General features: G+C 41.7%; 1 protein-coding gene and 1 pseudogene across 5 annotated transcripts; one reads left to right on the top strand and one right to left on the bottom strand.

Moving 5' to 3' along the window:
- The first annotated feature begins 40726 nt into the window (after positions 1–40726).
- Positions 40727–49764, top strand: LOC137889001 (E3 ubiquitin-protein ligase Mdm2-like). Of its 5 annotated transcripts, none has more exons than XM_068732588.1 (10): positions 40727–42073; positions 46948–47009; positions 47108–47182; positions 47366–47499; positions 47618–47739; positions 48037–48083; positions 48384–48477; positions 48557–48693; positions 48778–48923; positions 49111–49341. In XM_068732588.1, exons 1-10 carry the CDS (start codon positions 42061–42063, stop codon positions 49256–49258), a joined length of 978 nt encoding a protein of 325 aa, XP_068588689.1. In that variant the 5' UTR covers positions 40727–42060; the 3' UTR covers positions 49259–49341. The 5 variants fall into 5 exon arrangements, with proteins under 5 accessions (XP_068588689.1, XP_068588652.1, XP_068588679.1 ...); XM_068732551.1 differs by having other exon boundaries at positions 40740–42073; positions 48792–48923; positions 49111–49764; XM_068732578.1 differs by having other exon boundaries at positions 40744–42073; positions 47618–47667; positions 48792–48923; positions 49111–49764.
- Positions 49765–61035: 11271 nt separating this feature from the next.
- On the bottom strand, positions 61036–62812 carry LOC137888920 (serine/threonine-protein kinase pim-3-like; annotated as a pseudogene).
- Between the last annotated feature and the right edge of the window lie 9277 nt (positions 62813–72089).

Genomic DNA, 72089 nt, shown 5'->3' with positions numbered 1-72089 from the left:
CGAACAATGTTTTTATACCCAAAAGTCAACGGTTTACATTCAAAATCTAGTAACAACTTCAGTGGCTGGCTAAAATTCAATTGTCTCCTCCTGGCCTCAGACAATGCTCTCCATTGGTCCATATGATGATCCTTGTAATGTCCGTTGGTCCACCTCCTCGTAAAAGCTTCGTCCATCCGACCCCCGCTTGACCACCGTCCTGTCTCCCGCGGTGCCGATTCACCTCCGACCCATCACATCTCCATATATGGTCATGAAAAACTCTGAAACTCTCACCCTTCCTCTCCTTGCCCTCTCTCTACTCCAAACAGTCAACTACTATACTTCTAGTCTAAAACATTCAATTGATTAAGATTGTGTGGTTTATCACTTTTGTAAGTAATATATGTTGCACTTATACTATCCTTTACAAGTGAATATACTGTAAACCTATTATACATTTCATAAGTGAATATTTTGTGAACATATGATATTTTATACTTTCTTTAGGTGTGCTTTAAATCAAACTATTGTACTTCTAAACTTAAATTCCTCACAAATTCCCCCCTAACTCACTGTTCACAGTGAGTTATCAAATCCCTGATATAACTGTCCCTGTTCAGACAGTATTCAACAACAGTTCTAGTTCTTCCCCATCATCTACACGTATCTGATTGCCCTGCATATGTGTTTCCCTAAGCGCAGTATCAATTAATCGTTGCAGGAGTCCTCGGATGCAAGGGATGCAGCAGCATCCACAAAGGATAAGAGCTGTGGCGACAACACAAAGAGAGATTAAGATTGACAAGAATGCATTTTTGTATTTACCAAACATACCATCCAACCAGTCGGTGAACGGATCATCAACACCAGAATTCTCTGCTAGCTCTTGGCTGAGAGCTGTCAATCCAGCCAGCGCCTTGGTCACCGATCCATCAGGAGCTGTGTTGTTCGGAATGAAAGTACAACAGGCAGATCCAAACATCTTGCAAACGCCGCCTCTCTCTGCTAAAATCATATCTAATGTCATTCTGTTCTGCCAGGCCATTAAACTAGTTTTATCTAACTGCTCATGAAGCCCTGCTATGGCATCACGGGTGAAGTTTACAAAACGCTGCTGATTGTAATATATATAATTAATCCAATCGACATTTTTATTAATTGTCACCCACCAGAAAAAGGCAGATTCTAAACCTGCTGCAATTTGATTTCTGGCTTTAAATTTGTCAGGCACCCCCCTGGGCACCCCAATAGTATCTATATATACTTGATTGTCAAATGAGCCTCCCGGGCTATCAGCACCTCTTTTGGATCGTCTGTTTATCCGTGTGCGCGGGGAGATAAGATCTTGATAAGTTTCGTCATTGACAGGCAAAATATAAAATGGCAGGATAAGTTGTACTAGCGCGCATGTGCCTGTCCAATTACCAGGTAAAATGGGGTATATGATTCTACTACCACACCACCACCACAGGTCAGCTCTGGCAGTTGTCTGAGTTAGCACGCTTTTATATTGATAATCCTTGGCACTGTGAGTACTGTTGCAATTTGCTTCAGTAATATTGCCTACTGAGGGTCCTTTAGCATTGTTGGAAACTATGCAGTCAAACGCACCTTCTGAAATCACAAACAAAGGTGGAGTACTCAATACCACAGGCGGGTAAGCCCAATGATACTCTTGACATGTGTGATGAAGGGGCAGAACCCTGTCAGTAAATAGAGCCAAAATACAACCAAATGCAGAGCTAAGGGGCTGGAATTTTGACGGGACAGGGGTGAGTAAAGGTCTAGGTTCAGAGCACACTATGCAGTCTGTACCTCGTACACTTGAGGTCGAATATTGTACCCACTGGAGCCATAAATTCGAATCGCCGAACCCAGTCTCCATACTCAATACATTACGCCATGAGGTGTCAGTCAAACGTTGAACCCGATCATCAGTGGTCACCTGTTTGTTATTAATAGCGGGTTTGACAATAATTCTAAGGAGTCCCAATGGATCATAGTCAATGCCAGATCCCCTACCTGCTAATACGTAAACTCCGCTGTCTTTCAATTTAGGGTTTTTTAAAGTGAGTATTAAGGGGTTACAATTCCCCTTCTCGCATCCAGGGTTAATAGTCAAAGATTTAATCATTGTTAGTCGGGCTTTAAGATCTGGGTTGGGGTTATTTCCCCAATCTTCTTTCCCAGTGGACAAAAAAGCCCATCTCCATTCCTCACATTCACACCCATACACTTGTACGATTGGACCGCCACATTGGTTATTAGCGATACACATATATTTGATCATCCAATGGTAGGTGGCACCATTCCCTAAGCAGGGAACTACAGCACAGAAATCAAATTGTACCGATGATGTTGTGCCTTCTATAAACGTAAGATTAAGGGAAACCTTTGTGTTAGGAGTTGGTGACAGAGAGGTGTTTCGTCGTCTTCTGAGTTTAGTATGGTTTGTTACAAGAGTCAAGCTTTGAGTCTTAGTCTGGTTGCATTCATTTTGTGGTTCCTGATTATATTTAACTTCCCACACTAATATCGGAAGTACTACTACTACTGAAATCAAGAAAAGAATAATTAATGACCTCCCTAGCTCACTGAATTTAGGGTCTCTAAATGAATGCCATTGTTTAGTCTGTGGGGAAGGCATCATTTTTGGTACCATCTAACCCCTCTTTTGGTGTATTTACTGCTTCAAGATTTGCTCGGGCGATGTTTAATCTAGTCTCTGCTCTGGTTCGGCTTGGTGCCTCAGTTGTTGCACAGTGAGTGAGGTGGTGCCAATTATTTCCAGGTTTATTTTTTACCTTTACCGCATGCGAGGTTGCCAATATTACCTCCCATGGACCAGTCCACCTTGGTTCACTCCACTTACGCTTATGGACTTTTATCCACACCCAGCTTCCTGGTAATACAATAGGGGACTGCTTTCCCTTGTCAACGGCTGCCTCTGCGTTCGTCACCTGTGAAAACAAAACTTGACTCATTTTAGTTAGCGCCCTAGTATACTCCTCAATTTCTAGGGTTAACAGATCTAAGTTAGGGCCATGACTGCTGGACCTTGGTGGACCAGGCATTGGCCTGCCTGTAAGTATCTCATGTGGTGTTAAATGAGTGTTATTGTGTTCTGTGTTTCTCATGGACATCAGTGCCAATGGTAAGGCATCCGGCCATTTAATGGATGTGCTGTGGCAGATTTTAGCAATTTTTCTTTTCAAAGTTTGATTGGCTCTCTCCACTATACCTTGAGATACTGGATGATAAACTGATCCAAACCTATGTTGGATCCCTAGGCACTTTTCTACCGCTGCTAGATGTTCATTAGCAAAATGAGAGCCATTGTCTGATTGAATAACTCTCGGAAAACCATATCTCGGGATTAGTTCATTTCTAAGCCATTTTACCACTGTTGCACCATCTTCATTCCGGCAAGGTATCGCCTCTACCCATCGGGAGAAACGATCCACCATTACCAACATGTAACGCATTCCTCGCACTCTGTTATCAATTCCCATGTCTGTATAATCGATACAAATTTCCTGAAAAGGAGCTTGTGGTACCGGATAGCTCCCCATAGGACACTTATATACTGGTTTGTTGTTAAAGCCATTACAGGATACACAGTCTGTAACAAAGATTTCCACCATCTCTTTTAAATACGGATGCCACCAATTCTTCTCCAAAGCTGCACATGTCCGCCTTTTTGACTCATGAGATGGACCATGTGCTTCAATCATCAGCAAGTGCACTAGTTCGGGAGAAGCTACCATTCGTCCATCATGGGACCTCCACAATCCTTCCTTGCAGGTTGCTCCCTGAGCCAACCACTGAGAATGCTCATGAGCACCAGCCTTTTTCTGCAATAACACAAGATCACCTTTAGTCGGGGATATTTGTAATTCATTTTGACTTACCACCAACATTTGTGTTTCATCACCAATGTACCCTCCAGCTTTCTTAGCTGCGAGGTCGGCAGCATCATTTCCCCTTGCTTCTTGGTCGTCCTCCTTTGAGTGACCTCTGCATTTTATGACAGAAATTTGTGCTGGCAACATTACTGCAGCCAGTAAAGTTCTTAATGCCTCATGGTGCTTAACCAGGGCTCCTGAACTAGTCAAAAACCCTCTCCTCAGCCACTGAGGCCCATCTAAATGCACTGCACCATGAGCATAAGCCGAATCAGTATAAATGTTTACTTTTCTGTCCTTGGCCAAGCTAAGGGCTCGGGTTAGCCCTACCACTTCTGCCAATTGAGCTGAGGCAGGTTGAGGAATGATAGCAGCTTCCGCCTCCACCAATGTCCCATCAGGTAATTGCTCCACTACTGCATATGAAGCTATGTTACCTGCTGGACCTCGATAACAACAACCATCACAAAAGAGTGTCATATCTGCGTCTGGATCCTTTTCTCCTTTAAGATCTGATCTTAACTTTATCTCCTTTCTAGCCACTTCTGCACAGTCATGAGTGCCCTCATCATGTGGCAATCCAGACGTCATATTCACTCCTCCTGAGGTGAAAGATAGGTGGGGTTGTGTCAAAGTATCTGATAATTTAGCTCCTCTCATAGCTGTTTGTGAGAAGGCTTGAGTCTCCAGATAGGCAACTACACCATGCTGTGTGTGTATTTTCAAGGGGTGGCACATAACTAAGTAAGCGGTCTTTTGGACTGCCCTAGCTATTGCTGCTAGGTGTCTAGTACACCCTACTTGTCCTAGTTCTATGGGGTCTAATTTGGAACTATGGTAAGTTAAAACTGCCCTTCCCTCTCTTCTCATCTGATATAAGACTGCGTTTACTACTCCTTGCTTTTCTCCTACATCTAAATGAAAATCTGCTTCATAATCTGGAACTGCTAGAGCGGCTGCATGAGCCAAACACTGCTTGGTCTTGATGAATGCTTCTTCTCCTTCAATTGTCCAGATCAATTCTGCCCTCAGATTTCGGTTTCCAACTTTGGTCAGCATGTCTCGCAGTGGCTGGGTGAGATTGACATAGTCTGGTACATAGCTTCGGCTGTAGCCTGTCAGTCCCAGAAATCCGAGCATTTCTTGGACGATTCTAGGTTTGGGATAGGTCAGAGCCGCTGATTTCTGCTCAGGTGATATCTTCTTCTTATTTCCTGAGAGCACTCTTCCCAGGAATGTCACTTGCCTTCTTCCAACTTGAGTCTTTTGTTGTTTGATTTTGTAGCCACATTCCGCTACTCTTTTCAGCACAGCTTCCGTTGCTGCTAGACAGCTTTCTGCTGATGGAGCTGCCAACAGTAGATCATCAACATACTGAATCAGGGTCACTCCTTGTGGCAATTTGAGTTCTTTCAGATCTTCTTTCAATGCCGCATTGAATATGCCAGGGCTATCCTTAAACCCTTGAGGCATTCAGTTGTAGGTGTATCTTTGGCCTTGAAAGGTAAATGCAAACATTTCTTGACTTGAGGGGTCGAGTGGCAGGCAAAAAAATGCGTTTGCCAGATCCAGTACAGTGAAATACTGGTGTTGTGGACTTATGTTCTGTAGCGCCACATATGGGTTGGGCACTGCGATCCCTTTTGTCTTGGTAGCTTGATTTACTTCCCTCAAATCATGTACCATTCTCCAACCTTTTCCTCCAGCTTTGGGGACAGGCAATATAGGCGTGTTCCAGGGAGAGTCTGATGGTCTCAACACTCCTGCTTCGAGCAGACCATAAATGGTGTCTGTTATCCCTTCTACAGAATCTTTGTTGAGTCGATACTGTGGTTTCCACACAGAAGGCTGTCCAGATTTCTTTTCTATTTTCACTGAATGGTGGGGGGTGCAGCCGACATCATAGTCTCCTTTTGCCCATAGATGTTCTGGCATTCGGTTTAGCAAATCTTCCGCTGCTGGATGGTCTGACAACTCACTACCATGGTGTCTTTCCAGTTCCTGCTTTTCCAATATGCCTTTTTCTCTGCTACAATGTGATATTTTCCAAATTATCTTATCTGGGCTATGGTGAAGTAATGGGGAGGCGGTGGGACACCAGTTTGTTGTTTCCTGGGCTCTTTTCATCATCGGTCCTAATGAACGGGCTTCTTGACCGGCTGCTATGGCCAGCGTGACATGAGGTACACTTTCATGGTCCAGCTCATACCATTGTGCTTGGGTTTCAGTGAGTTCACAATATGCTGCTACTCCTTCTGGACCCACGAAGATATCAGTAATCCTAATCATTTCTTGAACTCCTTCTCTTTCTTGCTCCCATGCATCTGTATATTCTTCATCAGGTGTTCTCAGGTAGTTGTAGGTGCAATGAAATGGGTCAATAGGAGGGCCATATGCTCCTTGACTGTTGATCCATGGCTTCCAGTCTTGATAAGTTTTGTTGACACAAGGCTGTTCCCTTTCTCCTGGTAACAGCCTGGCCCAAAACACCTCAGTCTTTTCCTCTTGTTCTTCGGAATTTGTCATAATGAGAATTCTTTCTCCGTGTGTCTGCCATGGAGTGAGAGGCTGACCCTTGAAAGTGATCCTTAACCCGTCCGCTGAACATTTAATTTCAGCTCCGACTCTTGTCATTAGATCTCTTCCCATTAAATTGACAGGGCATTTCGGAGAATACAGGAATTGATGTAACAAGTTTTGTCTTCCTAGTGTGGTTTCCAATGGTGTTGTGAATCTCTGCACCTCTGTCTTTCCCGAATATCCAACCGTTCTCATGGTGTCTTCTGAGAGTGGGGGTGTTTTCCCACTAAGGTTTCGTAAGCATGAGGCTGCGGCACCAGAGTCAACCATCATTTCAATTTCAACTCCGGCAACGCTACAGGTCACCATTGGTTCTGTCTGAGCCCTGTAAACCACACATGCTTCTGGATCTTCTGGGCCTCCTCAGTACTGACCTTGTTGGTCAGCACCGTTCCATGTTCCTGGTGGCAGCACGGACATCTGTTGATGTTGAGGTCTCATGAGGGGAGCTACAGTTGGTTCTACTGGACCAGGTCTTGCATACTGCTGCTGTCGTGGTGGAAATGTAGCGCGTCCTCGTGGTGCACTGAACTGTATTCCTCCTCCTTGTCCATATGGGCAGTCTCTTGCCCAGTGTCCTCTTTGTTCACATATGTAACATTCATCACCAGGTCTCACATAGTTGCCTTGTTGATATCCTCTCCCTCTACCATATCCACGTCCTCTGCCTCTACCTCTACCTCCGTACTGTGGAGGGGGTTGGTAGTACACCACTGGGGGAACTGGGGCTGCTGGACATGTGGCCAGAGGTGCAGCTTGATTTTGAGGCTGCTGAGGGGTCTGAGTCTCTGTTAGTGCCATCTGTTTCCTTATCTGCTGTTTCCTCTTGTTCGCTTCTGCATCAGCCTCTGCTAATTGACTCCTCAGCAGTCTCTGCGACAGTTTCGTTAACTCCTCTTTTCCGTTTGCTTCAACAGCTAAATATCTTTGAAGGTGATGGGTGAGGTGTTCCCTCCATATGGCATCTTCCATGGTACTCATACCCACTACTCCATCCAGCGCTGTTTGAACTGGTAGGGGCAGGCCTTTCCGTACTACATCTCGCCATACTACCATTGTAGGTTCACTGCTGTCATGTCTCCCCCCTGTGGCCATATACCACTCTGATTCCACTCTTTTTAGATACTGATGCATCTCCTCCTCTGGTTTCATCTTCATTCCAGTGAGAGCAGCCATGTTTGGTCTTGTAGGCCACATTTCTCGCATTACTTTCCAAAAGATTCCTCGGAAATTATCGAATGGAGTCTCTTCTGGTCTGCCAGACGTTCCTGTTCCTGCTTCCAGGGCATTTATTTTGACTGTTCCCTCCGCTCGAACTATTATGGCCCGTATGTCTCCAAGTGCCAATTTATCTGCTGCCGTAAGTTTTTCAAAGAGGCAGATCCACGGGTTGGCTCCTCCTCCCAGCGATGGCAGTGCTTCCTGTAGCATGTTCATATCTCGATGTCCCCACGGCACAAACTCAGCTTGTCCGTTGGATTTCACCAGCAGAGGGCACTGTTGGGCTGGAGATGATGTTGACATTTCACCTCTTACTGGACAAACCCAATTTGCATAGCGGTTTGTTTTCTTCTTTTCTCTGGTGGAACGTCTGAGAGGTTGAGGACCTCCAGATGCTCCTTGCATCTCCTCACTTCCATCTTCCTCGTCAGTGCTATTAGGATAGTCATCGTCATCTGAGGATGTTTTTGATCTACTAGGTTTGAGGTACAGGACTCCTTCCGTCTCAAACTTCTCACCCTTGTCCTTCTGTTCAACTTTCTTCTTCTTTGTTTTCTCTACTTTACTTTTTCTTTGCTCTACCTCTAGTCGCAGACTTGCACAGGTTCGTTCTAGGTCTCTGAGGTCTGCCTTTACATCTGCATTTCTTCTTTCTTCTTTCTTTCTGTACCCTTCTTCTTTCTCTGCACGTACTTGCTGTTTCAGTCTTTCGAACTCTCTTCTTTCTTCATCCATTCGATACAATGCGTATTCTGTGTCAATCTCCACTAGTCTGCTCTCTTCTTGACTTTGGGGCTCACTTCCTTCAGCATCTTGTTCTCGCACAGATTCCAAATTACACAAGCCCTCTTTATTACTTTCTTCTCCTTCTCTGCTCACGATGGAATCCTGGCGCCCTGCTCCGTCTAGATTCTCTCGTTCTTGAGTCAATATTCTCACTTCTTCCCGCATCATTTCCAACACAGACTTGGTTAGGTCTTTGGATTTAGACTTCATCCTTCTCCTAGTTTCCCCTTCGTCATCTGTTTCCATGTCCAACTCTCCTCCCCTGATTTTGCGCACGGGTGCTTGGATTGAGAAGTTTTCCAAGAAGGGATTGTTCATTCTCCGTTTCCTCTGATCATATGGTGGGGGAAACTCAGACTGCGCCTGTGCTTCCGTTAGCAATGACGGGTACAATGGTGAGTAGACCGGGTTGTTCGGTTCGAGACTGGTGATGTCCTTATGGGGTTTGAAATCTGTCACTTCTGGTTTCAGGACTTCAGGCAGTCCCACAGCAGATGCAGGGGTGGTCGGATCGACTGCCTTCCAGTAGGTGAGCAGCCGTTTGGTCTCTGCGCACCTCTTGTCTTCTTTGTCGAGGGCTCTTTTCTTGCCGTGCTTGCTTGTGAAACTGGCTCCTTCATACTCAGCAGTGGCATCGTTTCTTGCCCTTGCAGCCTCTTTCCACACCTTGCGTCTGTGATCAGCAGTAGGGGCCACCACTTCCGGAAACCACCCATTCTTTTGCCATTTTTCCAGATATTTCTTCATTTTCTCCCATTCCCTTTTCCTTTCTTTGGGCTCCGTCTGATCCTCCATTCTTTCTCTGGCTCTTCCCAGCATTTCCTTAGTGTTCAGTGTGACCATCATGCAGCCTGGGAGTATCTTTAATCTGTTTTATTGTTTCTTTATTTTTTACCTCACACTTCTCACTGTCTACGAAGCTCTTCTCTAATCGTAATTCTGACCGTGTAAAACTGTATGCAATGGAAATGTATAAAAAAAAATTTTTTTTAATATAAAATCTAAATTAAAATTAAAAACTCCAAAACTTGAAAATTTTAATTTTAAATTTAAAATATCGAATCAAAATCTCAATGGTCTATGGTAATTGAAATCAAAACTCAGGATCAATTTCAAATTCAACAACGTAAATTAAAATATTGGATTAAACCAGCCTTACAATTGAAGAAGCGAAATCAAAACTATCAATAAAATATAAAACGTTGAATTACAATTATTTTAACAATTACTGGATTAAAATTGTTTTAATTATCTAACAAGTACAATTAAATGTATCAGTGATAATTAGAAACATCTAATTAAAAACTAACTTCATCAACTAAATCAAAATGTTGAATTTATGCTTATAAAATTCACCCTACTGTAATTATCTGAAACACGTACTTCCTTTTAACTATTTTGTGCCTACTTCTTCAGCCCACCAGATGGCAGACTTTCTGTAGTCCTAATGCACTTACTATTCCGGGTCTATAGGGGGCAAACTTTTGTAGTTCTACTTTCTGCAAAAACCATGTGCTCACAGTACGTGCCTCGTGGCTAAAACAAAAGGCTAAGCTAACTACTAGCATGAGCCAATAATTAACACACAACTAAAGCCTAACTAGCCGGGAACATGTGCTGCAAGCTATCTCGATGCTAACACAAAGACTTTACCGGCCACAGACATGTGCCTGAAGTCCTCTCACAGAACAAAGGGCTCAACCACCTTTCTCTCAGTACTCCACACACACTCTTTATTTCACTAGACCGGGACTTGGCTTTTCACCAACGTACCGGTTATTTCTCATAATCTCCTCTTTTATCTAAATATATAAGGTTAGACACCAGAGCCTACAGCCTCCAGTACAACCAATACATCCACGCCTTACTCAATCACCATGTATTCTACTCTATATTATCTAAGCCACTCAGTAGCCTTATTTATAATACTATACTCTCTCTTATCACGTGATGTAAACAACACAGCGACACTCTCAGAGAATACAACACCAGCAAACCACACTTCAGCAATCAGTATTCTCTCCCATCACGGGTGGAGAATAGACTGACTCGTTAGCGTGACTTCGCTCTGAAAAGAAAACACGATACTAAACTACAAATCCCCAATGTACTTTCCCCTGTTCCTCCCCGGAATTCAGTCTCCTTAGACCCAAGTCAAAACCAGCGAACTACCACCCGAGAATCAACCCCCCCCCTTTTTCGGGCAGAGTTACGGCGAATCCTCGTTGGCTTAGCTTCGCTAGTCTCAGCCAATATTTCGTCTGTTACTAATTCGTTCCCACCCAGTACATAAGCCCCCGCATTGTTAAACACAGAACGCCAGTATAGGACTACTCAGAGATCGTCACCTGTTGAGCGTAATCTATCCGCAATTCACTGTTAATCGTTTAATCAATCGGTGCTTTTAAGCCCCAGGCTTTTTCCTCGGCGATCGCTCCGTTCTCTTGACGGACGTCCCGGTATATTTTCTCTCGTCCAGCTCGGTGTCTGGACGGTATTTACAAACATGCATCACACTCAAATTTGTAATCAGTTTGTAAGTGTGTTTCCGCACTCAATACAGTCCCATCACTTTAGATTTCAAGTTATTATACTTCACCGGCCTCCTGCAGCTTCTCCTCTTATCCGGCCGTCAGAAGCGCCGACCCCCGACACCTTCGCTAAGTTTTTCCTATATAACTATACAGATTTTATTAAAAAGGTTCTGCCTACCTTTCGTCCGTTGGGCCCCGAAGGTATCGCCGGTCAACGCCTCGTCCAGTCCGTGTCCTGAGGTCCACTGAGAAATGCCCACCCAGGGACGCCAAATTGTAATGGAGTGGGACCTCTGCTCGCAGGAGGCCGCGGACCTCTCGCTCTTTCGTTGTTGTTTGAGCAACGAAGTCACGCTAAGAAAAATCAGCTGGATCCGGCTTACAATGAAAAAGTATTTATAATTCACAAATGCTAAAAAGACAATTACAAACTGAATTACACTGTCGACAGTAAGGAATCGCGAAACCGAGTTCAAACACTCTCCCCCCCTAACCGGCCAACAGACGCCAGTTTACAGTAAAGAAGATCGCCAAGAACTGAATAGCGTCTCTCCGAACAATGATTTTATACCCAAAAGTCAACGGTTTACATTCAAAATCTAGTAACAACTTCAGTGGCTGGCTAAAATTCAATTGTCTCCTCCTGGCCTCAGACAATGCTCTCCATTGGTCCATATGATGATCCTTGTAATGTCCGTTGGTCCACCTCCTCGTAAAAGCTTCGTCCATCCGACCCCCGCTTGACCACCGTCCTGTCTCCCGCGGTGCCGATTCACCTCCGACCCATCACATCTCCATATATGGTCATGAAAAACTCTGAAACTCTCACCCTTCCTCTCCTTGCCCTCTCTCTACTCCAAACAGTCAACTACTATACTTCTAGTCTAATACATTCAATTGATTAAGATTGTGTGGTTTATCACTTTTGTAAGTAATATATGTTGCACTTATACTATCCTTTACAAGTGAATATACTGTAAACCTATTATACATTTCATAAGTGAATATTTTGTGAACATATGATATTTTATACTTTCTTTAGGTGTGCTTTAAATCAAACTATTGTACTTCTAAACTTAAATTCCTCACAACCTTCATGCAAACACTTGTGTATATGTGTATATTAGAAATAGTTTGAACCTTTGTGCACACACTTGTGTATCTCATCCCTCCAGACACAGTTTCTCCATCTTCGACTTGGCCAATGTTTTTTTTTAATATTTTAATTTCTGTACCTGTGCACAAAGAGTCACTTTTGGGTAGCTTCTAATTTAAAGGGACCCGGTGTCCTCAGGGATATCCAGAATGCCCTGGCGTTAAACAGTGTCTTGAGAGACAATCTGGCTGATTTATTGTTACCAAATGGTTCTGCCTTGTTACAATATGTTGATGACATCATGATTTGCAGCCCAACAGAAGAAGCATGCAGATTAGAGTAATTTACAATTACAGTTATCCTACTTAAATGTTGGCTGCAAATGGTCACAAGGCTATCCGTCAAATTGAAATTTGCTCTGGATAGTTTCATATCTGGGACATGTGATCACAGCAGAGGGCAAAACCCTCTCTCCCAAGAGAATACAGGCAATTCAAAATGTGCCTAAAACACAACTAAGAAACAAATGATGAGCTTTATATGAATGACGTCATATTAGATCAGTGGATCCTAAACTTCTCAGAAAGAGAGGCATCCCTCTCTTCTATGATTCATGGTAAACATCTTTCTGCTCAGAACAAACTGACCTGGACTGACTGCTCGACTGCTGCCTTTAATGACATAAAGGATGCTTTACTGTCAGCTCCGACACTTGGACTACCTAAACTAGACGTGGACGAAAGAGACGTTTACATGACATCAGTTTAGACTCACGAACATGGGGAGCTCATGGTTCCTTTCTGCCGTTTCACATATTAGATTAGATTAATACATTAGATGTGCCTAACATTACTGTGGAACGATGTATTATCCATTATTTTATTAATATGTTTAGCTCTATTAATCGTGAATACAGAACTCATGTAACTCTTGTTGCTTTATGAATAAGAGGAAAAAGTAACTAGAGTAAAGACAACATTTTGAATTGAAAGTCACCATGAATAAACAGAGATATTCCACCTCCAGATCCATCCTCTCTTGCATGGTGAACTGAACTGTATTTTGTTATTTTAAAGATGTATCTAGAGTCCTCAGTAAACCATGTTTCTGACAGGCCAATAAATGCAAATTCATGCTTAAGTAAAGACAAATAATGAATTCATTTGTCATAGTTGCTAGGAAGACTTCTTATATTCAGATGACAAGTAAAGAAGGTATTCCCTAAAACTGTCTGTGTTATGAAATGTGATGTTCACACTAACGCTTCTGATCCCATTTCAACAGGAAATGCTGCAGCTGATGCTACGATTAAGCAAGCGGGTTTTTTATTATCAGGTTACTCTTTTTAGCTCACAACACTTATGCTAGGTGAGCCTACAGAAGTATCCCTCACTTATGATATTCAATTATTGCAGACAATTGCCACATGCTCTCTTCCAGTAGCACACTAAATTAGCTCACAGCAGAGATAACATGGTACAGGGGAAATATGAAGTTTTAAGTCCCATTGCAGGATGAATAAAGTATCTATCTATCCATCCATCCATCCATCTATCTATCTATCTACTATCTAAACTCTCAAGATAACATGGTGACATGATGAGCTGAGCCTCTACATTAAATAATATAAATATCACTGTATTCAAATTAGTTGTTAACTGGCATTAAGGAATGTAAAAGAACTGCAGCGATAAATATTTGTATTTTATTAAGTTATTATTAGGAATTACAATACAATACGTTATGATGTATCACAGCAGGGATTTATCAGAATAGACTAAGTAGCATCATTCATCTGTGGATTTCAGGATTTTAAGAAGAGACTTAAAGTAACGGTCAGTGGAAACAAAGCAAAGAAATATGCTATGTTATTGTATTAATTCATTATAATCTTTTAACGGCAGACATGGGATGATTTTATTTGGCACAATTTTACACATTTTTAAAGCACTTATCCCTTTAACCAGTGTTTCCTTATCCTTTTGCATGGTTTTACTTTCCCCCCTTTTTTTCCCCTCAGCCCAGTTTTAAAGCACTTACCTTTTAGATGTGGTGTCTGTGTATTTATACTCTTGTTGTGTTTTATAATTTATTTTATTATATATTGTGTTATATTTATGTTTTTATTTATATATTTATTAAGGAAACACAATGTATTATTTTGTTCTTGTTCTTTTATCCCCTGCTGTCTGTTTTTATGAATTTTATTTCCAGTCTTTTAAAGCGAGGGTTTCTTTCAGTGGATGGACCTGGTGGACGGATCCAACCGCCACGCTGCCTTCCTGACGGGCCTGGGCAAATTGATCCATTTGAAGGACTGCGATCCAGACCAGATCTTCCTCGGAGGACTCGACCAGTACGGAGACGATGGAGAGTTCACCTACTGCTGGTCACCCTCCAGGGTCGCAAAGACCTAGAAGGATTAGTTGACACGACCGTGGCCAAAAATGTTTTATTTCTTAATTGTTTTTAAACTCTTATTGTTATTTTATTAAAAAATAATCTTTAATATTGTATTCCTTTATTTCTATTTTGTTGGGTTTTAGGTTGTTGTAACCTCTTTTTATTACAGCTCTTAGTTTTGATTTGATTTTTATTTCTTAAATGGTTTGAAACTATTATTATTATTTTTATTAAAAAACAACTTTTAATAATTTATTCTTTTATTCCTTTTTCTCATTTATTTTAGGAGTCTTTTATCAAAGCTTTTTTTAAAGGGCAGCCCCCTTGTGCCAGTGCCCCTCGTGGCCCTCTTAGGAGGGCCGCGCCCCTAAATGAACCTAACCCTGCCAGTGCCTAGGAGGCATAGGACCCCAACCAAAGCTACCCTTTAGTCAAAGGCAAAACCCTTTTATCAATTGTCACAAGAAAAAAATGTCACAGGCCCTTTCAGCAAACTCAAGCTACAGCAGGGACCTCTGACCTCCCATTTGTAGCCACATATCCCCCGTCTACTGTTGAACTTGTCAAGAGTGATTAGGACGTAACAATTTCCTGCATTTTACTACAGTATTTTATTTCTTACACTGCTTTGTATTGTTTTAATGTTTCAATGAAAGTTATTAATTGTTTTTTAAATCTCCTTTTCTTTTGCCTTAAGTGTTGATGCTTTTAATGGTTTTATGTGAAGCACTGGGAAACTGTACAGTTTGTGTGTATTGTGATTTATTTATTGATCGATTTACGTAACGTTTGATTTTATGGGTCTATAATTATAGATAATAACATTTCCTGGAAAGAATATTCATTTCTTTCCAGGAGACTTTTTGTAAAATATTATAAATTATTCAGAAATGATGGACCCATGAAATGAAGCATTACCTTTTAATCTTACAGGTCTGTACTTTTTCTAATAATTTCTTTGACAGTTTCCTGGAAAGACGAATGTGATTTGGTTGTAATTATTGTAAAAAAAAAAAAATAACTTCATTTAAATCGTCATTAAGTTATTATTAGAAACTTTATTTGCCATATATTTAATTTTATTTGTGTGCGTGTATTGACTAAAATACCCTCCAGGTTAAACTAAAATAAAACATATTATAAAGATATGTATGTATGTGTGTGTTATAAATGCACAAAGTCTCTTTCTTAATTGGTACCAAATGTTCTTTACAGGAAACATTCATAAATTACAGCCCATAAAGTTAACATCGTGCCTGAAGATGTTCAGGCTGTGTGCGATCAAGATGACATCAAGCCAATGGCGAGTTCACAGGCAAAGTACCTGCCGGCCAAAACGAGCAAAGCTTGGACCGATTTGGAGATTTCGCTGATGAACACGGACAAAGTGACAACAACCAAAACGGCATACGAAGAGTACCTTAAACGATGTTCACAAGAGAAGATACCAGCCAGATGATTTGAGGCGTTCAGAGCAAAGAGGAGAACAGTGCAGAAGAAAGACAGACAGTGATAATGTAAGAAAGATAGACAAGAGACATGAGTAAACATTACACAGAAGAGAAAAGTCATGGACAAAAATTAGATGAAGACAGGTAAACACAGTTAATGTAGTCAATTTTGTTGAAGTTTGGAATTTTTGATGTTGTAATTTCCATTTTTGTTGTTCAAGTTTGCAGTGGTAATGTATAATGTTCTGTTGAAACAAACAAGAAAAGTAACTGCAACCCTTTGTAAATAAGTCCTCCAGAAGATGAAACACCTATAATTTCTAGAATTATTATTTTTATTATTTAAAAAAATAAAAATAAAAAAACTCCACATGGACTCTGCCTTGACGTGGCGTGGGGGCTTCCAGTACCAAAGAGTCCGAAAACGGTTAGGGTTAGTAAAAAATGACATGTAGGGTTAGGGTTGGGTTAGGTATAGGGGTAATAAGGGAGGATTGACCTCCTCAACTGCCTTGTCGAACAAGGACAGGATGAAGGTGAGGTCCTGCCGCAACACATGGTACTTTGCCGTGTCGCCAGAGCACTGTTTCTGGACAGTGGGCCTGACTTTGTAGCAGAGATGCTGTTCAGCAACTTCTTGAAGTTGTAAGTGACTGTTTTCAACACCTCATTGGCCATTACGTTGTACAGGTCTTTCCTAAAAAGCCTGGGGTCTTTCCATCATTACAAGATGGAAGCTATCATCCACATATCCTAAAGTGTGTCCAACTACATTTCGCAGTGCCCTTTTGCCATCTTATTTATTTATTATTTATTTATTACACTATATTTATCCCGTTGAGGGAAATTTTTTCTCTGCATTTGACCCATCCCTGTACCAGGGAGCAGTGGGCTGCCCATGACAGGCGCCCGGGGAGCCGCTAGGGGGACAGTGTCTTGCTCAAGGATACTTCGACTCAGCTCACGTCCCAGCCAAGGATCGAACTGCCGACCCTCCGGTTCCCAGACAACCATCTTAGCCTAGTGAGCTCGTCGCCCCAGCTAGTGGCTGTAAGTGCCCATATCCATATGTTTCTTCAGAAAATGGTAATGGTCCTTGAGTGTGTTCGGGAAGAGGCGTGGTAGTAGGAGATAGTGAAGGCCACGATGCAAGCCTTGAAGTTTCTTGAATCCGACTACCACCCGTGGTGCAGTGCACGGGCACGTGCACATCCGCATGCATGAAATCCGTCAGTTGTTCATATATTTAAAATTTATCCAGGAGATTGGTTGTGTTTTCGGTGCCCACATCATAGAGCTCATCATCCATGTCCATCCTTCTTGCCGCTGACATAAATGCTCACAGCGTGTGTGAACCCGCCCCCGAAAATGCGAAAAAAATCCTCTTATTGAATGGGAGCCAATGGCAGCTATACCAAAGGAAAGAGCTAGAAACACCACAATTGGATAACATTAGCACTGGCATAAGACAAACACACACACTAAATTTCATAAGTCTAGCACTAACTCCTCAAACGCTATTAATTATTTAAGGGTCAGTTAACGGTCACAAAACCGTAAATTATGTGACTATGCTGGCATGGGTAAGTGTGTGAAAAATTCATAACTCCACTCTGCTTACTCCAAATGACCTGCAATATAAACATATATATATATACATATATATATATATATATATATATATATATATATATATATATATATATATATATATATATATATATATATATATATGTATATATATACTGCGGCGAGTGGAGGGTGGGGACAGGTGAACTGGGGAGCGCAAATGTCAGGAAAAGTGTGTTCCTCCCTCACTTTGAGTCAGTGCAGAAATAGTACCATTGCATTGCTTAATTCGTGTTTCTTTAAAATATCAGTGCTTCGAAATAAAAAATATTTAAGCACATTTTGAATATCCTTATTTCTAAATTAATATTACAAAGTTGTGCTGATGTTGCAAACTATAAAAAATGTGTGCTTACATCATGCAAAAAGTGAGACATTTAAATGAATTAAATTTGCATTAATTGTAGTTCCCATCCATCCTTCCATTTTCCTCCGCTTATCCGGGGCAGGCCAAGCAGGCTAACCCAGACTTCCCTCTTCCTCCCAACATTTTCCAGCTCATTCTGGGGGATCCCGAGGTGTTCCCGGGCCAGCTGGGAGATGTAATCCCACCAGTATGTTCTGGGTCTTCCCCGGGGTCTCCTACCAGTTGGGCGTGCTCGGAAAACCTCCAGTGGGAGGCCAAACAATATGCTGAGCGAGAGGAATATCTGCTGTGTAAGTACTCCAATCTATAAATACTCCAATCAAACAATCCCTCAAAACCAGCAATTCATTTAGTGTGACAAATTACTGGCATGGCTGAAGGATATTTGTAGCTGTGCCTACGGTGTGTATGAAGTATCTGAATTGTAAGTCGCTTTAGATAAAGGCGTCGGCTAAATGACTGTCATGTAATTGGGGGCGACTAGCTCACTAGGCTAAGAGGGTTGTCTTAGCAAGACACTGTCCCCCTAGCGGCTGAAGGCATCCAACCGCAAGTGGATGTAGTACACCTGACCAGGGTGTGTATGAAAAACAACACGCGATGGGCATACAGGCTCCTCTGTGACCTCGTCCCAAACGGTCCGAGCCGCTCTAGGCTCACGGCTGAGATGCTTCGGCGTAGCGGCTCCCCGGGCGCCTGTCATGGGCAGCCCCCTTTTTCCCCCTCAACGGGATGAATATAGTGTAATAAAATAAAAAAAGTAATGTGATGCATTATTTCCATCAGCAAACTTCAGATGTCGCAAGCCCTTGCCCGGGAGGGTGGCTCGGTTCATCCGGATGGAAGGGTGGAAGGGCAACCATCCTACGGCCGAGGACGTTTTGCGTGCCTGGGAGCCTCCCTCCAGACAAGCGGCCGAGGCAAACGAGGAGCTGATCCGCAACGTGGCCCTGCAGCAGTGGACGGGAGTCGCCTTCAAAGACTTTGGTGGACAAACAGTACTACGCCTCACACGGGACACCATTATGTTGAAGTTTGAGCTGGTCTGGTTGTTAGGAAATGACAAATATAATAAATGTTATCAATAGAACTCAATGTTTAAAAACATTAGATTTCAATAATAATGGGGAACCACAATAATGTTGGTTCAGTAGTTCAAAAAGGAATGAAAATGTCTACTAAAAGTAATTATTTATTATCAAAATGATACAATGTAATTAACAGGAAATCACATTTTTTACCAAAGGAACCTTTCAGCCATTTAAGGTAGACTCACAACATTGCTAATACTAAACTATCAATTTGGAACTTTGACTAATATTCAAATGAACAAGAACCAAATACCACCATATCAACAGCTGATAAATTGAAGTATTTTAGAGTTCCTGACTAGTAGTAGTAGTAGTAGTAGTCGTAGTTAGTAGCTGTAGCTGCTGATGTTAACACATCTATCGGAAATCATGAGAAAACACCGACAGCATTAATTTGATATACATCTCAGCCTGTCCTGGTTGTCATGGAAACATTCCTATGTCTGCAGTCAGTCAGCAGCTTCTTGTGAAATCAGATATAATCAGTTTCACACAACCGCAGTTCGGAAAGATGTGAATATGATCTGTAAAACTAAAGACAAGTCTCAGTAAAGCTCCACCTCGTCCTGTACGCAGACATAAACTGAGGACAGCACATGAGACAATCAGAGAGACAGACGGGCAGAGAGACGGTCCACCTGGACGTCATGGATCACCTGTTGATGATGCTGCTGTTGTGGATCTCAGGTAGGACTCTGAATTAGAGATGATGTGTTTTATTACAATATTTCTGTTGTATCTTTAAATCAGAGAACACACACACACACACACACACACACACACGGGTCAACCACAAATAACTCTTTTCAAATTGGATGTAATGCATATTTGTGAACAATGTGTTTAAACTCACAAAATAAGGTCTCATTTGTTCACTTTTCAAAGTGGTTAAATATATTTTTAACAGTATTTTTTAACTTCAACTAAAAAATGTCAGGTGGCACCACCACATATTTGTAAAAATATATATATATATATATCTATTTCCCTACTATTCATTATCACTAATACTTTGACAAGTATCCCTCAGAGTGTCTACAATGCCAAACACATACTTATTTTGTAAATGTCTTATTTTGATATTTTCATAAAGTAACACAAAAAAGTGATTTAAAAGTATCCAAATGCATTCATCAAACGTATTAACATTACATATAACATTAAATTAAAACGCTCAGCAACTGGAATGCAACACTACTACAGACTAAATACAAATGGATTGTGAACAAATACAGGTTTGAATTTGATTTAAAAAAATACTTGAATGATTTTGAAACTTGTGACAAAATATTTCAAAACGTGTTGAACTATGTAAGGTCAACATTTCAGGTACAAACACACGGAAGAAACAATAAAACTGAAAAACTATTTCATTGAAATTTCACAAAACAGTTCAAGATTATTACAATCAAATAGAAAACTTCTTACTGAAAAATATAAATCGATGTGTTATTAATTATTGACTGCATGAACTGTACCGGCCTCCATGTTTAAATAAAAACACCACGAAAGTTTCCTCTTGGTTTAGAAAACGTGATGATGTTTCCTGAACTTTGTCAAATCGAACACATTCAAGTTAAAAATCCCCCAAAAATGAATCTAATCATAAGTCATTGATTATAATTGTAGTAAATCAATATTCCTGTAATGAATGTATATTCAGTAATGGTCTCTGTGTGCAGTGTTTTATAGTGTTGGTGGTAGAGTCCTCCATAGATTCACACTCATGACTAATAGACAGGAAACGATGCAGCATGTGATCAGTGATATCAGCCTCACTGTTTCCTGTTCACTCTCCTACAGACGGATCAGAGCAGCGTCACGTTACTGCTAATGCTGACTCAACAGTTCCTGCTGATGCTGCTTCATATTAAAACACCTCAACAAGACAATCACAATGGGAGCTTTTATTGTGAAGAACTCACAGGAAACACAATGTATTCATCACTGAAATCATGACTCACTGCCTCTATATATATATATATATATATATATATACCTTATATAGATACATACATAGAATTATGGATACATTTATTTGTGTGTATATATATATATACACACACACACACATGTACATATACATACATATATTTTAAAACTGATGACAATAAAGTGACACTTAATATATTTGAATAGATTTTAAGTTTGATAAAAAAAAATTGAATAAATTAAAAAAAGAGTATATATAATAATAAGTATATCCAAATCAATTTCTAAAGCAAAACTGATTTATATTTACTAAGTATCGGAGAAAAAGTAATTTTGATTTACTCAATATCTGGGTGAACTTGATTTGGTTTTACTCTTCCCTCAGGATGCTCTGCCTTCTGAGGGAAGGGGCTGAATAAGAATTACAAATTAAATAATAATAAATAGAATAATAATAATAATAAAAAAATCAAAATTGTTTCTTGTTTTTTACATATTGTCATATCAAATATGACCCTTTATTCGACTCTTCTGTGATTGGCTGAATAGATAGATAGATAGATAGATAGATAGATAGATAGATAGATAGATAGATAGATAGATAGATAGATAGATAGATAGATACTAACTTTATTGATCCCGCGAGGGGAAATTATTTTGTTACAAGCAGCAATAGGTTACAGAGCAGCAATAGGTCACAGGTAAAAAAATCTTAATATTATATAAAAAGAAAAATACAAGAACGATACACGTCACAATATATACAGTTATAATATAGTAAAGATGTTATATAAAAAATGCACACTATATACACAGTGAATAGAACAGAATAATATTAAATCAACTAAATAAACAGTAGTGCAGAGGTTTAATGATTTGATTTGGCCCGAGGTGATTTATTGTACAGTCTTATAGCAGTAGGCAGGAATGTTCTCCTGTACCTGTCCTTATGACAGCGGAGCTGGATCATTCTGTTGGAGAAAGTGCTCCGCTGTCCCTGCAGTAGGTGGTGGAGAGGGTGGTCCTGGTTATCCAATATGGATGATAGTTTCTTCAGTGTCCTCCTCTCCACCACCTGTTCCAGACTGTCCAGTTTACAGCCGATGATGGAGCCGGCCTTCTTAACCAGTTTGTTAAGTCTGTTGGTGTCTCAACAGGAGAAGGAGACATCAAAAAACAGTGTTGTTTTTAAATACAGGTTCAACTGTCTGAACATAAATGTAACAACATCACAATATGTTTTAGATGAAAATTGCAAATACATTTATAAACAAATATTTGTGTATTTTTTTTACATTTACTTAAAACAACAAATATGTGTCTATTTCTCCAGGACTCCAGGCTGAAGGAACTCACACATCAACAGGTAAATAGAGAAAGAAAAGAGAAATAAAGAACCAATGAAGCAGAATCAGCATTCAAGTTTTAGTTTGATATTTTATTAATTAAATTCATCTCTTTACTGACGACTCTCTTGTTTCTGTTCAGAAGCGGTCAGGTTGGTGGGAGGAGCCAGTCGCTGTGCAGGAACACTGGAGGTGAAACTCGAAGAAGACTGGAGACCAGTAGATGACTCTTACTGGACCCTGTAGACAGCAGCTGTTGCCTGTAAAGAGCTGGACTGTGGCTTTGCGGTTTCCATCAGACAGAGAGAGGAGTCCTCACAGAGATCTGTGTGGTGGATCTACTCTAACTGTGTTCACTCTGACTCTGCTCTGAGAGAGTGTTTAACATCACATTCCTCTTCCTCCATCGTGGATCTCACCTGCTCAGGTAAGCCCATCAGTGACATCATCTATGACAGTAATACAGATCATATTCACATCTTTCTGAACTGCAGTTGTGTGAAATTGATTATATCTGATTTCACAAGAAGCTGCTGACTGACTGCAGATATAGGAATGTTTCCATGACAACCAGGACAGGCTGAGATGTATATCAGATTAATGTATCCAGGTTGTCACATGTAGCAGCTAGAATGGCAGCAGACTTGTCTGAAGAGCTGCTGCCTCAGCAAATCAGGTGCTGAATGCACCAAGATATCTTTATATTAGCGCTGGCCAAGTTAACTCGTTATTATCGTGTTAACGCATTAATTAATTAACGGCGACAATTATTTTAGCGCGCATTAACACAGTTTTTTTTAAATGCAATACTTGATGCCAGCAAATCACCCAAACAAACGGTGGAGGAAGGCTTCTGCAGACTATGTTGGATGCAGTGTGTAGGAGAATAAACAAAAGCAAGACAAGCTAACAAACGCCACAGAGAAGTGGATAGATACAAACTACAGGTCGATTAGTATTGTGGAAGATGTCGGTCTGAGGATCGTTCTTATGATGAACGAATGACGGCACGTATGAGCCTCCCTCAAGACACAAAAGATGTATGTAAAGGAGAGGACTACAAAAAAGAGGGCGTTACAACGTGCACCGGCCGTAACCGCCATCACCTCGGAGTTACAGTGCATTATATTGATGAACAGTGGGAGCTGCGTTCACATGCTCTGACTGTCATGAAAACAGAAGACAGACATTTTGCTGAAACGTGTGCGGAACATTGTATTCATGTTGCACAGCAGTGGAACGTTTAAATAAAGTCACACACTGAGCACAGATAGTAGAAATATAACTGCTACTGTGTGAAGAATACTGCTGTTAAAAAGAACCTGATCTGTTTAAAGTGTTTGCAAACCAAATGTTATTGACTTTTGTTCATATAGCAGTACTTTTAAAATAAAAGTGCACAATACACTACCTTTTAAGTAATTATTGAACTTTGCGCACAACAATGTGATTAATCGCGATTAGAAATGTTAATTGTTGCCCAGCACTACTTTATATATGAAACCTCCACGTGTGCTGCTTCAGAAGTCCTCTGGGCCAACCACCAACCAGCCTGAAAGGACTCCTCCTTCAGCTTCACAGCTTTCTTATTCATTGGTTTCCACTAGCAGCTTCTTTGGTTTCCACCATAACAGGCACCATTGACCTACTGGACACAACTTTGAGCAGCTCAGCTCAGCCGGGGGCTCGTCAGTACCTCCACACCGTCCTTCACCCTGGACACTCCTTCAGGAGAGAGTCCAGCCCCATCTCTTTTACATTTTAGGGATCATTTTATGAACAGATTTATATTCTGGGTCACAGATCTTCTAAGAAAAATAAGACAGAATGTTATTTAATGTCTGGTGTCTTTTATCTCTCGTCTCTTTCATCTTCTATCATCTCTCCAGACTCTGTCAGGCTGGTGAATGGGACTAGTCTGTGCTCAGGCAGACTGGAGGTGAAGTCTAACCAGTCTAACAGGTGGTGGTCTTCAGTGTGTGAAGATGACTTTGACCAGAAGGATGCAGAGGTGGTCTGTAGGGAGCTTGGCTGTGGAGCTCCATCAGTCCTCCAGGGGGCGCTCTATGGAGAAGTGGAGGCTCCAATGTGGACCAAAGAGTTCCAGTGTGGAGGCCATGAGTCTGCTCTCCTGGACTGTAGAAGCTCAGGCTCAGATAGAAACACCTGCTCACCTGGCAAAGCTGTTGGACTCACCTGCTCAGGTAGAATTTGGCAACAAGCTACAGCCACCAAACTTGACACACACCTGCTCTGGCTTCATACTAATACGCACACCAAGTTTCAGGAGAATTGCACCACGTGACCCAGCGCTATACACCATCTGAGCATCATATATCTATATCTATATATATATATATATATATATATATCTATATCACTTTATATATATATATCTATATAGATATATATATATAGATATATATATATCTATATAGATATATATATATCTATCTATATAGATATATATCTATATAGATATCTATATATATAGACATCCTAAGCAGATGGCTGCATTTTTTGCAATTGATAACATCCCATTGGTTGCCACACTTAGTGTACCGTCCACTGTATCTACAATAGCAGAGCCTGCAATTTTCAGGCCTTCTCCTGCCGCAAAGAATATGCCCTGGATCAAACTCAAGTTTGTTAATTCATATGATTTTCTGTTCATGCAGATAGGGATACAGTTTCCAAATCCTATTTTAAATTTCCATCTGTTGGTGAGGGACACAGTATCTTCTCTAAAGATAATGTCGCTGTGTGGATTATGTGCTTTTGGCTGTATCCACGACAGTTCTGTTTCCCCACATACCTCTGTCCATAACTGGTAGCCCCTTTTCCATCTTAAATCCCAAGGCACTGGGCTAGGCCAATTCGTTGAATCTCTCACTATGTTTCTAGCACTTGTCTCCAATTGTACAGCATTTTTACTACACCGGGTGGCCCATAATCCAGTGGTATTATTGTATTATGTATGAGCTAATGGTCCCGTTTTGTATCGGGGATAGGCTTGCTGTGGACTGAAGAGCAACTGGTTCTCTTTGATATGGGTTTTATTCAGGGTTCGTTTCAGTATTATATCCCTGACCCAGTTAGAGGAATCAATGCCCTGTTTCATAGTGTTGGCTAAGTAGTCGTATGAGTACCAGAAATCACCTGGCCGCCAGTGACTACTAACCTCTTTATAATACCCATATTTTTCCTGGGCTTTTCCACACTGTGTGAGGCCACCAGGTTGTCTCTGAGACAAGCAGTCGGTAAATTAGATCCTTGGTGTTGTTTCTAACAGTGATGTATGGAAGAGATATGCTCCCTTCCTTGGACATATTCCATTCTCCAAGGAGCCCTAACACCTGATTACTCCAGTATTTCTCCATATTTTGTTCAAAAGGGGTGCCAGATTCGTTTTGATTCTGTTTTATACAGCTAGTCAAGTTTTTTAGCCATGAAATGCTCCCTCCTGGTCCATTAGTACGCGGACGCCCGTTAATTTGTGAGTAATACATGATAATTTCCTGCATGTTCCCCATAATCGAACTACCATTCCATACTCCACATTCTTCATCACCGTCACATTCATGTCTCCCCTTTTGTGTCCCATTAATTCTCCATTTTGGCCACATATCTGACCCTTCACCCTTGCTATCTTTCAAACAGTAAGCCAGATTTGCTTCCCAGACTGGAAGCTGGGTCCGATGCCATGCAGTTACTTTAATATTGTTGTAATCTGGTACCCACAAAAAATGCTCAAAGTGCACACCGTCCTGTGTGTGAATGTTCAGGCTCTGACCTTGGCTCACATCCAAGGGAGCTGCTGAATATGTTACAAACAAAGTCCAGTGAAATCCTTCTCCTTCTCCTTCTGGAGGAGCGCTGATTGTAGCGCACAGTATTTGAACGTTTGTGTCTGTGTCTCACTGTTCAGGGATCGGCGCACTCTTTTTGGGGTCATTATTTGCTGTAAAGGTGTGGTGAGGCCGGGTATAATGTGTTGTAATAAGTCCAGTGTTTCATGGCCATCACTTGGTGGAAACGGGAGAGTCAGAAAAGATCGATTGGTCGTTCTCTGTGGCCATGGCTCATTCTCTTCTTGTCCTGGGTACCAGCTTGATTTCTGACACTCCCAGGTCTTTAACTGGCTGCTGCGGGTGCAAGTACAGTTACTAAAAGTTGCTCTGTGCGGTCTCTGAGTGGAGGCTAATCCTGTCACTGTTTTTCCTTCTACATGGATGTCAGAGCATGTCAGAGTTTGTGCCACCTGGTCAGAGTATATGCATTTTAGCATCAGGTCTAATTTTCCCTTTCCATAGCCGAAGGTGTGAGTTACGCACGATCTATCACGTTCCCTCGGGTCACTGCGCCCCCATATCTGAAGCAAGGTCACCCATTGCCAATTGGAAGACTGCAGGCGTGGGGGTTCCTGCAAGACCTTACACTGAGGCTGAAAGCCAATCCAGCGAGAGAGAGTGCAATCTGGTTCAGTCAGGTTTAAATCAGAAGTGTCCAGCTGATGCAGAAACATCAAATGGAAGTTTCTCACCCATTGTTCCCTGTCAGTATGGCATGCTGCTGATGTGTCTGGGGTTTGTAAGCATCCAGTAGTGGGGATGTCAATGTTAACTCTTTCCCACGTTGTAATCTTTGCTTGGCTATACGTGGTAGTTTTGGAGGCATATTTCCACACAGTTCTTTGACCCAAGGAGGCCCAAGAGACAGAGGCTATCATTACTATACCTAATAGTACCATGAGTTTGATTAGGGTTTTAATTAATTGGCATTTCCAGGTTGATCCTTTTTTATTTATTGTATATTCTGGCTGATCCGGTTCTGTCCAGGGGGGTTGTGCGTTCTCAGGATCCCGCATGGGCTCTATGACCCCCATCTTGCTCTGGGACCTGCAGAAGACACAATAGTACCCTGTGTTAGTAATTTATTCCTGTCCCGGTGCCAGCTGCCGTATCAGGAGACTGGCTGCAGAGCAAGTGCTGACGTCTGTCATGGTCAGATTTACAATAACTTGTAATATCTTTTTCTCCCCATTCCATTTTATCTTTAAATTCTCCCCATATTGTCTGGAAATCACTGGTGTGTCGCCTGCACACGAAAGATCAGTGGCCCAATCATGTGAGGTTGTGGGGCATGGATAGTACTTAAACGGCCTATCTACGTTTTTCCACAGCTGCCAGGTGTCTGCAATGAGATCACCTAACTGCGTGTCTTTATAAGGTTTCATCATCCCTTTTTCCTGTTTTACAGGAGTCAAAGTGATCCTGCATTTGTCATCTCTTTTTGTGCACTGATGACGTATCATTTCAGTTAGTTCTGTCATGCTCAGGGTTGAAGTTGTCCTGGTCAGAACATCTGTTTTGAGACAGGTGTATACCTGTCTATCACATGTTGTGAGACCCTGATAGCCTCCTCTGCAACAATTGCCTGGAGGGTAAGGGTGATCCTTTCTGACTAAGTTAACCATCAATCCCATTTCTGCAAAGCAAGCATCACACATAGTTACTCTGCAGTCCCCGGGGCCCTCTCTGGCCCCATGGGCAGGAGTTTTCTTTGGCAGGCTTTTTCTTTCCGATGTCACTCCTTGCCATATTATCTTTGCTTTCACTGTTTCACAGATCACACAGTTTCCCGGGGCATATTCACTCCAGGTGAGATAATCAGTGGGATTTTCAGGGTCAAACACCCTCCCTATTTGAGTTCCCCCCTGTCCTCCGTGTGACAAGGCATAGGCAGAACGTCTGGTGAGTGGGTGGTAATTTGAATAATCTGAACTTTCAGCCATTACTTCTTCCGAAGTTGAAACGGATGTGTAGGACCGATTCGTTTTAGATTAACAATATTACCGTTCTGGAGAACCACTTCGTCTGTGCCTTCGCAAGTTGTAGGTATCGGCTGCCCTGGTTGTTTGTTTCCTCTATCCACCCACACCTGATCCCCTGGGAGCAACAAAGGGGGGGCATGGTTAGATTTGTCTGGGGCATATGCAGCTAGTTTAGGCATAGATAAATGTTCATTTAGTTTCAGTAGCTGAACTTGAATGTCCCAGCCTTCCTTTGAATTTGCTTTAATCCAATCTTTTGCAGATCTTACTGCTCTCTCAGCTACCCCATTAGTTTCAGGTTTATATGGTATTGAGTAGATTATTTCACATCCTATTTGTTCTAATAGGTCTGTGACTGCATTATTTTTTAAATGTGTCCCGTTATCCATTCTGAGAGACAATGGAGCTTTGCCTGTAAAAAAGTCTGCAATACATCTACTCACAGTTCTTGCTGTGGCAACACGTAAGGGATATACTTTTGTATCTCCACCACCGTTATCTGTGATAACTAGAAAATACTTGTTACCCAGGGTCAATGTGATTAAAGGTCCCGCAACGTCAGCCGAAAAGTGTGCTCCAGTTGTATGAGTTTTAATGTGTCTCATCTCACATTTTATGCGTGGCATGCCGCCTTTTAGAGCGCAATCTTCGCATCTTCTTTTCATAATGTTAAATTGCTCTTTTAACTTTGTAATGGGAAAAAATATATTCTTATATCATGAAATGTTTTAAAAGATGTAAAACTGAAAGGTAAGGTGAGGAACACAAATACTGACATAACACAGCAGTCCTATAGAAGTAGTTAATCAGTTTTAATGAACACAGTGTCTTGTTTCTCAAGGCTGGTCACACACTCCCATTTCAGAAAGAGAAAGTGAAGACACAGTGTCTTCTTTGTCTGTATGGCAAGTTTGAGACGGACCGTAGAACAATCACTGACTCCCAGTTAACGCACCTGGCATGTGTTTAGATAAGAACGATAGCCAGGGTACGAGAACATCCACTCCCTGTCTATGATTTATCCCAGGGCGTGAACTCATGTGTGCATAAAATGGTTTGGTATCTTGTGCGATGTTGAACTTTTCATCACAGACACTGACTGAGGTGGCTGTGGTGCATCTTTCCCTTGCAAGCAAAATAAAATAGAAGGGGACAACTTTGAATCATTTGAAGACTTCATTATTTTCTTTGAATTTGTGAACAAAACTCTTCTCCCGATTTATAATTAGAAGTTTTTCCAAAACAACTTCTGAAAGGTTATTTTCTGGTTTTTGAGGAACAGTCTCATTCTCTCTAAACCAATGTGGCCCAGTGATTGGTGGAGTTTCAACAAAACATTTTGTGCTTCATCTTGAGGTATTTCAATCTGTCCGTTTTGTTCCCATTCTTTTGGGAATATGCAGATTGCTCTAAACAGGGCGCTTTGTGCAGCTGTGACAGTATTTGGGTAGTCGCTTCGGTTTTGCGCCATCCTGTCTACCTCTTCGTTAAAGCGTGCATCTTCTGTTTGTGCATTTGTGTGACTATTTACATGTCTCATGACAATTTGTTTCTTTTTGCTGAGCTCAGCTATGTTTGTCCAATAATCTGAGTGTGCTAATGGGTTGCCTTTGTAGTTTTCAAAGCCTCTGAGTTCCCATATCTCTAAGTCTTCATTGAAACTGTTGCAGCAATAAAAACTATCTGTTATTATTGTGCTCTCTTTTATCTTCTTTTTGTCCATCCAGGCTAAAGCCTGCATTATGGCTAATACTTCAGCAGTTTGAGCTGTCCCTCTTTCATAACCTGAGTCTTTTGCTAAGGTTACACCATTGGTACTTTTTACTAGATATGCCCATTTTGCAAATTCTTCATTTGTTCTTTTTGAGCCATCAGTGTAAATCCGCAAGGTTGGTTCTGGTTTTGTTATTACTTCTTTTGGTTTTGTTGGTGGGTTTGGTTTTCCTTTGAACGTTATTCTCCCATCTGTTAACATCATGTCCCATTTCCCCCATCTGCTTGCTAAGGCTTTTGAACCTGTGACCGTATTTTTTGAAGCCTCTGTCAGTATCCCATGCGGAGTGATGAAGGTCACTCTCGGTGGGTGTGCTAAATTTACTAGTCGAGGGTAGAAATGAAAAGCCAAAGCTAATTGTTTTTCTACCTCTGGATATTTCCTCTCAGTTTTACTCCATGTTCTAGAGCAGTACATGGTTGCCTTTTTTGACCCTTCATTTCTTACTTCAATTCCTCCTCCATCATCATTAGTGGTAAGATAGCATGTTAGACTTGTGCCTCTTTTTCTTTTCTCTAATTCTGTGAGGTGGTCAAGGACATATTGCCTATAATGCTTTGCTTGTTCTTTCTCTGCTTCCGACAGTGGGAGTATTTTAGGCGCATCCTTTTTGCGCAGGTGTCCTTTTAGAGCGTGCAGAGGCGCCGCATGCTGACTGTGCAACGGGATGTGAGACGATACATATTCCGTTTTTCCCAGAAGTTTTTCTAGGTCATTGACTGTCAATGGTGACTCTCTTTCTTTAATATCTTTTATGTAATCATCTGTGGCCTTCTTGCCATCTCGGGTCAGAGTGAATCCCAAGTATTTCACTTCATATCGTCCTATCTCACATTTCTTAAGGCCTATCTTGAAGCCTCTGTCTGCTAACTTTTTTAGAACCTTTTCTAAACAGTCCAAATGTTCTGTCTCATTGTCGTGAGTGAAATAAATTTTGCCTGAAAAAAAATCAATTTCAGGGTATTTTCTTTTAGAAATCATGTAGGTCCAAGCCTTCAAGCTTTCCCAGATCATAGATCTATATGTTGAGGTTCTCTATACACATTTTTACGTAGATCAAGTGAAGCATTCATAAGCTAGAGAGGATCCAGTACAGAGATGTCAGGCAAGGATTCCAATGTTTACACTTTTACACATGTTGCACAATGTGTGTTATTTTAACTTTATCATGTACCAAACTATATATTTAACTTGTATACATCACTAATGATGTTCAATACATCTAAACAGAGCAGTTTGGGCTTCATTTGAAGGCCCTTTCTAGTCTCTGTGTTCATTTCAGATCCAGCTCTGTGTCTCTTTTCAGGGCTGCAGCTCAGCCCCCCTTTCTCCGATTTGCGCCATTGAGCCCTCCTTCGAACCGTAGAAGCCAATAGAATTGCAGGGAATTGAAAGTTAGATGATTGACAGCACTATTAGCCAATGGGAATGCAAAACGTCCCATCTGATGTCAGATCTGAAATCCAATTTGCTGAGACTTCCATCCCTCCCAACAAAGCGAGGAGTGTCGGAGACTTCCGTAAACAAAGGATTCTCACAGAGCGGATGCAGCTGGAACACAGAGACGTGGAAGTACGGAAATATTTCATTGTTTCGCTGAGACTCGACCAAAAGTGAGTACAATATTCCATAAAGCCGTGTGACTTTTCTGTGTTTGATGCTGAACAGCTCTGCGATGGTTTACCGGGGAGAGAAATGGAATATATCGCCGTAATCTGTGTCGAGTGGACATGCTTTTTGATGCTGCTCTTCCGGAGCTAGCACGTAGCTAACGATCAGTAGCAGCTGTTTTCTCTGGTCAGTTATGGAATTATGGAGTTATGATTTGTGATGTTTTGTTATTTGGAAACGTACCGTATGGGAGATGTGTTTGTCTCATGTAGAAGTGACCTGGTTCATGTTGTTCCCAGGACGCTGAGGTGTCTCCAGAGCTATAACATCACTATATTCGTTCTTCGTGGGTTCTTTGGCAGTCAAATTGTACACTGTACAGTGTACAATATTTGGACTTCTGCGTCCAAATGGGGGACCCTCGGGCTTGAAAGGTTCTTAAATGCTCTTGTCTTTGATAATAAACAGCCGAGCAAGCGGATGTGTATGACAGCAGGTACATTATTAAAAGAACGAATAGTGTCTCCATAACCTCTGCAACACTGGCTAATAGTTAGTTGGTCCATTGATTAATGAGTGACTGGCTGTTTTTGGATGCAAAGGCATTGGTAATAATGATTGAGGTTATATTTAGAGATGCTAGATAACGTTGACGTTATCTTACCGGAGCCCCGCATCAGGATTTGAACCGTATGTAAGGGTTAACGGGTTAACGCAAGATACAATGCATACTGACAAATCATTCCCAGTAGTGGTGACGTTATAACAAATACGTTATGATTTCTGAGAGATGTCGACCGTTAACGAGCCTTAGCTCAACACCTAAGTTACGTTACCTGACCCGCCAATCACTCCGAACACTTGTGTTGTGTTCGGATGTGAACATTAAAGGTTAACACAGTGGCGATTTGAGCCTGAAATTTATGATGGGGCAATTTTGTATGACGTCATGTCACTGTCACAAACATAGAGGTAGCTGATTATTATACGCAGTAGGCCTCTATAGACCAGTAAGATATGCTATGGGTTGAAGATGTAGCGCATTGGTCTATGTAACAGACCACGATTAGCCTGAAATGCGCCCTAATTGCGCGGTTTCGAGTCCTGCTCGGGCCTGTTTTGACTCGTCGTGATCATCTAGAAATATGTACGTCAGCATCTAAAATAAACATAGCAGGCCTATGTTAATGCACTGGTGGAAAGGTGATTACATTTTCTTTTATTAATCTGAATCTTCAAGTAACTAAAGATATCAAATGTAGTGGAGTAAAAAGTACAATATTTGCCTTTAAGGTGCAGTGGACTAGAAGTATAAAGTGAAATGAAATGTAAATACACAAGTAAAGAACAAGTATTTCAAAATTGTACTTAAGTAGAGTACTTGAGTAAATTGAATTAGTTACTGTCCACCACTGTTTAATTAAGAAGCCTGCAGACTAAAAACCTTATGTGATGATGAAGCAAACAATGAATGTGACAAATAGGAGGATTATTATTATTTATCAACATAGTTTGGAGTTCAGATAATCCTCTCTTGGGTAGATGTTAAAAGTTGTAATTTTTTTGAGTGAAGTTGTTGTAATAACTAAATAATACTAATAATAAATAGGAAGAAGTTATCAACACAGATAAGTCAGTTTTATATTTTTTATTACAGAAAAACAAAAATGACAATAATAATAAAGTGTAACATAAAGGACTTAAGGTATAAATAAACTAAAAGTAAAAATGTAATGTAATGAAAGTGCAACATAAATAAAGTGAAGAAATCAAGTAATCAAAATCAACAATTTAAATAATCGATAATACAGTAAAAAAGAAAACATATTCTGTGTACATAAAGCTTATGAGCGTTGGAAAACTGGTGTGGGATCATTGATCAGGTGACAAGACCGTTAAAGTGAAGAGACAAGATGGTCCCAGATCAGATATCCAACAATGTTTTACACATGCAGCCTTAAAACAGTGACCGTTGTAAAGCCAAACTCTGTAACAGTGCAAAGAACTTGAAAACATACACTGGAGATGCTGGAGGGTTTTCATCTCAACCCCGCTTCTTCAGCATAGCCCTCCATTCTTCACATGAGTGTCAGACTCTGGACAGTATCAGTTCCCAAAGTACTGAAGGTGTGATGCTGTCTTTCTGTCTTTGTTGCACTTTCTGCAAAGGATCACGTCCGTCTTCTTCACCTACTTTCTCTTGACGGTTCCACTTTGCTCCATCTCCTCTTTTGTTCCCTGTACTGTTGAGTACCGTAAGGAACCGCTTGGCTGGATGTGTGAGCGGAAGGTGGCACAGAAGGTAAACTGGGGTTGGGGGAGTTCACAAACATCACCTGTGAGGGTCCAGCCACTATAGGAAGCCCCAGAGATGGAAGAGAAGGGGAAGGAGACGGGCGGTCCTCTTCTTGAGCGTTGCTTCTCCTGCACTGTTTGGTGGCAGGAGGAACAGGTGGGGCTCAGCCAAACTGCCAGAATGCAGAGATGAGCCTTTCTGCAGAGCTGCAGGGAGCTTCTCTGGTCCTGCTCAGGGTGCATCTGGATCTGGCCCTGCCATGCCTGCTGAACCTGGGAAAACATAAAACAACCAATATTCATAAACAGATTGTAAGCAGCTGAACACCGCTCCGCTCACTCCTCTTTTTCCAAGACTGTGGCAACGTGAGCCGCTGAGTCTGCCTCGCTCAGGGGCCATCCATCCCATAATAACACTTTTAACACATTGCATTTTCACAAGCATATCTGAGCATATCTTCATGTGAACATGAACAAGTGAAAGAAGGCTCTCTCTATAACCAGTGTTTGTTTGTCACCACGGCGGAGCCTTCATATCTACGTATCAATGGAGATGTGAAGGGCTCATTGTAAGAGAAGGAAAACACTCATACAATAATAACTCAGTGATAGCGACACACATTGTAAGCAATGCAGAAAACATGCTCTGCATAAAGTATGAGTGTATGAAGCATGCTCACAGTGTAACCATTGTGTGAGCAATCAGCTGATCAAGGTCGTTTCATCTTTAACAATCTATCTATAATGCAATATGTTTTATAAACTGAGCTTTTTTGTAGAACCTCGATCTTCAAAGTAACTGAAGTTATCAATTACATGTAGTGCAGTAAAAAGCACAATATTTCCCTCTGAATTGTAATCGAGTAGAAGTATAAAGTAGAATAAAACAGAAATACTCAAGTAAAATACAAGTAGCTCAAAATGATACTTCAGTACAGTAACGTTCTTGAGTAAATGCAATTTCCCTCGTTACTTTCCATCACTGCCTCCTGTAAGTAACGTTGAGTAATGAAATGAACGGTACGTTACAAACAGGTGTCCGGTAACGTTGTTACGTTATTGTAAAGGTTCCGACTCACAGACGAGAGTGCTGTTTCATTTTAATGTAAGTCTTGTCATGCTGTATGTAACTTGACTTTATTGTAAATGAATGAATGAATGAATCCATAAAGAGAACAGTCAAATAACGGCGGAATGGCGGACAGTCCCACTTAACGTGAGTTCGCTCCGGTCATCAACAAGCGGGTTAGTTTGTTAACTTTGTCGGTGAACGTTAAAGTGACTGAACGTAACATCAGTAACGGTAGACCTAACGTTAGCTAAGTATCGCTCTGTGTAATATAATGTAATACAGTGATGGACAGCTGCCGTTTACGTTAGGACGCGTTTCCTCGTTAGTAACGAGTTACCGAGCGGCTCATTCATTCAAACATCAATATATCTCAATTCATTTGTATTGACAACAGTTATAAAGGATTGACTTACTTTCGAAATGTTGATAAAACGAATAGAATCCGACGTCCGTTCTCTTCATCCACCGTAAACACCGTAAACAACTTTTCAAATGTGGGAGGGATTTCGTCGTCGGCCGCTCTCGTCCGTCATTGGTCAATTCTTGGTTGATTCTTGGTTGATTCTTGGTTGCGATACGAGCACCGATTGGCCACAGCGGACAATTCTTGGTTGATTCTTGGTTACAGACTGAACGGCGATTGGCTTTCGCAACCAAGAATTAGCTCGACTCACGCGCTACCTGGAGCCAGCAAGGAGCAGAAATCCTATTTCAAATCCATTTCACATGCTTCAGTGCTCAGCGCGACACAAAGATGTTGCCTATAATACAGCAGAAAAAGAAGAAAAAAACCTGAACAAAAACTGACTGACAGACCGAGACCGCTGACTACTGATGACCAATACACCCGGGTGGCTTTGCATGATTATCAGCTATTGGCATGTTTTCCCTGTGATAACGCTTTTGCAACAGTTTAACCGAGCCTCTGTAGAACCTCTTATAAGAAATATATACAGTTGTGGTCAAAAGTTTACATACACTTGTAAAGAACATAATGTCATGGCTCTCTTGAGTTTCCCCGTTATTTCTACAACTCTGATTTTTCTCTGATAGAGTGATTGGAACAGATACTTCTTTGTCACAAAAAAACATTCATGAAGTTTGGTTCTTTCATGACTTTATTATGGGTTAACAGAAAAAGTGATCAAATCTGCTGGGTCAAAAATATACATACAGCAGTGCTAATATTTGGTTACATGTCCCTTGGCCAGTTTCACTTCAATTAGGCGCCTTTGGTAGCCATCCACAAGCTTCTCGTTGAATCTTTGACCACTCCTCTTGACAGAATTGGTGCAGTTCAGTTAAATTTGATGGCTTTCTGACATGGACTTGTTTCTTCAGCATTGTCCACATGTTCTCAATGGGATTTAAGTCAGGACTTTGGGAAGGCCATTCTAAAACCCTAATTCTAGCCTGATTTAGCCATTCCATTACCACTTTTGATGTGCGTTTGGGGTCATTGTCCTGTCGGAACACCCAACTGCGCCCAAGACCCAACCTTCGGGCTGATGATTTTAGGTTATCTTGAAGAATTTGAAGGTAATCCTCCTTCTTCATTATCCCATTTACTCTCTGTAAAGCACCAGTTCCATTGGCAGCAAAACAGCCCCACAGCATAATACTACCACCACCGTGCTTGACGGTAGGCATGGTGTTCTTGGGGTTAAAGGCCTCACCTTTTCTCCTCCAAACATATTGCTGGGCATTGTGGCCAAACAGCTCGATTTTTGTTTCGTCTGACCACAGAACTTTCCTCCAGAAGGTCTTATCTTTGTCCACGTGATCAGCAGCAAACTTCAGTCGAGCCTTAAGGTGCCGCTTTTGGAGCAAGGGCTTCCTTCTTGCACGGCAGCCTCTCAGTCCATGGAGATGCAAAACACGCTTGACTGTGGACACTGACACCTGTGTTCCAGCAGCTTCTAATTCTTGGCAGATCTGCTTTTTGGTGGTTCTCGGTTGACTCTTCACCCTCCTGACCAATTTTCTCTCAGCAGCAGGTGATAGCTTGCGTTTTCTTCCTGATCATGGCAGTGACAAAACAGTGCCATGCGCTTTATACTTACAAACAATTGTTTGCACTGTTGCTCTTGGGACCTGCAGCTGCTTTGAAATGGCTTCAAGTGACTTTCCTGACTTGTTCAAGTCAATGATTCGCTTTTTCAGATCCATGCTGAGCTCCTTTGACTTTCCCATTGTAGCGTTTGTGGGCGTTTGTATCCAATGAGCCCTATTTAAATGGCCTCAGAGAAGTCACCAGCTGTAGTCACTCATAATCACTCACAAGAAGTTAAGAGGCCATGCTATGAAGCTCATTTCATTGACACAACTTTCTAAGTCACCAAAATTGCTAATTCATGTTGCTGTATGTATATTTTTGACCCAGCAGATTTTGTCACTTTTTCTGTTAACCCATAATAAAGTCATGAAAGAACCAAACTTCATGAATGTTTTTTGTGACAAAGAAGTATCTGTTCCAATCACTCTATCAGAGAAAAATCAGAGTTGTAGAAATAACTGGAAACTCAAGAGAGCCATGACATTATGTTCTTTACAAGTGTATGTAAACTTTTGACCACAACTGTAGCATTGTGCAAGGTGCCTATTGCAAATAAGTTGTGATGGTAGAAGTTTCATCGTGATTTTATTGAGTTGCTCTGGTTACAAGGAGACTCAACAGCAGTACACAAGCTCAAAGCTTCCAAACCGTAGAGTTAAACTTGTCAGTTAGAGTGTCTAAAGTTAGTAACACTAGTGTCGCAGTATTTTGGTTGGCTTGATGTGTTCAAAGTGGAAAAATATATAGAGTTTGATTCAATCTATCTGCATATATTCTGAGCTATATTGTGTCCAGATCCTATTCTGAGGAGAAGGAAAAAAAAAAAGAAGAAAAAGTTCAGGCTCTGTGTACTTGGTGGTGGCAGGACGCCCAGATGTGTGCGCGTAAACTCAACTTAGTAGCCGGTATAAACTCTTGGCTACCTCCCTAGTGTATGATTGGCTGTACGCCCAGATGTTGGGGCCTTACAGAGAGGAGTAGAGTTGTCATACATACAGACATTGATCATACATAGTTCCTAAACAATCAGAGGAAGAGCAGCGACAGTTGATGGAAAGGGGTTGTGGAGATTACAGGAAGGATTGTTGGTGGCGATTAGTGCATTGCTGACCATTATCATTTCAGAATCGCACAGTGATTCTTCACTGTGCGAGGAGGGAAGTACTGAAAATGTTAAAGAGACAATATAATATTATAAAAGCAATCCAATTATTTATCAGAATAAACAGCAGAATTGTAACTTGTAAAACCCGGGATTAGGAGAGTGATCTGGACTCCGTTGGACGACAGAAGCGCGCAAAGAATAGCTGATTCCTCCCAGAGGGTGAGAGGCTGTCCTCAGACGGGGTTCGAGATTGCCGCTCTGATCCTGGAACTGGAAAAATAATTCCACCCGGTGAAACATTATTTTGTGATGTAACAGACACTTTGAAGGGGTAAACTTGTAGTTTCAGCCTACAAAAATGTTATTAACTCAAAACTTGTTTGGCGCAGAAGGAGAAAGGCGAAGCAGAAATACATGGAATAATGTCTAAAGGTCAAATAAAGGTCAGAAAGACACAAATAAAAAACAGGGAACAGTAAGACAGATCAAATCGATAAAAAAGGAAAACATACTGTCGAACTTTGTTTTGTTTTTGTCCGAGGGACATGGTCAAGTGGACCCCAGAGAGGGACCACCGACGCACACACACTACAACACAGAGGCAATAAGAGTTGTTTAAAGGGGAGATCACACGTGTGTCCTTGGGGTGAGGCCCAGGAATGGAGAGGATGTCTGACTGGCTGCACAGTGGCAAACTACAGTAATAATGGTGACGTATACAAAACAAGAGGTACATCAATGTCAACAGTGAAAGGAACAACTCAACTTATGTTTGATAAGAGAACACACACTATGCTTTCAAATGTGTGATGTAAGACAGGTGAGGGATGCGACATCTCTGGTGGTTCACCCAAAATCCGATTTTTGCCCATAAATGAAGCAATATCCACACAAACGAGAGGATATTGATGGTATTACACCCATGCTTGAGTCTTTATTGAAGGTTGGTAGAATAATCAAATGTGATAAATCACCGGTGCGCACACCAAATATTTGCACAAAGACTCTTTTAAAAGGACTCGATGTCCTCTGGGACATTCAGAAAGTCCTGGTGTATTTAACAGTGTCTTGAGAGACAATCTGGCTGATTTATAGTGACCAAATGGTTCTGCCTTGTTACAATATGTTGATGACATCATGATTTGCAGCCCAACAGAAGAAGCATGCAGATTAGAGTAATTTACAATTACAGTTATCCTACTTAAATGTTGGCTGCAAATGGTCACAAGGCTATCCGTCAAATTGAAATTTGCTCTGGATAAAGTTTCATATCTGGGACATGTGATCACAGCAGAGGGCAAAACCCTCTCTCCCAAGAGAATACAGGCAATTCAAAATGTGCCTAAACCACAACTAAGAAACAGATGATGAGCTTTATATGAATGACGTCATATTAGATCAGTGGATCCTAAACTACTCAGAAAGAGAGGCATTCCTCTCTCCCATGATTCATGGTGAACATCTTTCTGCTCAGAACAAACTGACCTGGACTGACCACTCGACTGATGCCTTTGCTGACAAAGATCTTAATCCTGCTGCTCTTGTTCCTACTGCAGCAGATGGAGAGCCACTTAACTGTGTTGTTTCTCCTGAACAGGTCTGCGCACCGAGACCTGACCTCACAGTAACGCCCACCGAATGCAGATTCACAACTGTTAGTGGACGGTTTGGCGTCCCGCTCGCCGGACACGTGAGACGGGTTGTTGGGTTTGCTGTAGTCTCATCACATGACACTCTGAGCAGTGGTAAGTTGGCATCACATTTCTCTGCTCAAGCTGCAGAACCTGTGGCTCTTACGGAAGCCTGTAAGCTCGCTGCAGCAAAACATTTACCATTGACACTGACTCTCGCTACGCCTTTGGCGTAGTGCACGACTTTGGTACCCTGTGGAAGCACAGAGGTTTTCTGACATCATCCGGCAAACCCAGTTCTCACCACCGCCTTGTGGCCGACTTGCTAGAAGCCAAACTGCTCCCTGAAAATGTATGTGATATGAAACACTAACGCTTCTGATCCCATTTCAACAGGAAATGCTGCGGAGGATGCTGCGACCAAGCAAGCAGATTTTTTAGGCTATTTTTTAGCTCACGAGACTTATGTTAGATGTGCTTACAGAAATATCAATCAGAAATATCAATATTAAGCTAAATGAGTTCACAGCAGAGATAACTTGAGAAAAGGGGAATATATCATTTTACTGTAAAGATAGAGCCACATTTTGAACAGTTTTAAATTAAAGATTTAGATTAAAAAAAAAAGGAAATGAAATGTTATACTTTTACTTTGGGTAAATGTCCCATGCAGGTTATAATCTCTTTTACACAAAGTCTAATGCTCATGAAAACTCGATGATGGGAGGAGCTGGCCCTCTGTATTAGATCATTTGAATATCACTGTTTTTAAATTAGTTGTTAACTGACGGAATGTAAGAGAACTGCAACAATAAATATTTCGATTTTATAAAGTCATTTTTTTTAGAAAATACAATGCGATGCGTTATTCACTGAAACAGTAGTGAATAACTAAGTAGCATCATTCATCTGAACACCACAGGATTTTAAAATCTAGATTTTAAGTGATGGCGATGGAAGGCTGATCTCCAGCACCATGGCACACATTCCGTAGTCCGGGATGGTGTGGCCTAAGAGGTACAATGTGTTTTTTGCTCCTCTGTGCAAGAATAATTGTGTTTCCTAATATTTGATGGATGAGAAACTAAAGAACTTACAACCAAATGCAAACAATTGTAGTGAGAAGAACCAAGACCAGCAACCACCAAATTAAAGAACCGATTGTAAAACCATTTAACCAAACATTGAATAACATGTGGTATGAATGTGGTTCACAGTTCAGCAGCACACCAACTACTCATATGTGACGTGCGTAAAACATGACCAAGCCTATGCTGGTACCGATAGAACACCCATCAGAAGAGTGTGCCAAAGATCCAAAACATTTTAGACAGCACATTATTCCACTGTTTCATTTATTATACCAACTTGTCCTTCATTAAAGTGTTCAAAAATGTAATTTTCTGTAAACATGTCTTGCACCATAAAAATACATAATACAGTATATAAGTACACCAGACGTCATCCCACCGACAGACTTTCACGTTCCAAAGAATCTCACTTTCACTGACTGCTGTGAATCAAAAGGCACCAGGCACAACACACATGTTGTTAGCCTAAAAAGACCGATCTTGCAACATCGGACTTGTTTAGAATGTCCGACTGCTTTCCTCTCTTAGAACTATGAAAGTGACATTTCGGTGTAATATTTCTGTTCATTATTACAGCTTGCTATCTGAGAAACAGCGATAGCTCTTCTACACGCAGGCCGGAAAAGTGAAGACCAGGGTGACAAGGTGGAAGTACTTCATCCGATTTAAGGCCTTTCTGTTTGATCTCACAAACAGAAAGTGCTTTCCTTTATTTTACGTGATAAAGGAATCAGTTGAATTGACAGTTGATTCTGAATGTATATAATGATAATATAAATACTTGGAGAATAGAATTTTTTTCCAAATTGTTTAAGTTGGTAGATTATTGTGTGTTATGAACCTCACTGACATGTTGTCTCCCTATAACAGTTCAACAGAGATGGAGGTCTGATGTCTGTGTTTCACCTCATCTCAGGAGGCTTATTGTACCATGCTGATGTTAACATTTCTGAACTAGCTACATAGAGTTGTTTAAAACTCACAAAAACAGCTCATTTTAATCTCATCAATTATGTGAATCATATGATGTGCAGATGTAAACTATTGTGGGTAATATGTGTTGATGTTTCGATAAATTGTAAATACTTTAATGGCCATAGGAATGGCCAGAGGGGGGAGTTGTGACAATTGATCATGTTCTGTTAGATATCTTCTATCGCAGACGAGGCCGTCCGAACTCATCCAATGTAACAACTGCCAGTACTCCAACCTTAAGAACCGTAAGAGCCCAGACGGTGGCTCAGCCGTCCTGGAGGAGAGCCACAGACCATGAATCAGATGAGTACGATGCAACCACACGTATTCTAACCCCTGCTAGACCAGGACCTATGCCAGCATTGCCATTTGGGTTCACACCAGCCTATCCAGTGTTCAGACAGATGCACGCTAATGCATCTCGAAAGAGACAAGTTCACACCATGTGGAAATGGGAAGCTAGCACACAGCTGATGTTGAGGTCAGAATAAGCAGACTGTGGAATCAAAATCATGTCTATAATATACATGTGGAAACAAAAACATTGACACTTCCTATGTGTGGAGTTCAATATAGACTCTTGAATGGATCTCAAAAGAAACACGACTACTGAGATCGGTGTCCTGAATATCAACTGTGCAACACATGTGCAGAAGTTACAACTTACACGTCGCAGAACGAGCCTCAGGGTTAGTATAAAATGACATGTAGGGTTAGGGTTGGGTTAGGTATAGGGGTAATAACCACGATCACCGATCGTCCCCCTTGAACTCTGTCACCACTGTCAATAAATCAATAAATCACAATACACACAAACATGGCCTGTACAGTTTCACAGTGCTTCACTTAAAAGCATCAAAACTTAAGACAAAAGAAAAGGAGATTTAATTGAAACATTAAAAACAGTCATTAAAACAATACAGAGCAGTGTAAGAAATAAAATACTGTAGTAAAATGCAGGAAATTGATTAATATCCTTAATGAACCCCCGAGGAACCCCGTGATAGCGGGATTTTGGAGGCCAGCAGGCTAATGGAGCAGTCTAACATCTTCTGAAGTAAAAACACAGTGACATCTGATGAAACTATTACAAATACATAAAATATAGGGATTGAGATGGAGACGAGGAGTTACCTGATAAACTATTAAAAGTACAAAGAATATACAAGTAAACATTTTAAATGTACGTCCTAATCACTCTTGACAAGTTCAACAGTAGACGGGGGATATGTGGCTACAAATGGGAGGTCAGAGGTCCCTGCTGTAGCTTGAGTTTGCTCAAAGGGCCTGTGACATTTTCTAAGAGAGGTCCTAGAGTGCCCTCTGCTGGCCAGAGCTAGGAACAGCAGAATCAAACTGCTGTCTGTCAAAAGTACCAAAATGTCATTTGGTTCCAGCTGTTCCATTGTAATTCTATATAGTATATAATTATATATTTCACTTCTTTTATGACTAATAGTGTTCAATCTATCATATGCAGCAGTTTGGCATCATTTAGAGAGCCTGGATCCTCTCTGAGTCCGTTTATGTCTGTCATCCATGGGATTTTCTCGTCTGGCTTCCACTCCAGGTCTCCTAGCTCAGCCTATGGTTGGTCGATTTCAGTTGATGGACCCTCCTTAGAAGCGTCTGAGTCCACAGAATCTAACAGACCCTTCGTGATTTTGATTGACAGAAGCGTTAGCCAGTGAGGATTAAAACCGTGGTGCGTCGCCTGAAACGTGCGTAAAGATTCTCCGAAAATCAAATCTTTCCCCCGCGGCGCCTATTTAGACAGACCCTTGTTTCTACACGGGGACATTTCAGAGACGCACCGCAAACAGCCGAGATTTACAGGAGAACAACGAAAAGGTAAGAGAAAGGGCAAGCTCAAATCGTGGCAGCGGCAGCTAGTAGAGGCACTTCCTGTGGCAAGCTCAGCTGCCGCAGCAAGTTGCAGCAGCTGCCACAACTTTGTGGCAGCTGCCACTGTTTGCCACTGTTCGTGACAACTGACACAACTTGTTGCGACAGTTTTCACGGTTTGTTGGAGCTACCACTACTTGCTGTGGCAGCTGCCACAGTTTGGGAGAGGTGCCGCTGCAGTTTAGCCTTTATTTTTCGTTATTTGACAATATGTGACAATACATTAAGGTTCTTGAAGGTATGACTGTTGGTTGTTGTAATTTGTTTAATAAAAAAATTACGATTTCTAATAGCATCGCTACTCGTTTCTATTAAGCTAATATAGGCTAACGATAAACACTGTCAGTCAGCGGACTGAAGAAATGCAAATTGTAAATATGGATCAGATGCATTGTTTATATGTGTGTATATATATATATATATATATATATATATATATATATACACATATCCAAGTCAATAGGTGATATGGATTGTCATTATTGTAAACAATGCTAAAAGAGCTTGACCTATGTGAAATGACACAATCACCTCTTGAAGCAGATCTAGTGAGTCTGCTGCTTTGAGTGCTTTGTTTAATAAAATCACTAAGCGGAGGCGGGGCCATACCATGTACAGTGTTAAAAACCAGACACACATCAGTGAATTTAATGAGGTTCTCCCAACCCACGATATGTGTTTGATGAGGATATTGCAGTGATGGTGACTTCTGGGTTTTTAGAGCTTGTTTATGGAGAATATGAATAGATGTTAATGTTGTGCTGCTAGCTTGTGCCCAGCTGGTTGAGCAGTAGGTCAGATGGGGGACAATCATCGCATTAAAATACAGTTTCGTAGCCTGCATGGTTAGACTGTTTCTTATATATCTGAAATTCATGAGATTACATTTTAAGACCTTTGTCACATGTTTTACCTGCTTTTTATTAAAAGAGAGATTAGAATCAATACAAATTCCTAAATATTTAAAATCGGACACTACCTGTAGTTTATATAAATTATATATTTTTATTATAGCAAATCTACATTCTCTGTGGAGGCAGCTCACTCATGGAATAGACAAATACACATATAGGCAAAACAAGCAGGCAGGACAGACAATACATCAATGCTTGCACACCTGATTGGCAACAAGCCATTCCTTAAGGCTGTGTTTGAATGTTTTGTACATGTTTTGTGTGCGTATATGTGGTGGCAGAGTTGTTCACTGTTGCTATTTTTTATTTTTGATGTGTATGTTATGTGCCTCAGTGTTATATATGTGCTTGTACTGTAGGTGGGTTTGTTCTGTCTGACGCATGCTGCAGCCTGTCATGTCTGCTTTGCTCTAGTGTCGTACACTTTGCTTTTGCTTATATGTGTATTGGTTTTGTCTATACGTTACTGTCTATCTATGAATTTGAATTTTTATTTGAGTAATTTTTAGTTCAGCCTTCAAATATCTGGCCAGGGACAGCAGATGAAACTAGCCTCTCTGGCTAACTCTGGCTCACTTACAGTTTTACTGTTGATTGGTGTGCATTGTCCCTGCAAAATACATAAACAAATAAAACAAACGAATGTATGTTAGGACAAGGACTTCAAAGTTAATGGCAAGAAGCCACCCCAACATATGTTTTTTGATTTCATTTTATTGCATCTCATTAAAGCTCCATAGCATGACCTAAACTGTATACTGTTTTCCAAAATATGTATTGTTCATGTGGTGTTGTAGTACAAAATAGTGACTGCTCCAGTGTTCTGCACCCAGGAATAGTACATATTGAAGACAAGCGTTATTGACCCATTTGGCCACAAGAGGGAGTACACCTTTAAGTGAGCACTTCTGTCAGGCGTGAACTAGTGCAGGGAACATACATATGTTTTAATTATCACCACAGGTATAGAGATGTTTTCCTCTGTTTTTCGAAATTATATTTTTCTGAATTGATAAATCCATTGTGCAATGAAATTCGTTAGCATAGACAGGACAAACAGAGTACCAACAAGTACCAACTGACGTTAGCCTATATTAGCTTAGCTTAATAGAAACGAGTAGCGATACTATAACAAATCGTCATTTTTTTATTAAACCAATTACAACAACCAACAGTCATACCTCCAAGGACCTTAATGTATTGTCACATATTGTCAAATAACGAAAAATAAAGGCTAAACTGTCGCGGCACCTCTCCCAAACTGTGGCAGCTGCCACAACTCGCCGCGGCAGAGCTTGCCACAGGAAGTGCCTCTGCTAGCTGCCGCTGTCACGATTTGAGCTCCTCCTGGAAGGTAAGGAGCTTTGTGTGATTTTGAAGGACATTGCGGTTTGTGCTTCAGGTGTTTGTTTGCTCACAGCTTTGTGAGGGTTTACCGGAAGGTAGTTCTGGAATCTGTGTCGAATGCTCGTGCGTTTTGCTATCTCGGTTGTCTATGCTAACCGTTAGCTTTGTGATGCTAACTCGGAGAAGAGCGAGTTATGGCTAGAAATACGTGATATTGTGATACATCTTTTATTTGCGTATACTAGTTGTGTAGAATGGAGTTTGGAGTTTGTAAAAATGTCTTGGATGGATTTTAGTTATTTTGGTATATAACATGTACACATGCATAAATGGTCTTTTTTCGACGGTAAATGCTACAGCGGACTCGAATTTGGGTCTGTCGGGCTTAACAGAAAGGCATTACATGTTTGCCGCTGAGTCAGCACTGAGTGGCCCTGTTGGGCCCTGATAGGCCCTCAGCTAGACCAGGCCGGGCCACTTAGGCTGGTCTAGTCCTTACATGTCTGAGCAGGTCTATAAGAGTGTGACGCTCTGCTCTGATCCACTCTGACTGCACTTTATCTCTTCTCACAGGATGCACTGCTGATACTTGTACTCTGTATATACCTGTGAGACTCTTCATTTATATCGTGTGTGTGTGTGTGTGTGTGTGTGTGTGTGTGTGTGTACAGAAACACTGTGTGCAGGATGAATAAATATATACTAGTAAGGCTGATTAATGACTGGTAGGAAGCTCCTTTAACTGTCACCTGATTACTTGTTCTTGTTTGTATATTTCTGTTGTAAATCTAATCAAACGTAGTGGTTTAAGTTGTACTTTCACATGATATGTGTTAGCTACAGTAGCTTACAGCAGAAACCTAAATAGACTTCAATTCATAATTTGTCATCCGTACACTTTGTAGCGCATCATTAGGTTCTATATTTGGTGTTTTCCATCGTACTGTCGTGCTCATACGGATATTAAATAGTATTCTAAGAGGTACTAACTACCGGTTTGTGTCTTTATGATCAGAAACAATCAGCGTCACGATGTCAGCTGATCAGGAGCTCAACACGGACACGGCTGAGCAACTGGTGAGAGAAACTAGTTAACTCACTTCTTTACTGGTTAACTGGTTGTTTCAGGGTTTGAATTAACTTTAGCCTGTGTGTGTGTGTGTGTGTGTGTTTAGGTGAGACCAAAGGTAGAGTTCCAGACTTTGCTGCAAGATGCAGGAGCTACAAAAGAAGTTTTTACCATGAAGGAGGTAAAAAAAAAAAAAAGGACCGCATTTATGAACGGAAAGTTAAAAAAGTACTCGTCTAAATCCAGTTTCCTGCACTTTTGAACGCTTCGTTGAGCGTGATGGGGTACATCGGGAGCTGGTGTTCTGCACAGTCGGGTGTTTTGCACGTCTCCCATGATGCATCTGTGATGGTCTGTCTCGCAGGTGATATTCTACCTGGGTCAGTACATCATCCAGAAGCAGCTGTACGACCAGAAGCAGCAGCACATCGTCCACTGCTCCCAGGATGCACTGGGGCGGGTGCTGGGAGTCGACAGCTTCTCTGTTAAAGAGCCGCGGTGAGAAATAGACGCACACAGAACAGGAAGTAGATGATTAACTGTCTGTTTGGATTCATATACGTGTAATAAAAGTACAGTATGATGTACATGTATTTGGTGTGTTTGTGTTCTCCAGAGCTCTGTTTGCTATGATCACCAAGAACCTGGTGGCCGTGAAGAACCAAGGTAGGACCGATTCTTTTCTCTCTGGTCGGATCCAACATGTCTCCACAGTCTTCAGACTTCAGTTAGAGCCGAGTGAGTTTACAAACCACGAGAGGCCTGAAGAAAGTCTGCCCCTCTGCTCCTCATACTCTAATAACAAGCTACAGACTTTGCACAAATCTCACATGAATGTCCTTATTGTTTCACATGAATAGTTCTAAACAGGATCATGAACTTTATATGTGAGGCGTGTGCTAATTCATCCCCAAACTTAACCATGACCATCCCACTGCTCCTGAGAATGAAGTTTGAAGAGTGGACATTTGGATTCAGCTCTATTCTTCCACTTCAACTCTTTGATGCTGAAGATTTTCTCTCTTTCTTTCTCAGAGTCGCCGCCGAGCTCGAGTGAACCTCAGACAGACAGAGGGACAGAGGTAAGACTAATAATAATAATATCATAATAATGCAGCCACGTTGTGTTGCACCAAATTCAAAAGAGCCTCTCAGACATCATTGTGTTGGTTTGTTTTGAGCGTCTTACACTTTTGGGTAAGAAAAGCTTAATGAAGTACTTTTAATGCTGACTTTAGTAGAAGACAATAAGACTTTAAGAACATGTCGCACACAGTGTCCTACAGGCTTTCAAATGGACAACATTCACACTTCTCTTCAGGGTTATTTTAAAAGATCACTAAAAGTGAGACTGAATTTGTGTTGTTTTTTTTTGCTTTTAGGAGGCAGCTTTAGAAAGTCGCTCTTCATCACCAGACAGGAGAGGAAGGAAGAGGAGGAGGAGGAGCTGGAGGAGCTGCAGGAGCAGTGATCCAGGTGAGTTTCTCCTCCCGCCTCCTCATTATCGCTCATGAACACAGAACCTGTGATGTTGAACTCCGCTTCGTCTCTTCAGGGCCCTCGGACAGTTTAGAGGAGGAGGAGGAGGAGGAGTCGGGGGAGGAAGAGGAAGGGGAAGGAAGGAAGAGGAGGCGGTGGTCCGACAGTGTTCTGGACAGACACAGCAGCCAATCGTCAGACTCTCACAGCACAGTGAGTATCACACACACACACACACACACACACACACACACACACACTGTTATTTAGCTGATGTTGTGTTTGTTTATAACGCAGTGTGTGTGTTTTAGTCCGGGAGGTCGGAAGTCACGGTTGCGGCCTCGGACTCAGAAAGCGACAACTTCAGCGTGGAGTTTGAGGTGGAGTCCATCGACTCTGACGACTACAGAGAAGACGACGCCTCTCTGTCTGCAGACGACCAGGTACACACACACACACACACACACACACACACACACACACACACACACACACACACACACACACACACCGTCCTCTGTCTGCAGACGACCAGGTACACACACACACACACACACACACACACACACACACACAGACACCGTCCTCTGTCTGCAGATGACCAGGTACACACACTCCTTCTCCTCACAGCAGACACTCTGGACCCCCGACTCCCAGTCCTCCTCCTCCATGGACTCCCAGGAGCTTCTCCCCCCCTCCCCCCCTACTCCTCACCCCGTGGTCCCCGAGCTGGACCGCAGCGTGGCGGCGGAGTGGCGGCTGCCGGACTCGTGCCTGAACCCCTGTCTCATCTGTCAGTCCCGGCCGAAGAACGGCTGCATCGTCCACGGCCGGACGGGACACCTGATGTCCTGCTACGTCTGCGCCCGCAAGCTGAAGAAGAGGAACAAGCTGTGTCCCGTCTGCAGGCTGCCCATCCAGTCGGTCATCCTCACCTACCTCAGCTGAGACCCCCGGTCTGTCCTCAGCTGAGACCCCCTCACCTTCCTACACATCCCAGTGACCACAGAATTACATTGAATATTTACCAAATTAAGAAGGAAGTTGAGTTTCTGTCCTCAGGCACACGTTTGCACTTTCTGTTTCTCTGAGTCTCTTTTTCTAAAAGCTCGTATGGCTACCAACATCCTCTGTTATTTATTACATGTTTATTTAAGATGCTCATGTATATTTAAGCAGAGACTTTTCTAGGAGCTCTTTAAATAATAAGATGAATATATGAGAGCTGTAATATGTTCTTGTTATAGATTTGCTGTGAATTAAATAAAGTTTAACATCTGTTAACTTGGACTGACTTTTGCTTTATCACTTTATTTATATATATATATATTTATATTTATGTATAAATCTATATTTATATATAAATCTATATATATATATATAGATCTATATCTATATATCTATATATATATATATCTATATATAGATATATGTATATCTATATAGATATATATATATATTTATATAGATATAGATCTATATATAGATAAAGTGATATAGATATATATCTATATTCTATATATCTATCTATATTCTATATATCTATATATATCTGTATAGATATATATCTATCTATATTCTATATATCTATATAGCTATATCTATCTATATTATATATATCTATATAGATATATACAGTGCTGTGAAAAAGTATTTGCCCCCTTCCTGGTTTCTTATTTTTTTGCATATTTGTCACACTTAAATGTTTCAGATCATCAAAATTGTTTTAATATTAGACAAAGATAACCCGAGTAAATACAAAATGCAGTTTTCAAATGATGATTTCATTTATTAAGGGAGAAAAGCTATCCAAACCTACTTGGCCCTGTGTGAAAAAGTAATTGCCCCCCCTTGATAAATCAAGAATGAACTGTGATTTTTTGGAAAGCTGAGTTCAATTTCACTATCCACACCCAGGCCTGATTACTGCCAGACCTGTTGAATCAAGAAATCACTTAAATAGAACCTGTCTGACAAAGTGAAGTCGGCTAAAAGATCTCAAAAAGCAACACATCATGCTGATGATGTTGTGAAGAAATTCAAGAACAGATGAGAAACAAAGTAACTGACATGAATCAGTCTGGAAAGACCCCAGAACAACATCTGAAGAACTGCAGGCCTCAGTCTCCTCAGTTAAGATCAGTGTTCATGATTCAACAATAAGAAACACACTGGGCACAAATAGCATCATGGGACAGTTCCATGGCGAAAGCCACTGCTGAGCAAAAAGAACACAAAGGCTCGTCTCACATTTGCCAAAAAACATGTTGATGATCCCCGAGACTTTTGGGCAAATATTCTGTGGACTGACGAGACAAAAGTTGAACTTTTTGGAAGGTGTGCGTCCCGTTACATCTGGCGTAAAACTGACACAGCAGTGTGATGGTCTGGGGCTGCTTTGCAACTGCAGGATCTGGACGACTTTCCATAATTGATGGAACCATGAGTTCTGCTCTCTACCAGAACATCCTGAAAGAGAATGTCCGGCCATCAGTTCGTGACCTCAAACTCAAGCGCACTTAAGTTATGCAGCAGGACAATGATCCAAAACACACCAGCAAGTCCACCTCTGAATGGCTCAACAAAAGCAAAATGAAGGTTTTGGAGTGGCCTAGTCAAAGTCTGGACTTAAATCTGATTGAGATGCTGTGGCGTGAGCTTCAACAAGCTGTTTCTGATCGAAAACCATCCAATGTGGCTGAATTAAAACAATTCTGCAAAGAAGAGTGGGCCAAAATTCTTCCACAGCGATGTGAAAGACTCATTGTCAGTTATCGCAAACGCTGGATTGCAATTGTTGCCGCCAAGGGTGACAAAACCAGTTATCAGGTTTAGGGGGCAATTACTTTTTCACATAGGGCCAAGTCGGTTTGGATAGCTTTTCTCCCTTAATAAATTAAATCATCATTTAAAAACTGCATTTTGTCTTTATTCGGGTTATCTTTGTCTAATATTAAAATTTGTTTGATGATCTGAAACATTTAAGTGTGACAATTATGCAAAAAAATAAGAAACCAGGAAGGGGGCAAATACTTTTTCACAGCACTGTAGATCTATATAAACATAGGGTTATATATCTATATATATATATATATATATATGATGCTCAGATGGATGCTCAGATGGTGTATATATATATATATATATATATATATATATATATATATATAGATATATAGATATAGATATATGATGCTCAGATGGTGTATAGCGCTGGGTCACGTGGTGCAATTCTCCTGAAACTTGGTGTGCGTGTTCGTATGAAGCCAGAGCAGGTGTGTGTCAAGTTTGGTGGCTGTAGCTTGTTGCCAAATTCTACCTGAGCAGCTGAGTCCAATAGCTTTGCCAGGTGAGCAGGCGTTTCTATCTGAGCCTGAGCTTCTACAGTCCAGGAGAGCAGACTCATGGCCTCCACACTGGAACTCTTTGGTCCACATTGGAGCCTCCACTTCTCCATAGAGCGCCCCCTGGAGGACTGATGGAGCTCCACAGCCAAGCTCCCTACAGACCACCTCTGCATCCTTCTGGTCAAAGTCATCTTCACACACTGAAGACCACCACCTGTTAGACTGGTTAGACTTCACCTCCAGTCTGCCTGAGCACAGACTAGTCCCATTCACCAGCCTGACAGAGTCTGGAGAGATGATAGAAGATGAAAGAGACGAGAGATAAAAGACACCAGACATTAAATAACATTCTGTCTTATTTTTCTTAGAAGATCTGTGACCCAGAATATAAATCTGTTCATAAAATGATCCCTAAAATGTAAAAGAGATGGGGCTGGACTCTCTCCTGAAGGAGTGTCCAGGGTGAAGGACGGTGTGGAGGTACTGACGAGCCCCCGGCTGAGCTGAGCTGCTCAAAGTTGTGTCCAGTAGGTCATTGGTGCCTGTTATGGTGGAAACCAAAGAAGCTGCTAGTGGAAACCAATGAATAAGAAAGCTGTGAAGCTGAAGGAGGAGTCCTTTCAGGCTGGTTGGTGGTTGGCCCAGAGGACTTCTGAAGCAGCACACGTGGAGGTTTCATATATAAAGTAGTGCTGGGCAACAATTAACATTTCTAATCGTGATTAATCACATTGTTGTGCGCAAAGTTCAATAATTACTTAAAAGGTAGTGTATTGTGCACTTTTATTTTAAAAGTACTGCTATATGAACAAAAGTCAATAACATTTGGTTTGCAAACACTTTAAACAGATCAGGTTCTTTTTAACAGCAGTATTCTTCACACAGTAGCAGTTATATTTCTACTATCTGTGCTCAGTGTGTGACTTTATTTAAACGTTCCACTGCTGTGCAACATGAATACAATGTTCCGCACACGTTTCAGCAAAATGTCTGTCTTCTGTTTTCATGACAGTCAGAGCATGTGAACGCAGCTCCCACTGTTCATCAATATAATGCACTCCTCTTTTTTGTAGTCCTCTCCTTTTCATACATCTTGTGTGTTCTTCTTGTGATGGTGCGTCTTGAGGGAGGCTCATACGTGCCGTCATTCGTTCATCATAAGAACGATCCTCAGACCGACATCTTCCACAATACTAATCGACCTGCAGTTTGTATCTATCCACCTCTCTGTGGCGTTTGTTAGCTTGTCTTGCTTTTGTTTATTCTCCCACACGCTGCATCCAACATAGTCTGCAGAAGCCTTCCTCCACCGTTTGTTTGGGTGATTTGCTGGCATCAAGTATTGCATTTAAAAAAAACTGTGTTAATGCGCGCTAAAATAATTGTCGCCGTTAATTAATTAATGCGTTAACACGATAATAACGAGTTAACTTGGCCAGCGCTAATATAAAGATATCTTGGTGCATTCAGCACCTGATTTGCTGAGGCAGCAGCTCTTCAGACAAGTCTGCTGCCATTCTAGCTGCTACATGTGTCAACCTGGATACATTACTGTCATAGATGATGTCACTGATGGGCTTACCTGAGCAGGTGAGATCCACGATGGAGGAAGAGGAATGTGATGTTAAACACTCTCTCAGATCAGATCCAGAGTGAACACAGTTAGAGTAGATAAATGTAAAAAAAAATACACAAATATTTGTTTATAAATGTATTTGCAATTTTCATCTAAAACATATTGTGATGTTGTTACGTTTATGTTCAGACAGTTGAACCTGTATTTAAAAACAACACTGTTTTTTGATCCTCTCCGGGGAGCCATCACCTTAACATGGTGGAGAGGTTTGAGTGCCCTCATGACCCTGAGAGCTATGTTGTCTGGAGCCTAGAACTCCTGGTAGGGTCTCCCATGGCAAATTGGTCTCAGGCGAAGGGCCAGACTAAGAATGGTTCAAAAACCCCAATGAAAGAACGAAGAAGAGTCGAGGAGACCCTGCCCCGAGGAAGCCCGGGGCCCACGTCTGGAGCCATGCCCAGTCGGAGGGCCCGACAGCGAGCACCTGGTGGCCGGGTTTGCCATGGAGCCCGGCCGGGCACAGCCCGAAGCAGTAACGTGGCACCCCCCTCCTCTCCATCCTGTGGGCTCACCACTTGCGGGAGGAACCGCTGGGGTCGGGTGCGCTGCCCCATGGGTGGCAGTGAAGGCCAGGGACCTCGACGGACCAGACCCGGGCAGCAAAGGCTGGCTCTGGGGACATGGAACGTCACCTCTCTGTGGGGGAAGGAGCCGGAGCTTGTGCGGGAGGTGGAGCGCTACCAGTTAGATCTGGTGGGGCTTACCTCTACGCACTGCATTGGTTCTGGAACCGTACTCCTGGATAGGGGTTGGACTCTTTTCTTCTCTGGAGTTGCCCAGGGTGTGAGGCGCCAGGCAGGTGTGGGGATACTCACAAATCCCCGGCTGAGTGCCGCTGCGTCGGAGTTTACCCCGGTGGACGAGAGGGTCGCCTCCCTACGCCTGCGGGTTATGGGGGGGAAAACTCTGACTGTTGTCTGTGCATATGCACCAAACAGTTCAAAGTATTCGGCCTTCTTAGAGACCCTGACTGGAGTCCTGTATAGGGCTCCAGTGGGGGACTCCATAGTTCTGCTGGGGGATTTCAACGCGCACGTGGGCAACAATGGGGATACCTGGAGAGGCTTGATTGGGATGAACAGCCTCCCTGATCTAAATCCGAGCGGTCGTTTGTTGTTGGACTTCTGTGCTAGTCATGGATTGTCCATAACGAACACCATGTTTGAGCATAAGGATGTTCATAAGTGTACGTGGTACCAGAGCACCCTAGGCCGAAGGTCGATGATCGATTTTGTTATCGTATCATCAGATCTGAGGCTGTATGTTCTGGACACTCGGGTGAAGAGAGGGGCGGAGCTGTCAACTGATCACCATCTGGTTGTGAGTTGGGTCAGAGGGTGGGGGAAAACTCTGGACAGACCTGGTAAGCCCAAACGGGTAGTGCGGGCAAACTGGAAACGTCTGGAGGAGGCCCCTGTCCGGGAGATCTTCAACTCACACCTCCGGCGGAGCTTTTCTAGCATCCCTGTGGAGGTTGGGGGCATCGAACAGGAATGGACGATGTTCAAAGCTTCTATTGCCAAAGCTACGGCGGTGAGCTGTGGTCTCAAGGTCTTAGGTGCCTCAAGGGGCGGTAACCCTCGAACACCGTGGTGGACACCGGTGGTCAGGGAAGCCGTCCAACTGAAGAAAGAGGCCTTCCGGGATATGTTATCCTGGAGGACTCCTGAGGCAGTTGCAAGGTACCGACAGACCCGAAGGGCTACAGCCGCTGCCGTGAAGGAGGCAAAGCAGCAGGTGTGGGAGGAGTTCGGAGTGGCCATGGAGAAGGACTTTTGGTCGGCACCAAGGTGTTTCTGGAAAACCATCCGGAACCTCAGGAGGGGAAAACGGGGAAACATCCAAGCTGTATACAGTAAGGATGGGACTCTGTTGACTTCAACTGAGGGGGTAATCGGGCGGTGGAAGGAGCACTTTGAGGAACTCCTGAATCCGACTAATACGCCCTCTATTGTAGAGGCAGAGCTGGAGGCTGATGGGGGAGCATCATCAATTTCCCTGGTGGAAGTCACTGAGGTAGTCAAACAACTCCACAGTGGCAAAGCCCCAGGGATTGATGAGATCCGTCCAGAAATGCTGAAGGCACTGGGTGTGGAGGGACTGTCTTGGATGACACGTCTCTTCAACATTGTGTGGAGGTCTGGGACGGTGCCTAGGGAGTGGCAGACCGGGGTGGTGGTTCCCCTGTTCAAAAAGGGGGACCAGAGGGTGTGTGCCAATTACCGAGGTATCACACTACTCAGCCTCCCTGGTAAAGTCTACTCCAAGGTGCTGGAAAGGAGGGTTCGGCCAATAGTCGAACCTCGAATTGAAGAGGAACAATGCGGATTCCGTCCTGGCCGTGGGTTAACGGACCAGCTCTTCACTCTCGCAAGGATCCTGGAGGGGGCTTGGGAATACGCCCTACATGTGTTTTGTGGACCTGGAGAAGGCGTATGACCGGGTCCCCCGGGAGATACTGTGGGAGATGCTGCGGGAGTATGGGGTGAGGGGGCCACTTCTGGGGGCCATCCAATCCCTGTATGCCCAAAGCGAGAGCTGTGTCCGGGTTCTCGGTAGTAAGTCAGACTCGTTTCCGGTGAGGGTTGGCCTCCACCAGGGCTGCGCTTTGTCACCAATCCTGTTTGTGGTATTCATGGACAGGATATCGAGGCGTAGTCGTGGGGAGGAATGGGCTGAGGATTGCATCGCTGCTTTTTGCAGATGATGTGGTCCTGATGTCTTCATCGGGCTGTGACCTCCAGCACTCACTGGATCGGTTCGCAGCCGAGTGTGAAGCGGTTTGGATGAGGATCAGCACCTCTAAATCTGAGGCCATGGTTCTCAGCAGGAAACCGGTGGATTGCCCACTCCAGGTAGGGAATGAGTCTTTACACCAAGTGAAGGAGTTCAAGTACCTCGGGGTCTTGTTCGCGAGTGAGGTAACAATGGAACGTGAGATTGGCCGGAGAATCGGAGCAGCTGGAGCGGTATTGCAGTCGCTTTACCGCACCGTTGTGACGAAAAGAGAGCTGAGCCGCAAGGCAAAGCTCTCTATCTACCGGGCAATCTTCGTTCCTACCCTCACCTATGGTCATGTGGACTGGGTCATGACCGAAAGAATTAGATTGCGGGTACAAGCGGCCGAAATGGGTTTCCTCAGGAGGGTGGCTGGCATCTCCCTTAGAGATAGGGTGAGAAGTTCGGTCATCCGTGAGGGACTCGGAGTAGAGCCGCTGCTTCTTTGCGTGGAACGGAGCCAGTTGAGGTGGTTCGGGCATCTGGTGAGGATGCCACCTGGGCGCCTCCCTAGGGAGGTGATCCAGGCACGACCAGCTGGGAGCAGACCCCGAGAGAGGCCCAGGACCAGGTGGAGGGACTATATCTCCAAACTGGCCTGGGAGCGCCTCGGGATCCCCCAGTCAGAGCTGGCTGATGTGGCCCGGGAAAGGGAAGTTTGGGGTCCCCTGCTGGAGCTGTTGCCCCCGTGACCCGATCCCGGATAAGCGGACGAAGATGAGATGAGATGAGACTGTTTTTTGATGTCTCCTTCTTATTCAGCCAATCACAGAAGAGTTGAATAAAGGGTCATATTTGATATGACAATATGTAAAAAACAAGAAACAATTTTGATTCTTTTTTTATTTAATTTGTAATTCTTATTCAGCCCCTTCCCTCAGAAGGCAGAGCATCCTGAGGGAAGGGGCTAACAAAAGAGAAATGTCCAAAGTTAAGAAGACAGCAGCTCACATCCAAACATCTCCAACACACACACACCATTACATACAATCACAACAAGCTTTGTGTTGTTTGAGTGTACTTCAGTGTGAGAAGCTTTCAGACAGAAGCAGTCATTAGCTCACTACTACTTATGATAACAGCATATTATATTGATTATTATCAGGCAGTAAATGGAGGTGACATAATGCCTTGTGGAAAGACCCGCCCCCTACTCTGCCCTCGATTGGCTCCACCCTTCCAGGTGTTACAGGTGTCTGCTATATGCTAACTTTAGCCTAGCTAAGGTGGAAGGAGAGTGATTTTATTTTTTTGTTCCAGTAGTCCAAAGGTAGGCTACCCGGTCCGGAGATAACAGAAGGCTGAGCACCAACGCAGCAGAGAAACAGACCAGAAATGTAAGTTTTCTATTAGTTTTGTATAATATTTCATCATTAAATTCACCTCTGACAGTCTTTAACTGTGTCGTTGAGAATATTGGCAGCGTGACTGGTCGTTTATCCAGATATTTAGTAAGCTTTTATCAATTTATCTCAAATAATCAGTAAATATAATTAAATTTCCTTCAGAGGATTAGTAAAACCAAATCAAGTTCACCCAGATATTGAGTAAATCAAAATTACTTTTTCTCCGATACTTAGTAAATATAAATCAGTTTTGCTTTAGAAATTGATTTGGATATACTTATTATTATATATACTCTTTTTTTAATTTATTCAATAATTTTTTTTATCAAACTTAAAATCTATTCAAATATATTAAGTGTCACTTTATTGCCATCATTTTTAAATATATGTATGTATATGTACATGTGTGTGTGTATATATATACACACACAAATAAATGTATGTATATATATATATATATAAATATATCCATAATTCTATGTATGTATCTATATAAGGTATATATATACAATATATATATATATATATATATATATATATATATATATATAGAGGCAGCGAGTCATGATCTCAGTGATGAATACATTGTGTTTCCTGTGAGTTCTTCACAATAAAAGCTCCCATTGTGATTGTCTTGTTGAGGTGTTTTAATGTGAAGCAGCATCAGCAGGAACTGTTGAGTCAGCATTAGCAGTAACGTGACGCTGCTCTGATCCGTCTGTAGGAGAGTGAACAGGAAACAGTGAGGCTGATATCACTGATCACATGCTGCATCGTTTCCTGTCTATTAGTCATGAGTGTGAATCTATGGAGGACTCTACCACCAACACTATAAAACACTGCACACAGAGACCATTACTGAATATACATTCATTACAGGAATATTGATTTACTACAATTATAATCAATGACTTATGATTAGATTCATTTTTGGGGGATTTTTAACTTGAATGTGTTCGATTTGACAAAGTTCAGGAAACATCATCACGTTTTCTAAACCAAGAGGAAACTTTCGTGGTGTTTTTATTTAAACATGGAGGCCGGTACAGTTCATGCAGTCAATAATTAATAACACATCGATTTATATTTTTCAGTAAGAAGTTTTCTATTTGATTGTAATAATCTTGAACTGTTTTGTGAAATTTCAATGAAATAGTTTTTCAGTTTTATTGTTTCTTCCGTGTGTTTGTACCTGAAATGTTGACCTTACATAGTTCAACACGTTTTGAAATATTTTGTCACAAGTTTCAAAATCATTCAAGTATTTTTTTAAATCAAATTCAAACCTGTATTTGTTCACAATCCATTTGTATTTAGTCTGTAGTAGTGTTGCATTCCAGTTGCTGAGCGTTTTAATTTAATGTTATATGTAATGTTAATATGTTTGATGAATGCATTTGGATACTTTTAAATCACTTTTTTGTGTTACTTTATGAAAATATCAAAATAAGACATTTACAAAATAAGTATGTGTTTGGCATTGTAGACACTCTGAGGGATACTTGTCAAAGTATTAGTGATAATGAATAGTAGGGAAATAGATATATATATATATATTTTTACAAATATGTGGCGGTGCCACCTGACATTTTTTAGTTGAAGTTAAAAAATACTGTTAAAAATATATTTAACCACTTTGAAAAGTGAACAAATGAGACCTTATTTTGTGAGTTTAAACACATTGTTCACAAATATGCATTACATCCAATTTGAAAAGAGTTATTTGTGGTTGACCCGTGTGTGTGTGTGTGTGTGTTCTCTGATTTAAAGATACAACAGAAATATTGTAATAAAACACATCATCTCTAATTCAGAGTCCTACCTGAGATCCACAACAACAACAGCAGCATCATCAACAGGTGATCCATGACGTCCAGGTGGACCGTCTCTCTGCCCGTCTGTCTCTCTGATTGTCTCATGTGCTGTCCTCAGTTTATGTCTGCATACAGGACGAGGTGGAGCTTTACTGAGACTCGTCTTTAGTTTTACAGATCATATTCACATCTTTCCGAACTGCGGTTGTGTGAAACTGATTATATCTGATTTCACAAGAAGCTGCTGACTGACTGCAGACATAGGAATGTTTCCATGACAACCAGGACAGGCTGAGATGTATATCAGATTAATGCTGTCGGTGTTTTCTCATGATTTCCGATAGATGTGTTAACATCAGCAGCTACAGCTACTAACTACTACTACTACTACTACTACTACTACTAGTCAGGAACTCTAAAATACTTCAATTTATTAGCTGTTGATAGGGTGGTATTTGGTTCTTGTTCATTTGAATATTAATCAAAGTTCCAAATTGATAGTTTAGTATTAGCAATGTTATGAGTCTACCTTAAATGGCTGTAATGTTCCTTTGGTAAAAAATGTGATTTCCTGTTAATTACATTGTATCATTTTGATAATAAATAATTACTTTTAGTAGACATTTTAATTCCTTTTTGAACTACTGAACCAACATCATTGTGGTTCCCCATTATTATTGAAATCTAATGTTTTTAAATATTGAGTTCTATTGATAACATTTATTATATTTGTCATTTCCTAACAACCAGACCAGCTCAAACTTCAACATAATGGTGTCCCATGTGAGGCGTAGTACTGTTTGTAATCATCCATAATAGTGATTTCATAATTGTGAAATATTCATTGGTCAATGCCAACATTTTAGATTCCACTTCTAAACTTAAAAAAGTGTTTAAATTCATTAGAACTAAACACAACGGTGTCGTCCGCATAGAAACTATATTTTGTATTAAAAAGTTTAATTTGTCAGAATTTTATAAAGATAAAATACAAAAAGAATCCCTCTCTCAATGATCTCTTATGGCCCACTACAAGTGTGTGGTGGGGTCTGTTTTCTCTGTTCTTCGGGATGTTTCTGGGTGTCATGTGTGTCCTCCAGTCAAAGTACCGATCCACATTCAGAGTGAACAGTGACGGTTTGAATTCAAGCAGTGACTACAACAACCAGCTATTACTACAACACATGTGCACAAAATAATCACAGAACGTGCTGCTTAAAATATAAGAGTTTACTTCTTTACCATCCCTGATTAACACCAATGCTGTCCACGTGTTCACTGAGGGGTTTGTTTGCCCATTTCGTGGAGCTTCAATGATTATTAAATGGATTACCTTCAATTCAGCAATTAAATCATCAATAAATTATATTGTTATATTCAGTTATTCAGCGATTTCAACATTCGTTGCCTTAATGGAAGACTATGAGACTTCTTTAACCCTTGAAATGAGAAATAAAGAGTTGTGTCTTCCTATATTGTTCATTTCATTATCAATTAAATAGTCACAACATTAAGTGTTTGTTCAGGGCGGTCTTAAACAAAAGTTCAAATTCATGTATTTTGCTCCTCTATAAGAGACTTCATTATTTATGTATTTTTTTTAAGGTAAAAGACACACAAAATCACACAGAAAATCAGTTTATATACAAACAAGTTTTATGAAAAAATTGTTTGAACTAACATGAACTAACAGAATCAGAATGTGAAGGAATCCTGATTCTGATTTTATTCCCGTTTTCAGGAAAAAAAAAAAAAAGTTACAAAAAGTAAAAACATTTTAGAAAAGTTCGACAACTTAAATAAATAAACAAATGATGAGGAATGTCTCTTTACTAAAGAAATATAACAGAATGTACAAAATATATATATAAAAAAAAATATATATACACACACAAATATAATACTGAATATTTGCATTGACTGTGCATTTAACACCCAGAGACCGAGGGCAGAGAGAAGACGTTGTAGTTTATCAACACAGAACATTTAACAACAGAAACAATCAACCAACCGTCTCCATGAACCGACACTGTAGAAAAATAAAGCTTTACCTGAAGAGGGGAGCAGACATTCAAAAAAACATATCTTTTCCGACTCCTGATCTGCAGCTTTTCAAACTCAAGGCACTCTGAACACGAACCCTCGACGAGCGTCGAGCCTCTACGAGGAACTGCTCCGTCCCCCGTGAACAGCAGGGGGTCGCTGTGGAGCACACAAAAAAAATAAACTCTACCCAGCAGCCAAACGCTGACCAATCAGAGGCTCTGCTGGCTGGGGGAGGAGTCAGGTGTGACGGCGTCGGCGGCATTGGCGGCGTCCGTGCGCTGCCCGTCGCTGGCAGTCACCCACGTGTGGAGGAGGATCTGCTCCAGGGTCGGCCGGTCTGACGGCTGCTGGCTCAGGCACCAGCCAATCAGCTGCTGGCACTCTGAAGTAAAAATAAACAAGGAGGACATGAAGAACACTCATCTCTGGTTTTGTTCCGACGTCGATGTAAAAACCTGGTCGCGTGATCTCGTCACGCTCCGGCTCACCTGAGGAGACGTCGCGTCTGAAGTAGATCCGTCCTCTCAGGATCTCCTTGTCCTGTTGGAAGGGGATGTCCCCGCACACCATGTTGTACAGCAGCACGCCGAGAGACCACACTGTGGCCGAGCGACCATGGTACCGATGGAACCGGATCCACTCCGGAGGACCGTACACCCGCGTGCCTGGAGGGAGGAGAGTTACATCACTACAGGTACAGTGTGTGTCAGAGTGGAGCAGGAAGTGACGGATCACCATCGTGCGGGAAAATACTCCCGGAGACGCTGACGACATTACAGAACCGGTGCATGATGGGACGGTAGTCACTGACCCAAAACACCTTTCCGATATTTTAAAACGTCTAGATTTTCAGAAACAATCCCCACAGCTCTTCAGATTCTCTCAGCTGATCGGACTCACCATTGAACTCGGTGAAAGCCTCGTCTTTGAGGAGGGCCCCCGAGCCAAAGTAGATCAGTTCGAGCTGCCCGGTCCTCAGGTCCACCAGCAGGTTCTCGTCCTTGATGGCTCGGTGGATGACGCTGCAGCCGTAGCAATGACGCACCGCCTCCAGCACCTGCAGGAAGAAGCCGCGCGCAGCCGCCTTGCCCAGCACGCCGCGCTCCGTGATGTAGTCGAACAGGTTCTGGCTCAGCTCGGGACGCTCCATCACCATCAGCCAGCCGTCCGCCTACTCCCACCAGTCCAGCAGACGCACCACGCCGTCGAATGCCCCGCCCACTTTCTTCAACATCACCACCTCCAGAGGAACCACAGCACATACAACAGTTATATCTGCATGTATGATCTCACCAGAGAGCCCCACCCCGTCACTCTGTCTCTGCACACGTGCTTCACAGCAACCTGCATGTAAACAAACGCCATCAACACACCGTACAGTTATAACATACTATATAAGAGGGTAGACGATGGCTGAAATGAATTGCAAAAACATTGCTGAAAATACAGAAATGAGGTTGCAAAAAGCTTAATAATTCAAAAAGTTGAAAGATTAGAAATATTATGAGCTGAACATTTACATAGTTGAACGGTTTCTGTAGCTTAAAAACTGAAGAAGAAGAAGAGTTTCAAGCGCGACGGAAGAAATAGTGGAATAAAGATTCGAAGAACAATACTTGGAATGCTGAATCAGCATGGCTGTCATAGACTGCATCATATATGATGAAGAGGCCCAGATGGTGTATATGTGGCACAACAAGTCATATGTCGTTCAGAAAGTACAATAATTGTTTGGGTGTAATGTAAGTTAAGAGAGTTTACTATGTTTCCTATGTGTTTATGAGGAGGAAGTGTTAATTGTAGTTAAAATTGAGGGTACAGCGTTATTTATCATCAGCTACATGTTAGGCAGTAGATCCAGTGGATCGCCAGTAGGTGTCAGTGTTGCGACATAAGCAGTGTCTGTGACGGAGAGCCACACTGAAGTCTCGCGAGGATGAGAATCTCTGTACAGGATAGAAGTAGAACGCGCTGTGGAGCGACTGTACACCTAAATGTATATTTTTGTATGTTACAGAGCACTTTCATTAAATGTGTAGCACCAGATTGAGCCTGTGTGACGTCATTCTGTGCACGCTACACATAGTGCTGGGTCACGTGGTGCAATTCTCCTGAAACTTGGTGTGCATGTTAGTATGAAGCCAGAGCAGGTGTGTGTCAAGTTTGGTGGCTTTAGCTTGTTCCTTTGGCATGGCTGTCATAGAAGGTTAAGTTTAGAGTTAGAGGTAGGGTTAGGGTTATGTAAGGATTTCTTAAAATTTGTGCTAGGCTCCTGAAATTTTGGGAGCGTATTTCTAGCCCACCATACGATGTTTGTGGTAAGTTTGGTGATTCCAGCTGCTTCCCTTAGTATATGCTGTTGTCTAAGTACAGGGGTAATAACCACGATCACCAAAACGGTGATCGTCTATAACTTCTTGCAAGTTTGTGCTAAAATCCTGAGATTTTGTTTGTGTGTTCCCAGCACTTTGTGGCACCTTCGTATTAAGTTTGGCATTTATAGCTACTTCCTCTGGTATGGCTGTCATAGACGGCCGTTGTAATAAATCCCAGGCTGCGTCATATATGATGAAGAGGCCCAGATTACCAAGAGCTATTGTGTAAAGCTCTTGGTCACTTAGTGCTATTCTCCTAAAACTTGGTGTGCGTGTTAGTATGAAGCCAGAGCAGGTGTGTGTCAAGTTTGGTGGCTTTAGCTTGTTCCTATGGCATGGCTGTCATGTGGGCATGAATGATTTGATAGCAAGGGTGTGTTCTGGAGGCTAAGCAAAAACCCTACAGATGGCCATACTGAGCAATTTACTGAGGAGCATGGGGGAATGAATGCCTTCAAGGCTGGAGCGACTGCCCCCCGATTCCTCTACTTCAGGTCGGGGCGGTTCCACGCCATTTCAGCAGGTAGCAGCAGCAGATAACAGGCAAACAGTTTGCCTCTCCCCGAATTGCATGATGAAATACCGTATCTAAATGGCTCTTTTTCCTTCCTTTTCTTTTTTCTAGATATGACTCGCACAAAGATGGTTCACGCTTGCCCTCTCTGTCAGAAAGTATGTGCGGCCATGCCCCACCATCTGAAAAATGAAAGGCCACCTCGAGCTGGACCGTGGTGCTCGGGAGCTACAACAAAAGGCAGCCAAATATCAGGTGACGGTGATGCATCTGGCGCAGTTGAGAGCCTCGAACCCTGCCGTCCCCATGCACACGGAGATGGACTTGAGTCCAGAACATGAGCACGATGAGGAGGCGGAGGAGGCGGTGGAGGAACCCCGTGATAGCGGGATTTTGGAGGCCAGCAGGCTAATGGAGCAGTCTAACATCTTCTGAAGTAAAAACACAGTGACATCTGATGAAACTATTACAAATACATAAAATATAGGGATTGAGGTGGAGACGAGGAGTTACCTGATAAACTATTAAAAGTACAAAGAATACACAGATTGAGATGCATACAAGTAAACATTTTAAATGTACGTCCTAATCACTCTTGACAAGTTCAACAGTAGACGGGGGATATGTGGCTACAAATGGGAGGTCAGAGGTCCCTGCTGTAGCTTGAGTTTGCTCAAAGGGCCTGTGACATTTTCTAAGAGAGGTCCTAGAGTGCCCTCTGCTGGCCAGAGCTAGGAACAGCAGAATCAAACTGCTGTCTGTCAAAAGTCCTACTGCGTGCTTCGCGTGGAAGCTTGTCTTATAGAGCAGAGCGAGGGTGTCTGCCCCGTAAAGAACCCTTCTACGTCCAGCGTGTCACTTTCAGGGAACCTGTCACCCGTAAAAGCGGTGGTGCCCAGGAAGTCACAACAGAGGTGAAATTGCTGGTCGATTTCACTCTTGATTGAGTCGCTGTGATTGTTCAGAGTGACTAGAAATGTGCATTCTAAACATTTAGAATGTCTAGATAGCCCATGTCTAGTTAACGAATGTACGATTGATCCTCAATAAACGTTTCAGAGAGCAGGTATGAATTTGTCACACACTTGCCCATGGCAGCATAGTCACGTGCCTTACGGGTTTGGTGAGCGAAACTCTAGGCTCTAGGCTATCAAGAAAAGAAAGAGGACAGGAGTGGGGTTGTATTGAAGACCAACTCTGACTGGATGATCTGTGAAACCTGACACTCTGAGTTGAAGAGACCACCACCTGACCTGGGAGTGTCTAAGAGTGTCGGAGAAAGTACACAAAAATGAAATGCAAAGATTTTTTTTTCGGTTTGATACTACAATATTAACAAGGCCATCTTTCCATCTACATGGACTGGAGAGGGAACGATGAAAATGTGAAAAGGAGTGAGCAGGATGGCGAGAGAGGAAAAGTATGATGGCATGGAAGAGAGGGGAAGGATAAAGGTATGAAGAGACATGAAATAACGTCAGAACGAAAACAATCTATCACATCTGTCTTTTCTCTGATAATGATCAACAAGTATGCCCAACAAATGGAAATGCTTGAGAAAAATGGTTGCTAATCTATTTCTGGTCAAAACAACTCAAGTCAAAACCTCTAGCATTCCTAAAACATGGGGGGAAATAATGAAAGTGATAAGAATATTAACATTTACGTTATCTCATCATTGTTTGTTCTTTAAATTTCCATGATGACAGCGGGCTCACTTTGGGGGTCACGTTGCCCCCCTGAGCTGCTCAGCCAATCAGAGTATGGGGTTTGGTAAAGCTTCTCAGAACGGCCCACCGCTGGCCTGTCGACACTCATCTTCAGACACGGTAAAAGCAGGTCCCTCTCTCTCTGTGTTTACCTCCGTTACTTTTAATGGAAATTGAATGAAAAAAAGTGTGACACCTCTCTGCAATTAGCGCAATCATTTGCGCCCTGTCAGTTATGTGAACTGATACAGTAGTGTGTCAGTGGAATTATTCATTAGAATTAGTTGCTTCGCCTGGTTTAAGTGTTTGAACCGTCAAACTTTTCCTGTTTTGTCACGCTTTTAGAAAGTTTGGACTTTAAAAAGGCATTACATGTTTACCCCAAACGTTTGCGCTGATTCAAGACGGGGGGAGGAGGAGGGGGGGCTGCGCCATTGTTAGAGGTGTTAGAGGAGGTTGCTGATTCATGAAGCATATCGGGTCAGGGTTAGGTAAGGGTGTGATAACCACCATGACTGAATCGGTTTCCGATCACAGACAATCTTTCTGCTTTGACCGTGTTTCTCCAAACTTTATTCTTTCCAGATTGCTCAAGTGAAGAGAAGACAATGGCAGAAAAAACTAAGAAGTAAGATTTGGTTGTGTCGTTAATGTTCCCTTCAGTGGATTTCTCTGCATTTTGAGTTGAAGAATTCCTTATTTCAATGTTAATGAAATGTTCATTTCAATAATAATTCAATGTCCAACCTTTTGACATCACCTTGAAGGTCCCCAGAGGATGGACTTTCAGGGGATAATATCTCTGTGTTGCTCTCAAAGTCCAGGCTTGTTTCCTATAAGGGAAAAACAAAACAATATAAAGCACTGGCAGTAGTTACTGTTATACAGTTAGGTCCATAAATATTTGGACATTGACACAATTTTCATCATTTTGGCTCTGTACACCACCACAATGGATTTTGAATGAAACAATCAAGATGTCAGCTTTAATTTGAGGGTATTTACGTGCCAATCAGGTGAACGGTGTAGGAATTACAACACATTTTATATGTGGCCCCTCCTTTTTAAGGGAGCAAAAGTAATTGGACAATTGGCTGCTCAGCTGTTCCATGGCCAGGTGTGTGTTATTCCCTCGTTATTTCATTGACAAGGAGCAGATAAAAGGTCTAGAGTTCATTTCAAGTGTGGTATTTGTGTTTGGAATCTGTTGCTGTCAACTCTCAATATGAAGTCCAAAGAGCTGTCACTATCAGTGAAGCAAGCCATCATTAGGCTGAAAAATCAAAACAAACCTATCAGAGAGATAGCAAAAACATTAGGTGTGGCCAAATCAACTGTTTGGTACATTCTTAAAAAGAAAGAACGCACTGGTGAGCTCAGCAACACCAAAAGACCTGGAAGACCACGGAAAACAACTGTGGTGGATGACAGAAGAATTATTTCCCTGGTGAAGAAAAACCCTTCACAACAGTTGGCCAGATCAAGAACACTCTCCAGGAGGTAGGCGTATCTGTGTCAAAGTCAACAATCAAGAGAAGACTTCACCAGAGTAAATACAGAGGGTTCACCACAAGATGTAAACCATTGGTGAGCCTCAAAAACAGAAAGACCAGATTAGAGTTTGCCAAAAAAACATCTAAAAGAGCCTGTACAGTTCTGGAACAACATCCTATGGACAGATGAGGCAAAGATCAACTTGTACCAGAATGATGGGAAGAGAAGAGTATGGAGAAGGGAAGGAACTGCTCATGATCCAAAGCATACCACCTCATCAGTGAAGCATGGTGGAGGTAGTGTTATGGCGTGGGCATGTATGGCTGCCAATGCAACTGGTTCCCTTGTATTTATTGATCATGTGACTGCTGACAAAAGCAGTAGGATGAATTCTGAAGTGTTTCGGGCAATATTATCTGCTCATATTCAGCCAAATGCTTCAGAACTCATTGGACGGCGCTTCACAGTGCAGATGGACAATGACCCGAAGCATACTGCGAAAGCAACCAAAGAGCTTTTTAAGGCAAAGAAGTGGAATGTTCTGCAATGGCCAAGTCAATCATCTGACCGGAATCCAATTGAGCATGCATTTCACTTGCTGAAGACAAAACTGAAGGGAAAATGCCCCAAGAACAAGCAGGAACTGAAAACAGTTGCAGTAGAGGCCTGGCAGAGCATCACCAGGGATGAAATCCAGCGTCTGGTGATGTCTATGGGTTCCAGATTTCAGGCTGTCATTGACTGCAAAGGATTTGCAACCAAGTATTAAAAGTGACAATTACATTGATGATTATGTTAGTTTGTCCAATTACTTTTGGTCCCTTAAAAAGGAGGGGCCACATATAAAATGTGTTGTAATTCCTACACCGTTCACCTGATTTGGATGTAAATACCCTCAAATTAAAGCTGAAAGTCTGCACTTGACGCACATCTTGATTGTTTCATTTCAAATCCATTGTGGTGGTGTACAGAGCCAAAATGATGAAAATTGTGTCAATGTCCAAATATTTATGGACGTTATATAACACTGACTGTAACGTTACCACAGCAAACATTACTGCTTCATATTGTTGTCAGGATAGTTTGTTAAGTTGATGAAAATGACTTGTTTTATATTAGAAATAACCCGTTAATTAGCTTACTGGTTTCTTGTCAGTTAATAGAGAGATGAAGTCACGCCCTTGCCGGTGTCCTGTGGGACTTTATAAATACTATGTATAGCAGCTAACTGTGAGAGATAAATGTATATTTCATCCCGTTTGAATTGTGCCATGAATTACACATATGTTTGTGATTTTAATATTTAATTTTGCAAGTCAAGAAAGTCTCAGATCGTCATACATTTGTCATAGTATCATTTAGTTTTGTGTGAAACCGATCAGTGAACTACATCTCTGGTCTAGCATCATGCAGGTCAGCCGCACGGTCGTTACCGTGGCTAGCTAGCTAGCTAGGTAACTTAGCTACATTCATCTACAAATGTACCTATCTAACATGTGTTTTATCCTGCTACTGTTTTTATCAGCAAAGAACGGGAAATACCTGTTGTTCATGCAAGTACAGTCTTTTTTACAGTCTTACAGTTCAACACTTTGACAACAAAATGCTATGTTCTTGACTTAGAAATTAATATTTTACATTGACAAACATCATATGTGTAATTCATTCAGAAAATTCCACAGTCACGGCCGGCACGTGGTGCCCGTAGGCCCAGCAAGTGGACGTGGCGTTTGGTAGTTTAACACTTACATGTACACTTTACATGTCTAGGGATAATACAAAATAGGCCAATTTGTTTTAGATGCTTTCGAAACAGGTCTTCAAAATCTTAATATAAGTAAATATTTTGCAGCCTTTGTTTCTTCATAACGCATGTAATACTTGACAATTTCTTTACAGTGTTTGTATTAAGGCAATAAAGTAGTCCATGAATATGAGATATGAGTTGACAGATAATTACAAAGCCTCTTCATTGTAGATGTTTGATTATGGCGGTTTTGGTACACCTACAGTATATGAGCATATATATGACTTACATATGTCTATGTCTATATATGTCTTTTTAATTCTTCAAGTTAATTTTATTTGTTTGCCCTCTGGCGTTTTTGAGAATAATGCAGCGCTTAGCATAGAGTATAAACGCCTCAGTTCATGCTAGGAGCTCGCGCTACGGCGCGAAGCGAGAGTATAAACAAAGTTTAGGGTCACGTGGTCAACCGGAAAGAGCCGGACTTCGCCTCTCTGTATGACGAACGTTAGCGTTAGCAGCTATGCTAGCGTTAGCACTTCGCTAGTATTAGCAAGTCAATAACAGTTTTACTTTGATTCACCGGGAAAAAGTTTGCTCTTCTTGCTAAATTTGAATCTTGTTTGAGTTAGAACCCAATTGCAACGCCATTGTAAATGAGAAAGCTTAATTTTTCACGTTGAGTATAGAAACACACTTTGTTACTCACCGGTCAAGACTCAAGAGAACAATGTAGAAGGTCTGTTTAGTTCCGGAGTGAGGTTAACATGAGGCGTTTAAGGGTACTTGGAAATTCAAGAGTCAAAAAAAATTGATACATCATGTCTTTTACTTTTCATACAACATGTACACATCAAAATATATAAACGTGCTCTTTAACTATAAAGCAAGAGTACTTTGTCACAGTTGATTTTATACACTTTTGCTCTGGGTTTATAATGTCTAATACTCACCTCATCACTGCTTCTGCTTGACTCAGCAGTTCAAGGTGGATTATCTTTTAGAATTTTGAAAATTCTTTCCATTTTTTAAACTATACAGTCAAACCTTAAATTGTTTCAGGCCCTAGATTCATTAACACAGAGCCAAGAGGAAAATATTGTACTTTTACTGCAGTAGTGGTAGTAGTAGTAATAGTAGAAGTAGTATAACTATTAGTAGTTTTAGTAGTAACAGTAGTAGTAGTAGTAGTAGTAGTTGCAGTAATAGTAGTAGTAATAGCAGTTGTAGTAGTAGCAGTAAAAGTGGTAGTTGTACTATACATAGTATTAGTCATAAAAGAATTCATATAATATATAATCATATTAAAAGTAGTAGTAGTACTAGTAGTAACAGTAGTGGTATTTGTAGGAGTAGTAGTAGTAGTAGTAGTAGAAGTAGAAGTAGAATTATTTTTCCCAAGGGGCGACATTAGAGACTGAGAGACTGAACTCAATCCTGCTCAATATTATTCCAACCCTTTATAAAAAGCAGTAAATTGTATGGTTTTGATAAGCTGCGAGTGGTAAGAGTAAATATTATGATCAGTGGTGGAATGTAACTAAGTATAATTGCTTAAGTACTGTACTCATGTACAAATTCAAGGTACTTTACTTGAGTCTGGCAGCTTAAGTGCTACTTGCACATTACAATTTTCCAAACTCTTCCTAACTAACAACAGAGTATAAAGGAGTAAAAATGAGCTCCACCTGAAACATCTGCAGCAGGAATAATGATCCAAACAAATATACATATGTAATATCCATATATAATAGTAAAACACTGACAGGGATCATGTTTCTGATAAATTTGTACTTTTATTACTATTGTTTATAGTCCAGTGACCTCATGTTCAGTTCTTCAGTTCAGTGAACGATGCTCTGAAGTCAGGTTGAATGTGTGAGGTGAGATGTGAAGAACAGCTGACAGCTGATCGTCAGTGAGAGAGGATCTGGATCTGAATTTGTTAAACTTCATCACGGAGAAGGTTTGTTCACATATGGAGGTCGATCCAAAGAGAACCAATGTCTTCTGAGCGTGTTGCTTTTGCAGTTTAGCTAGCAAAGCCTCAGATGTCTGTGTCCGCTCAACACATCCCACGTATCCAAAATGACCTGGCCCAGCTCCGGCGTAAGCTCGGCATGGCGGAAGAAACATGTCGGGCTGAATCCGGTTGCCGACTCGGCTGTGATACGGCCAGCTGATACACCGGTCCTCTTCCGGGGGAATGTGATTGCAGTGACGCTGCTGCTCGCACACATCCACGAACATACTAACGTACGTAAATTGAGATACACAATTATAAAACAGCAACAGTCGCCTTCAAAATAAAAGCAATACAGCTGTATTCCGTGCATGATGTACAATTATTTACATTTTATTCCTAATTTCCCATTGACGTCCCACAGCCAACGGGCCGGGTATGGCCCGCCGGCCGTTGAATGCCCAGATCTGATTGGAGAAGGTCATGGAATACATCTGTATGCCCCGTACTACATAGATACCGCCCTCATTAAATTTAGTGGCAAACTCTTCCCTTCCGAAACTGTGGCCAATACATTCTTTTCAGTTGACGCTGGTACTGCAACAGTAGAGTCAAACTCCCAGGCCACCACCTGGGGTGCTCCTATACCACCACAACACAAGAAAACATGAGGAAATTTGGCTTTGGAGGCTTTGTCCTCCAAACTAAATTTGGAAATAGAAACACATAGTTTCAGACAGATGACAGATGACTTCTGTTTGGAAATACCGATTGCTAAGCAAGATATAGCCATAATGTTTCAAAAAATTCTGGCAATTTCATTCATCTTTAAAAAAAACA

The sequence above is a fragment of the Cebidichthys violaceus genome, unplaced genomic scaffold (genome assembly GCF_023349555.1).
Source record: "Cebidichthys violaceus isolate CVI_PGR_0920_01 unplaced genomic scaffold, fCebVio1.0.p SCAF_107, whole genome shotgun sequence".
Classification (NCBI taxonomy): Eukaryota; Metazoa; Chordata; class Actinopteri; order Perciformes; family Stichaeidae; genus Cebidichthys; species Cebidichthys violaceus.
This window is presented reverse-complemented; position numbering and strand designations above follow the sequence as displayed.

Coding starts and splice junctions, on each gene's coding strand:
- LOC137889001 (XM_068732551.1), top strand. Junction 47,010..47,107: donor CGGACACGGCTGAGCAACTG/GTGAGAGAAACT, acceptor GTGTGTGTTTAG/GTGAGACCAAAGGTAGAGTT. Junction 48,694..48,791: donor CGTCAGACTCTCACAGCACA/GTGAGTATCACA, acceptor TGTGTGTTTTAG/TCCGGGAGGTCGGAAGTCAC.